Source organism: Mixophyes fleayi, chromosome 5 (genome assembly GCF_038048845.1).
Source record: "Mixophyes fleayi isolate aMixFle1 chromosome 5, aMixFle1.hap1, whole genome shotgun sequence".
Classification (NCBI taxonomy): Eukaryota; Metazoa; Chordata; class Amphibia; order Anura; family Limnodynastidae; genus Mixophyes; species Mixophyes fleayi.
Window position 1 is genome coordinate 2,613,837 of NC_134406.1, and position 72,089 is coordinate 2,685,925.

The following is a 72,089-nucleotide window of genomic DNA, read 5'->3' on the forward strand; positions in this document are numbered from 1 at the left end:
ACTTTCCTATATGTACTATCTATGTCACAGGAGGGAAATGTGCGATTCTCCAGCTATTGTAGAACTACAAGTCCTGAGATGCCCTATGATACTGTCAGGAGAAGCTGTTACTTTTGGATATACAAACGTTTTTTAGCGAAGATAATTGAAGTAGAACAGAAACTGTAACCCAGAGAAATCAATCAGCCATCATCTTTCATTTATTTCACTAATCCATCCCGATCAAAGCTGTAGTCTGATTGGATGCTGTGGATTTAGCACGTCATTACTCCATGCACCATGATATTAAATATCCCCTCTATGTATAAACAGATATATAAGCAGAATACTTCTACCTACAAGTTCAGAACCTATGTACATTGATCAGATTTCATATCTACATTTCATTACTCCAGCTGTTACATTTATCATTTATTTAGTATATTCTACAAAATGACAGCTACTATCTGATTGGTTGCTATAGGCAACATCTCCACTTTTTCAAACCCACAGTTTAGTAAATATACTCCTAAGTCCCTCTGGCAAAACAGTCCCACACACTCTGCCCTACACCTCCATAGGACTCAAACTTTTACTGTTTGCAGAAGTTCCAGTTTTAGTAATATTGAATGGATGGTGCAATAAATTACAATTCACATATAAGAAAGCGAAGAACCAAATTATGTCTGCACAACACACATGTACCTAATTGTCCTAATGACCCACAAACATAACAACACTGGAATGCTGTTTGGTTGACTCACAAAGCACCAACGCTAATCCCAAAAAAGTATTTAGATACAAAGTTAATACACGTTCAGAAACAAGGGTGAAATGAGCTGCACCAATCATTGTTATGAAGTAAACAGGTTACACATTATATAGGGAGGATCCAGTGTTTCATTCAGTTATTCATTGAGAGATTTCTGTATTTGGATGTTGATTGATTACTCATTATTAATAAACAAAATAATATATAGTTAAATTATTATCAGCGTCTACCTCAGTGATGTTAACAATCTTAGTAGACTGTTCCACGTACCCCCATTACTGATGCACTATTCAGAATAAGATTCACACTAAGGCCGGTATACGGGGAATAAACCATACATTTTATTTAAGGGTTGTACAAAGCATCTACTCACACAACATGTATCTACAACACATTAATAGGGCAGAAGCATATCATAAACTTTTATCACGTAGATGAGTAAAAACCACACTGTTTTCAGGTTGGCTAAGTTACCCCAGAATTACAAAGGAGAGTGTTAGTTCTGCTGCCGGTCTGGTTTCCCCCAACACTATATCCCTGGATGCCTTACCATGTGGCGACTAGATCCACGTCTCTCCGCTATCAGCGAGCGCACACAATATCGCAGTCACAGCTGCTGGTGAAATCCTATAGAGATAGCAACTTCCCCTCCAATGGGGAGATTCCAACTAAAGGGAGGGGGTAGATTGCACTACTGCTTTCAGTATGCCCTAAAACACACTAACAATACAGTTCATCTAAACACAACAGGGATGTATACAGTTAGCACAGTGTTCATCATTTTCACATGATAATCAGAAACATCAGAGCTAAGCCCATTCTGTCACACTATTGGTACATTTTTTTGAAGAAGACAAAGTTCAAACACACTTAATAAACCAACAAATGATTCAAGTAACAATCAATGTATAGAGCATAAAGGACATGGAGATTCTACACAGGCGTTGCTACAAGCAGAATCTAATGACATCACAGGGTGACATCACTGGGATTTCCTGGTAAGGTGAGGGAGCACCCCCCCAAGCTTTCATATCGCCCAAGAAGATTTATAGAACCACTTGTTTCAGGGTTCCAGCAAAATTGTACTTTGGGTTGGAGGTAAAAAAAAATTGAGCATCACTGATTTGGTCTCCAATCTCATCTGTGACACCAGTATGTTGTGTGCTCGGAGGGCTAGTAAGACAGTGCGCAATAATGATGATATCTATAAGCAGCGCAATCTAGCAGGATGTAGTCATGTTTCTGATGGTGAATATGTCGTCACTTATAGTGTCGTTACCAAAATATATCAACATATTCATCCTGTCCACTTGTTTAAAAGGGGGAAGCTCCATGCTGGAGAGGCGCTCCGCTCCCCCTGCCTTCCCCGTGAGCCCATGGGAGCTCCATGCTGGAGAGGCGCTCCGCTCCCCCTGCCTTCCCCGTGAGCCCATGGGAGCTCCATGCTGGAGAGGCGCTCCGCTCCACCTGCCTTCCCCGTGAGCCCATGGGAGCTGCATGCGGCAGCAACTCTTTGCTCCTCTCTAGTCCATTCTCACTGACAGTGTCGGGCGTGACGTCATCATCGCGTCCAGACACTGTCAGTGAGCAGCAACACAGAGAGGAGCCAGAAGAGAGAAGACAGAAGCTCATAGAATGGTAAGTAAAATGGAGGGGGACAGCAGATGAAACATGGTGATGAAGGAAGGCACAGTGTGATAAAGGAGGGGGCATTGTGATGATCAGGGAAGGGGGGAAATGTGTGAATTCACTAGAGAAAGGAATAATAGGAGCAGGAACAGGGAGATATAGAGAGGATCAAGGGATAAGGGAGGAGCGAGAGATGCAGGATGTGAGGCACAGGGGGGGGGGGGGGGGCAGGTAGGGAGGGAGAGAGGGGGATACCTGCAATGATTATATGGACACATAGGAACAGAGAAAGGAAACAGATAAGGGAAAGATAAAGGGTAACATGGAAGATATAAGGGAGACATTTTGGATAGATTTATTATAATATTATGGAGATATGAGGGAAAATGTAAGTATATAAAGGAGACAGAAGGGAGAGGTGGAGGGGCACAGAGAAAAGTTATTGGGCACAGGAGAGGTGGGGGACATAGGTAGGATAGCCTTGTATCATTTAATAAGTTTTATATTATACTATAGACTGTTAAAATGCATCTAAAATTAATTTCACTCTATTGAAATCCTTAAACCTTTGGGGAGCCCGACCGTTCATTTCAAAGTGGAAGCTCCATACCAGCACTTCTAAACTTCCACTTCGACCACTGACCCTTCTTTACTCTGACATCTACTAGCAGGGTGGAATCCCCAATGCATAAACTTCAACCTCACACAGAGTCAGGAGCTCGCTGCGGCCTGGGATCACCACGCTGACATATCGACCTACAGTCCCATTACAGCAGTAAGGCATGACGTTATTAGAGACACTCGTGACCGTGCCGAACCTGAAGGGAAAATGCCAAAGAGAAATATGATTACAAACATTAATTCTAAGGCTTCAATTCATTCTATGGTGTGTTCATTCTGGTGCAATTTCACCAGTTCCCCGTGTGCTTTAAACACCTAAACCCCCTGTAAAAGGTGCCCAAAGAATAAAATACTTGGAATCATTCACGACAATAACTGGTGAGTACCAGCAGCATAGACAAAATGACAAAACTGCAAAAGATATTTAAAGGGTTGAGAAACCACCAGACTATACAACCTGATCTCCCCTGAAGACAAAGTGTCACACACCAGACTCTCAGGTTCTGTCTCTTCGCTGCCTTTCCAAGTTTTCCCTGCGGTTCTCAGGCTCTTACAGCATCTTACAGAGAGGTTTCAGATGTCTCTGTAAGATGCTGTCCAGTCTGTCTCCACTCCAGAGATCCCTCCAGAATCAGAGTATGGGCGTGGCCATCTTGAATTCAGTCACATGATTCCCCTCAGCCAATCAGGTGATAACAGCCTCCATTTCAGATTCCCTCCAAAACCAGTTCATAGGAGCTGCCATCTTGGATATGGTCAACTGATCCATCTCAGCAACTGCTGAGATGGATCAGGTGACCTCTGAGATGGAGTGCTGCTTCTGCCCAGCTGACTGCAGCCTCCAATCAGGAATCAACAACAACTATAAAAGGACTTCCTGGAACCTTTACCTGTTGCCAGTGCAATGTTGTATCTCAGACGCCAACCTGGTTCCCAGCAGTTTGCAGTCTCACTGTCTTGCTACTAACCTAGCTATGACAGTACAGTCTGCATGCTGGCTCCAGTCTGACTCCAGCACTCTGGTTCCATCCACTCTGGTTTCTTCCAACATTCCGGTTTACAGCAATCCTCTTTCAGCCATACTTACCTACTTTCTGTATTCTGATTCCTGTAGATGGGCGTGACTGGAGGGCGGGAGGGGGAATAGCAAGACAAATCGTGTCATTTTAGCCCCGCCCCCTGTGACGAAAATGACGTTTTGACGCTGGGGGGGCGGGTCCAAAATGCCGCGATTCTGGCTGAATCGTGTCATTTAGCGGTGGCTGCAGCGGGATGCAGGAGATTTGCCAGCTCTCCCGGGATTGACCCGAATTTCGGGAGTCTCCCGGAGATTTCGGGAGAGTTGGCAAGTATGCTTTTAGCATTCCGGTTCCATTCCAGTTACAGCAATCCTCTTCCAACATTCCGGTTCCATTACAGCAATCCTCTTTCAGCATTCCGGTTCCATTACAGCAATCCTCTTTCAGCATTCCGGTTCCATTACAGCAATCCTCTTTCAGCATTCTGGTTACAGTATTCCGTTTACAGTCATGTCTAGCATTCCGATTCCAGTCCGGTCCAGCAATCCAGTTCCTGTTTGCTTCTCCCTGCTAGTGTAATCACCATCTGCACCAGTCCATTCACTACATGCAGAGGGACATTATAAGACCACCCAGCTTTGTTTATGTTGTCACCAGTCCAGCTCCAGAGACACAACGCAGCCTGGGTACAGACAGATCTTCAGGCGTGACACAAAGAATCAAAGAGGAGGGGGGAGGGTCACAAGAATAGATGTCAAAACTACACATGCAATCATGTGACACACTCTTCGACCAGGAACATCCACGGCTTCTAGTAGATGACATTAAATTATGTCCAACTCCTGTAAGTCGTCATAGAGAAGAAGTGATTAGGTAAAGCTGAAGGAGGTTCCTCTGTGTGCATGGGGCACGGAGGCTGTACACAGCACAAACAGCCTGGATTTTTACACCTTGTCCTGCTGGTCTTAACTCAGAAATTATTTGCACACCTTAGAATGCCTTTTTTTGACCCTTTACCTTATCACCTGCTTCGTTTACATAGTTTGTTTTTTTAAAGTTGTAGAGGTCGGGATATATATTGTATTTACCAGAATTATTTTGTTTTAGACAAATCTATTTTTAGGTTTTGATCAAAAGTCAGAAAAGAACATACTGAAAATATTTATACAAACAAGTTATATAATATACGATATATCTATGCAAAAAAGAATATTCTCACCATCAGTGCTAGAATTGGGGTGCTATATGCCAGTATGACGTGCCGGCACTTCTTCACCACATGTCTTTACAAGCAGACAGGGCTGTCAGTAAGTAGGGCAAGCAATTGGGGGGGCTGAGAGGCGTTTAGATACGCCTGCCTTTCCCGCTTGTCTACTGGTAAAAAAAAATACTTGGAGGCGCATCTGGCAGATGTGCCCTCCTCCTTTCTCGCTGCTCCATCCTCACTGACTGTAGGGTATGATATCATCACATCCCGACACTGTCAATGAGGAGCTGCGCAGAGAGGAGCCAGCACACTGAAGAAAATACAGAAGAGGAAAAGAAGACAGGAGAAAAGAATTTCATAGAAAATTAAGTAGAGAATGGAGGGGGATAGTGTAATAAAAGGGTAATAGTGTGATGAACTAGGGGATGCAGGCTTAAAAGTTTTAATTAAAATATGAAGAACAAGGGCCAGCAGTGTGATGAACGAAGGGGCGGCAGTGTGATGAATAAGGGGCCAGCAGTGTGATGAATGAGGGGGCGGCAGTGTGATGAACAAAGGGGCGGCAGTGTGATGAATGAGGGGGCAGCAGTGGGCCAGCAGTGTGATGAACGAAGGGGCGGCAGTGTGATGAATGAGGGGGCAGCAGTATGATGAACAATGGGCCAGCAGTGTGGTGAACGAAGGGGGCAGCAGTGTGATCAACGAAGGGGCGGCAGTGTGATGAATGAGGGGGCGGCAGTGTGATGAACAATGGGCCAGCAGTGTGATGAACGAAGGGGCGGCAGTGTGATGAACGAAGGGGCATCAGTGTAATGAATGAGGGGGCGGCAGTGTGAGGAACAATGGGCCAGCAGTGTGATGAATGAAGGGGTGGCAGTGTGATGAACGAAGGGGCGGCAGTGTGATGAATGAGGGGGCGGCAGTGTGATGAATGAGGGGGCAGCAGTATGATGAACAATGGGCCAGCAGTGTGGTGAACGAAGGGGGCAGCAGTGTGATCAACGAAGGGGCGGCAGTGTGATGAATGAGGGGGCGGCAGTGTGATGAACAATGGGCCAGCAGTGTGATGAACGAAGGGGCGGCAGTGTGATGAACGAAGGGGCATCAGTGTAATGAATGAGGGGGCGGCAGTGTGATGAACAATGGGCCAGCAGTGTGATGAATGAAGGGGTGGCAGTGTGATGAACGAAGGGGCGGCAGTGTGATGAATGAGGGGGCGGCAGTGTGATGAACAATGGGCCAGCAGTGTGATGAACGAAGGGGGCAGCAGTGTGATGAAGGAAGGGGCGGCAGTGTGATGAATGAGGGGGCAGCAGTGTGATGAACAATGGGCCAGCAGTGTAATGAACGAAGGGGCGGCAGTGTGATGAATGAGGGGGCAGCAGTGTGATGAATGAGGGGGCGGCAGTGTGATGAATAAGGGGGCGGCAGTGTGATGAACAATGGGCCAGCAGTGTGATGAATGAGGGGGCGGCAGTGTGATGAACAATGGGCCATCAGTGTGATGAACGAAGGGGCGGCAGTGTGATGAACGAGGGGGCAGCAGTGTGATGAATGAGGGGGGCGGCAGTGTGATGAACAATGGGCCAGCAGTGTGATGAATGAGGGGGCGGCGGTGTGATGAATGAAGGGGCGGCAGTGTGATGAATGAGGGGGCAGCAGTGTGATGAATGAGGGGGCGGCAGTGTGATGAATGAAGGGGCGGCAGTGTGATGAACAATGGGCCAGCAGTGTGATGAACGAAGGGGCGGCAGTGTGATGAAAGAGGGGGCAGCAGTGTGATGAATGAGGGGGCGGCAGTGTGATGAACAATGGGCCAGCAGTGTGATGAACGAAGGGGGCAGCAGTGTGATGAAGGAAGGGGCGGCAGTGTGATGAATGAGGGGGCAGCAGTGTGATGAATGAGGGGGCGGCAGTGTGATGAATAAGGGGGCGGCAGTGTGATGAACAATGGGCCAGCAGTGTGATGAATGAGGGGGCGGCAGTGTGATGAACAATGGGCCATCAGTGTGATGAACGAAGGGGCGGCAGTGTGATGAACGAGGGGGCAGCAGTGTGATGAATGAGGGGGCGGCAGTGTGATGAACAATGGGCCAGCAGTGTGATGAACGAAGGGGGCAGCAGTGTAATGAACGAAGGGGCGGCAGTGTGATGAATGAGGGGGCAGCAGTGTGATGAATGAGGGGGCGGCAGTGTGATGAATAAGGGGGCGGCAGTGTGATGAACAATGGGCCAGCAGTGTGATGAATGAGGGGGCGGCAGTGTGATGAACAATGGGCCATCAGTGTGATGAACGAAGGGGCGGCAGTGTGATGAACGAGGGGGCAGCAGTGTGATGAATGAGGGGGGCGGCAGTGTGATGAACAATGGGCCAGCAGTGTGATGAATGAGGGGGTGGCGGTGTGATGAACGAAGGGGCGGCAGTGTGATGAATGAGGGGGCAGCAGTGTGATGAATGAGGGGGCGGCAGTGGGATGAAAGAGGAGGCAGCAGTGTGATGAATGAGGGGGCGGCAGTGTGATGAACAATAGGCCAGCAGTGTGATGAACGAGGGGGCAGAAGTGTGATGAACGATGAGGCGGCAGTGTGATGAACGAGGGGGCGGCAGTGTGGTGAATGATGGGGCCCCAGTGTGATGAATGAGGGGGCAGCAGTGTGATGAATGAGGGGGCAGCAGTGTGATGAATGAGGGGGCGGCAGTGTGATGAACAATGGGCCAGCAGTGTGATGAACGAAGGGGCGGCAGTGTGATGAACGAAGGGGCGGCAGTGTGATGAATGAGGGGGCAGCAGTGTGATGAACGAAGGGGCGGCAGTGTGATGAACGAGGGGGCAGCAGTGTGATGAATGAGGGGGGCGGCAGTGTGATGAATGAGGGGGCAGCAGTGTGATGAATGAGGGGGCGGCAGTGTGATGAACAATAGGCCAGCAGTGTGATGAACGAGTGGGCAGCAGTGTGATGAACGAGGGGGCAGAAGTGTAATGAACGATGAGGCGGCAGTGTGATGAACGAGGGGGCGGCAGTGTGGTGAATGATGGGGCCCCAGTGTGATGAATGAGGGGGTGGCAGTGTGATGAACGAAGGGGCGGCAGTGTAATGAACGAGGGGGCAGCAGTGTGATGAACGAGGGGGCAGAAGTGTGATTAACGATTTAGCGGCAGTGTGGTGAATGATGGGGCCAGCAGTGTGATGAACAAGGGGGTGGCAGTGTGATGAACAGTGGGGCGGCAGTGTGATGAACGATGAGTCCGCAGTGTGGTGAATGATGGGGCCCCAGTGTGATGAATGAGGGGGCGGCAGTGTGATGAACGATGGGGAGGCAGTGTGGTGAATGATGGGGCCCGAGTGTGATGAATGATGGGGCAGCAGTGTGGTGAACGAGGGGATGCAGGCTTAAAAGTTTTAATTAAAATATGAACCAATACCTCGTGTTTTCATTTTGCTAGATACACAAAGATATGAAGTGCTCAGGATAAGCGCTGACAACTGTCATTTTGTATACATACAGTATATGGGCATTTATATTGCTATGCAGCTAATACCATTTATAATATGGGATTAGCTTATTTCTTCTTTGGTTTTGTCACATTCTGGTATTGGCAACTGCTTCATAAAATCAGCCTGTGCCTACTCTTGTGGTACTGTGTAGGGAAAACAGGAGATACATAAAATAGAGACATACAAGGTAGACAAAATAAATGCAGACATGAAAACAAAGGGTATGGAAGACCCTGTTCATTAGAGAATTTACATTCTAATTGGAAGAGAGTGGAGCTGAAACTAAATGAGCGAGTGTGGCTCAGTGTAGAAATTGGGACAACTGTGAGGGTGCATTAGTGTGAATAGTGTGATCGTGGATAAGGTAAGCTCTAATAAAGAGATGGGTGCTCAGAGAACATCTAAAGATTTGAAGGCTGTGGGAAAGCCAGATGGGGTCTGGTAAGGAATTCCATAAGTGGGGAGCAGAACAGGAGACGTCTTGTAGGCATGAGTGAGAGATGGTTACCAGAGACGAGACAAGGTGCAGGACAGAGGTAGGTCTAAGAGGGCGGGAGGGAGAGTATTTTGATATGAGATTTCAGATGTATGCAGGGGTAGTGTTGTTGAGGGCTTTGTAGGTAAGGGTGACTAATTTGAATTGGATTCTGGAGGACACAGGGAGCCAGTGTAGGGATTTGCAAAGTGGTGCAGCACATGTGGAGCGATGAGAGAGGAAGATCAGTCTTGCAGTAGCTTTTAGGATGGATTAAAGTGTGGTGTGGATATATGGGTGTCGGGAATGCCAGATATCAGGAGGTTGCAGCAATCAAGCCGCAAAATGATGAGTGAGTGGGTAAGAGGTTTGGTAGCATGTTGAGTAAGAAAATGGCGTATTCTGGCAATGTTTTTATGGTGGAATCGACAGGACTGGGAGAGAGTCTGGATGTGAGGAATAAAGCAGATGGCAGAGACAAGTGTGACACCAAGGCAGCGGGCTTGGGAGACTGAGGAAATTGTGGTGTTATTGACAGTGAGGGAGATTTGGGGGAGGTGGTCATTCTGGGAGGAGTGAAGATCTCCCCACATGCAGTAAAAATGCCCATCAGAAATTCTCATCTTCCTTGCAGTTCCTCATATGTCCCTCAGACCTCCCCCACATGCCCATGAGACCTCCCCACTTGACCCTCAGACCTCCTCCAGATGACCCCCTTTGTTGTGCAGATGAGGTCATATAGCCCCACTTTATAACAAACCAAAGAATAAGACAGATTGGGAGCAGCCAGACTGGGGGGGGGGTGTAAGTGAAGGCTCACCAGGCTCCTGACACATGCAGGTTTCATGTTGCACACCACTGCTCTAGGACAAAGCCTTAATGAAATAAAACATTTTCCCCTTAAAATTCTTCTTAGTTGTGTCTTAAATGAATGATGAGAGTGATGGGACATTGGGACTGTCCCTATTACATGGAGCACCTTTGTGTGATTGGATACTTTTGTTAAGGGTGTTGGTGCGCATGCAGTTACTCGCATCACATGTGCTCATTGAAAAGACAGAATTACTCCGGGTTTCTGGCACTAACTCATAAAAAAAAAAGTCCTCTTGAAAGGAGGAAGACGTCCCCACTAGTTGGGTACCAGGGATTAGAGGGCATGATATGGTGCACTGTTTGAATATGGCCACCCCTACCTGCCCTATCTCTGGAATTTTCAACCCGGACTCCCCCTTCTTAAGTCTTTAGTTCCCTCAGATCTTGTGTTCACGACCACAGGCCCCATGTAGGTATCCTCAATTCCCACCCCGCCTTTGGATTGATGCCCCACAGGGTTTATCGGGAGGGTAAAACTAGCACTGAGGGCAGACAGCCTTGTAAATTTAAGATGCAGGGGAGGCCAAGAACATTATCTGTTATTTTACAGGGAAACCTGTTGGATTCTTACATTGAATACTCATTCCTAAGGAAGTGAACGAGCGCCTCGATATAACTCCTTTTTGATAAGAACATATTGAGAGGGAGCTGCAGAAAACATGCTGGAAAAGGGGCTGAAGAGAAGGGGGGCAGAGGGGCTGTAAAAAACGGGAGAGGGGGCTGGAGAGGAAGGAGGATAGAGAAAGAAAGGGGGAGAGGTGGCTAGAGAAAATAGGAGATGAGGGGGCTGTAGAGAACAAGGGGGAAGGGAATTTGTAAGCTATTAATTTGATTTTGGGACTTATAAAGAATTATGACTTTTTATTAAATGCCTAGCCCTTTAAAAGTGCTGATATTAATGTATTATTGCAGCTGATGGAAGTGGGGGTGGAGTAGGTGTTTGAATATGTCTGTTTATAACATGGGAATTTTATTAATTTAATGTTAGGGGTAGGGGGGTAAGAATACTACATAATAAATGGGATTGTAATCAATTAAATTCTGGGGCTGGTTGGGAGGAAGGTGGTCTGGTTATTAAATGACAAAGCGTTACTGTTTAATGTCTGGCTGATTGAGGGGGAGGGAGGCCTAGAATGTCCACTCACTGCTCAGCTTTCCAGGAGGTGAATAATAATTCTCCCTATTCCAAACAGGGACCCATCATTCCAGGATGCAGGCAAGCAACAGCAACCAAGCTTAAGACACGAGCAGCAGCACCAGGTAGTCTAAACTACAAGAGCAGGCAGAACAGTGTTAGAGTAGCTAGCTGCGGCTCTGCTTGCTGCTGTAGATAGCTGAATACAAGCAACCATATCAAGTGGATTACTAGCAAGTATTAATTCTCTACAGAGAAAGTCTTTAGCAACTGTAATTTTCCTGCTAACGGAAGCAAACTCAACAGATGGAAATGTTTATTTGATCGCCCTCGAAAACAGATGAGGAGTCCTAGTTTATTATTATTATTAATTTTTATTTATAAGGCGCCACTAGGTATCCGTAGCGCCGTACAGGGACATACAGAAACACGGTACAGGGTGAAACAGCACGGTACAGTTAACAAAAAGCACAGTAACTCAGAAGCTCAAAGTACAGCTAGATGAGAGGTGAGAGTCCCCAGCGGTGAAGCTAGAGGGGCAGAAGGGCAGGAGGACCTCACGGAGGAGACAAGGAGCTGGAGAGCAGAGTTAAGGTGGTGGAGAACAGGAGGAGAGGAGGCCCTGCTCGAAGGACCGTACAATCTAAGGGGAGTTTGAATCACTGTCAGTTTACAGAAGCAAATCAAAATCCATTATGCAGGGTTCACTAGCTGGTGGCTACCAAGAAGAGCTTGTGATTCTTTACACAGGTAACACAAGACAACAACCCTGTGACCACCATTGCTGTGTGACTGGATCATATAGCCCACTAGGTACTCTCTAGCTCTGGCTGGACCAATATGCAATATGTGGCTCTTACCCTCATGTATCAAACTCCCATTGTCCAATAGATTGTAAACTTGCAAGCAGCGGCCTCTTACCTCTCTGTCTGTCTGTATTACACAGTATTAATGTTTTATTGCTGTTTCTTCCCACTTATAAAGCACTGCGGAATTTGCTGGCGCTATATAAATAAATGTTGATGATGAGGATTTAGAACAAGGTCTATTTGATAGGCAGAAATCAAGAGGATCCATTTTCCAAAGCAAAGCTGGTTCACAGGCAAGAGACAAACGTTCACAGAAGCTGACCCAACACTCAGGAGACCATTATACTAAAATATATTGTGCTTGATTAAAGTACCTGTCTTATTCCTGATACTCACACACTCAGCAGCAGATACTGAGCATTCAGAGACAGCAACACCCAGAACAGAAGCCATAGTAGCAGGATAACATGAACTAAAATCTCTATATCGGAGTTATTCTCTCATCTGAATAAAGAAATCTCATGCCTAGGTTATATCTATTCTCACAAGATGACATTACACGCTATTATATCATTTTATTTCAAAATCTAATCATCGATAAAATGTGAAATCCTTAGAAAGGGACATACTAAGATTTATTTGAAAGAATACATCTTGAAGAATTACAAAGGAGATCATGTTTTGTTCGAGAGATTGTGGCGGACTCACAGTTCTTAATTTATTACATTATTTTAGGGCAGCAAAACTGAAACAAAAACTAGAATTACATAAATTATCCAAAAATCAGCTTATGTGCTGTTCTTTAGAATCCTCAGAAGTTATTGAGTTCCCCTTAAAGCAAATGTTTTGGTCGAATAGAAACCACAGGTATCAAAATATTGTTCTTTTTCCGACTTTAATTGAATCTCTTAAAATCTGGCAATAGATTAAATGAATCATGATCTTAAAGAGAAGTTAAGTGGCTTCACTCCAGACTTCACATTGAATAAGATAATATGTTTGTTAGGGGGAATAATTCAATTCTTAGACCAACATCCCACAAGACTAATAAATATAATTTGTGTGGGTACTTGACAAGTAATTGCTTCACTTTGAAAACAACCTGTTATTAGTTAAAAAAAAGTTTTATCCAAAATTTAATTTATTTAAACTAATTTATATTGATCAAAATTCATATAAAAATTTAAAATGATTTGGCCCTCTGGCAGTTTTGTCTCTTTGGTTCACACATTAACAGAATATCTGATATTGTTTGACCACATGACATGCCTCTTTCCTATAACTTTGTAAAATAATGTCAACCAAATGTATTGTCAGTTAAATGTTATCATAGGGTATACTAAATATTGTTGATACATTGGTGAAATGTCTTTTATTTGTGATTTTAATAGAAATGATTTTTAATGTTTGGGGGATGTGAGGTGTGTAATGTGTATGTGTGTTGGGGTTTGTAGTGTGTTTGTAGTATGCATGTATGTGTGTTAGGTCTTATATTTATGTGTGTAAGGCTAGATTGTGCCTGTGAGTTTTGGATTGTAGTGTGTAAGGTGTGTATTCTATATGGTGTATGTAGTGTGTGTGTGTGTGTGTGTGTGTGTGTGTGTGTGTATGTGTGTGTGTACATTTTAGTGAGTGTAATGTGTCTGGGGTGTGTTATTGTGCACAGAGTAAAAGAGGTGTGTGTTGTGTATGTTGTATGTCATCTTGTGGGTTGTTCTGTGTAAGTGTGGGGTGTGTAATGTGTAGGGGTGTAGTTTGTATGTGTGTGGATGTGTGTATTGTGTATTTGTGTGTCTGGTGGTGAGTACAGAGTAGGAGAATTGTGTGTGGTGTGTGGTGTATATCATCTTGTGAGTGATGTCTATGCCAGTAGCTCCAAAGCTCTGCGGCAATCTCACAGCGGTCCCACAACTGGGGCCCATATTAAGCAAGGCTGAATAATCTCTCTGTCACTGTGCTTTAGAATGTAGGTTTGAGTAAGATGAGTAATATTACCCAGGTACTCACACTGGATTATTGTTGTCGGGTGAGTTCCCGATTCGGAGCTCGGCCCCCAGCAGCCGGGTCGTATATGCATCAGTTCTTGCTATGATGACGACCTTTACTATGTAGTAACTTTTGTTGAGGTCCAGTCTCCACCAGGGCTGGTATTCCTGGTTGGTGGAACTGCAGTGCACATGATTCTCATTTGTATCGTAGTTGCCATCAATTGCATTCGAAGCCGTACGGTCATAAAAGTTAGAACTTTCGGATGCAGTCCCACTTCTTGCTATATTTGTGGCTGAGGAAAGAAAATAATACACGTCTCTGAATTACATGAAGTCCACCGATGTAGGCTCACGCTATTTCCTATCAAATGAAAACGTAATACATTAGTGGCATGAGTCGTTGGGATATGGGCTTGGACTATTATTGATAGGGTTGTTAATTATTTATAAGTATTAATTGCTTTATTTACATAAATTTATATGTTAAATTTTAACCACTTTCACTACATTTTTACAGGATAGTCCCAGTAACAATTAGCGCTGCTATAACTTGGTAGATTGTGCTTTAGTCTTGGTGAGCAGACCACCTGGTGCAGCTGTTGGGTTCTATAACCATTAATTTAGCGCCATAGAATATTTTTTTTTTCATTAATCTTTGTCACACAGTTCCGGCCCTGCGGGCCGTCTACTAGGCCATAGGCTTTTGGCTGTAGTTCAATGAACATATAGCAAGGCAGAATCATTTACTACAGAGGGGGGCATAATCATGATTTCTGCCCAGGCCACAATATCAGCGGGTGTGATCTTAAATTTTATTTGTATGTCACCATATTGTGGTGAAACGAGGTATTAATATCACCTCAACCTATCTGCACCTCATTTCTCACAAGTAGACTATAAAAACATATACTTTTTCTAGCCCTCTGGTTTCCCATATTTGTCAGTCATATTTAAACTTGTGTATATTCTATTTGAAAGTAGTTAAAATGTCTGCCAGCATGTTTTAATTATCTTGCAGAATAGTCCATTGTTTCAGCCTAGGCAAAATTATTGTCCACCAGTCCTTTATGAATGTACATTACACCAGGTGGTCTCATGTATTAAGAGAGGGAAATGGTCCACAGACAGAGCTCTATGTTTAATCACAGAGGACTGCATTGTGTATTTAAATGTAAATGTGTCTGGAATGTGATCTCTCCTGTTTAAACAAACTCTGCTGTATAGCCACAGAACAATTTTGAACCTTTGATAGGTACCGAGTAGGCCAGCTGTGCGGCACAGAGGGTTACCTTAAACCCAGTATCTTCACAAGTATGAACAGTTTATTCTCACCTATCTCTTCATTAGGACAGCTCTGAGACAGACCAAGGAATACGAGCAGAGCCAAAGCCACCAGTAGATCCATTCTGGATGAAAAAAGTAAAAGTAATGAAAAGTAATGTAGAGAATCAAGAGATTGTCATTAATTCCATCAAAATGTGCAACAACACAGGAAAGGATATATTTACCACAGCAAGCAATGGACCAGACTGTAAAATTCTCTTATAGTTTAAGGCAAATAATTTCAGCATTTATTTGATCGTAGAAACACAGAGTTATGATGGGAGATAAAGATCATTCAAACCCATATGTTTCTTATCCATGTTTATTATTATTATTATTATTATTATTAGTTTGTTACATGCATCCACCACCATATCAGGATGACATTATTACTTGGCGGGATCCTTAGACATTCCAGTTCTGGAGTCAGCCAGGCGGGTACGGTGCCAGTACTGTGGTGGTCAGATCCAGTGAATAAAAAAAAGTCCCAAAAGAACGCACAGATAAAAACATTCTATTAATGTCACCTGTTAATAATATAATCATTATGAGGAAACATTTAAAAGAAAAAGGTTTTTTGTATTTAACCTTTTTTTACCATAAAATACATCTATTAAGATATTATGAATGTGTACTGTACATACAATTGATTTACGAGGATGTAATTAATGTCTACTGTACATACAATGAGTTTTTACAGTTGCAACTGATTGCAAACACATGTTGTAGCATGCTTACACAGCCGTCATCACTAATAATCAGCACTTACACCTGACCTGTAGCTGGTGTAAGTGAAAAGACAGAAAAACACTTTGCTTGAATTTTGGCAGGTCCTTACTGTACATTGAGTACATTCACACACCCAGTCCCCTCCACGCAACATATGAAGGTTTCAATGCATTAGAAAGCATAGATTTCCCCTACATAACCCATTTAAAGTTATGCAATGGCCATTTATGGAGAAATCTGCTGTTTTTTGTTTTTATACCTTAGTAAATAGACCCATGTAGTATAGGTAAATTTTAGAAAGATATGAAAGTGGTTGGATATTCCAGAAAACTTTGTTGGCTTAATTATCAAAGACGCTGAATCTCAATTCCACAAAACATTCATCATAATCTATTTATATAGCGCCACTAATTCCGCAGCGCTGTACAGAGAAGTCACTCACATCAGTCCTTGCTCCATTGGAGCTTATAGTCTAAATTCCCTAACATACACACACAGACAGAGAGAGACTAGGGTCAATTTGATAGCAGCCAATTAGCTAACTAGTATGTTTTTGGAATGTGGGAGGAAACCGGAGCACCCGGAGGAAACCCACGCAAACATGGGAAAACATACAAACTCCACACAGCTCAGAAATGCTTAGAAATGTCAAAAATTTGGCATAGGAACTAGAGATGTTCACTGAACCCTGTGTTTTGATTTTGGATCTGTATTTTCTTGAAAAATTGCCAAAATCACATAATTTAGATTTTTTTTTTTGTTCCTGCATTACTATTAACCTCAATAAAAATAATTTCCAGCCATTTCCAGTCAATTTTGACCACCTCACAGATCACAATATTATTTTCATTCACTTTCGGCCAATCACGTCAGCGAGCTGGCTGGATGCTAAGCGTCAGAGCAACTACACAAACACACAACAGTTTATATCACATATAGGAAACATTGCTACACAGCAGTAGCAGAGAAAAAAGAAAAGTGGTGCAAGGTCTATTTGTCCTTGGGACCTATTACCCACCCATATGTTTAAAAGGATTAACAAACTCACACGGAAACAGGAGGGGTAGCAGGTACAGTTTAACATCAAGCACTTCAGCAACAAGGAGTGTCACTTTTGCGTCTGAAGTGCTTGGTTTGTTTGGGCCCCCACAAAACAAGGTACCAATAGCTTAGCTGCCTTAAGCCCAACAGTGCAGTTAATGAACTGTACAGTGGCAAGATGTTGTTGTTATCATCCTCACCCTCATCAGTGTGTACATCATCCTCACACAATATTAATTCATCCCCACTGGAATCCACCATTACAGAAGTCCCTGTACTTTGATGTATTTGCCCGTAAAGGCCTTCCTAGTGGAATTTGTAGTTTATTTTATAGCAGCACGGTGGCTAAATGGTTAGCACTTCTGCCTCACAGAGCTGGGGCCATGAGTTCAATTCCCAACCATACCCTTATGTGTGTGGAGTTTGTATGTTCTCCCCGTGTTTGCATGGGTTTCGTCCAGGTGCTCCGGTTTTCTCCCACACTCCAAAAACATACTGGTAGGTTAATTGGCTACTATCAAAATTGACCATAGTCTCTCTCTCTCTCTCTCTCTCTCTGTCTGTGTGTGTATGTTAGAGAATTTAGACTGTAAGCTCCAATGGGGCAGGGACTGATGTGAATGAGTTCTCTGTACAACGCTGCGGAATCAGCGGCACTATATAAATAAATGATGATGATGGCAGAGCTGTCATGATTTTTGGGCAATTCTTTTAGACCAGACCAGATATCAAAATGTTGTGCTGATTCATTTGCATCACCAATGGGTCTCTTGGGAAAACTAAGTTTTGCAAAGCAAACGGCAGTTTATAGCACATCTGTGAACATTGCCAAACAGACGTAGCTGAAAGGAAAAGTGGTGCAAGATGGAATTGTCTTTGGAGTTATCCGAGTGCCTGCACCATGCCAGTATGCCCATAAACTTGCGTTTTCGGTCGGCCAAAGTGTCCACAGAGAACCACATCTGTCATTTTCCGGTTGCCTTTACTACCTTTATGCTCCAAAAAAGCAACATGCATGTTAACTATTCGTCCAATGTTATGTTGTGCTCTCAAGTTTGTTACTATAATGTTCCAAAAATAATTTGAAAATACCAAGCACTGCGGTCAGCCTCTGATACATGTGGCGCTATTGCTGATTGGCTGCAGGTCACTGCCCCTTAGTGAGGAGGATCGCTTGATCTGCTTTGTGAGGGCAGGTCATTGTGACTCTAGAGGGGGTGTAGTCACTCTGATGCCAGATTTAGCGCTGGCCATACAGAAAGGGATTACATCCTTGGTTAAGTGGATACAGGGCCAGTTGTCCATCCAGGGTATGGTTCAGTCATCAGTCGTTAGCTGTCCTACAGTGTGCTTTCTCCGCCACCAATTTACCAATTCATTTAAATAAACTGTGACCTATTAATTTGCCACCTCAAGAAGCTGTCCTTGTCTTTATTTAACTATATATGTAAAGTTAATGTGTAAGTGTGATGTGTAGAAGTAAAAGATATCCACTATATGCAGTTCAGGTTTTTTATACAGTAACATGCAGGAGATGCTGTCTGTGGCCCGAAATATTTTAGGTCATTTTCGGTATTCTGCAACAGCATGTAGGTGGTTGCACCAGCTGCAAAAATAATAGAATTTGAGGGGGGAACGTACTTCAGTCCAGTGCAGTGGAGAATACTTTACATGTTGTGCAAGGTGCTGAAACCACTGGAAGAAGTCAACTGTGAAGTGAGTTCAAACACTGCTAGCTTGAGTCAAGTGATTTCCCTAATTAGACATTTGGAAAGGCACCTCAAGAAATTGAAGAAGAAGATGAAACAAAGAAATTATGCTAAGTATGTTGGACTTGTAGATCAACTACTTTATTCGCTTTGCCAGGATTCAGGAGTTATCAACATATTGAAATCGGATCACTACATTTTGGCGATTGTGCTTGAGCCTTTGTTTAAGAGCTATGTTTTCTCTTTCTTTCCAACTGACTCAGATCTCAAGAGATGCAATGAGCTGATGATCAGCAAGTTGACAGATTAAGTGGTACATGACACGATAACATCTCCTCCTTCAGTTTCTCAGGCAACTGCTGCTAGGTAAAACTTAGCTTTCCCAAGAGACCCAGTGGTGATGCAGATGAGTCAGCACAACATTTTGGTGTGACAGCTCTGCCGTAATATGAACTACAAATTCCATGAGGAAGGCCTTTACCAGCAATTATATTAAAGTACAAAGAGTTCTGTAATGATGGATTCCAGCGGGGATGAATTAATTTTGTGTGAGGATGATGTACACACTGATGAGGGTGAGGATGAGGACAATGTAGATTGCAGGTACTGGGATCTAGCTGAGAGAAGGGAGCTAGCTGATGCTGAAATACTTATCAATATTTTGGGTAGAATGGCATGTTGGTAATTTTATGTTTTTCTACAGTAAACTTTTTCTTTATGAGACAGGTGTTTTTTCTTTATCAATGTAAAAGATTCTTTTTTGGATTTCAGTTTCCCTGACTTAAACCCACTATGCCCTTGAGCATAGGCTTTTGTAGATGATGTAGAAGGACTAGTTTCTACATGACTGGTGCCAGTAGCTGGTTGCCACATCGATGCCGCTGAGTCATGGCACTCAGTCTCGGCATCGGGACTGAAAGGAACACTGCCACCCCTTTTGTTCCTTTGTAAGCAATGGCACAGAGCTATGTCACTGGAGACTTATAAGAACACTACCACCCCTCCTGTTTCTGTATGAGCTATGGTACAGAGCAATGTCACTGGAGACTTATAAGAACACTACCACCCCTCCTGTTTCTGTATGAGTAGTGGCACAGTGCAATGTCACTGGATACTGACAAGAAGAACATTGCATTCCCTCCTGTTTCATTGTGAGCTATGGCACAGTACAATGTCACTTGAGACTGCCAAGGACACCGCCACCCCTCCTCTTTCTGTTTAGCTATGACGCTGGCCAACTACACTGGAGACTGCCAAAAACGCTGTTACCCCCGCTGTGTCTGTCTGTGAAATGGTGCCGAATCTCTGTGGAGGGTGGAACTTATAGAATCCAAATCTCGCGAGATCCAACGATGCAACAATGATGTTTTGCCTCATTTTCAGTGCCGTGGGCGCGCAAAAATACCGAGCCGAGTCCAATACTTGGATCTGCTAAGTTCGGATGGGCTCAGTTTTCAGAAAACCGAGCCCAAGCATCTCTAATAGGAACCCGTGAGGGCAACAGAGAGAAACCAACACTGTGTAAACTCCTATAGAAATCGGTGTCAGAGAGTAGAACATAGATGCGTCAATCAGCTGCAGTAAGAGCTCTGTATAACACTGGCCTGTATTGGAGAGGGGAAGAAATATGCCGTTACACAGAAAGAGTCATCTCAGAGATCGAGAGTCCAACAGCACAAGAGTGATCCAGTTTTGCAGCTTTAAAAAACTGACATGAAAATGATGAGTGAGATTTAATAGATTCTGGAGTGAGGTAGTTTCTGTGCAGTGAGATATACATCCTGGGCCTGATTCATGAAGGAACGTAAGTCCATTTACGTGCCATATCTCATCGCTCTGTGCATGAACAAGACCTGCGCCAGAGAACGCAACTGATGCAGTTCATGGCCGCATGCAAATGACACCAACCACAGCCTACGATTTGAAGGGCGGAATGGGGGGAGGAAAGGGGAGAACATCCTGATATATGTATTTCATGTATAAACTCTATATATATATATATATATATATATATATATACTCTATATATATATATATATATATATATATATATATATATATATATATATATATGTATTAGTATTAAGTGATGCTTTTTTTTCGGGTACCAATAAACCAAAAGTTCCAGGCACTGACAGATATTATAGAGGAAATAGGAAATGTAAAAAAGGCAAGAAACTGAACTATGCTGCTGTAAAAAAGAGTCTGTGAGCTCTCAAAATAAACCCAAACTAAAAATAAAAAAAACAGCGCTAGAACCGTAAGCCTATAACTAAAAAAGAGCTTATGAAATGGTACTAAGCACAATTTATTCCAAATCAAAATCAATTTTATTTGCATATGTTTTGATTTTGAATCAATTGTGCTTACGGTTCCAGTGCTGTTTTTTTCTTTTGTTTTGATGCTTTTTCTCCCCCTCATTCTGATAGAACTTTATGTTGCACATATGATTGCACTTTTAACCCGTATTCAAATGGAAACCATCCTTGAGATCCTCTGTACTTGAATACGGGCAGATGGGATGGTGGAAACCTCACATGTATTGTATGTAGCTAAATCTGTCTATAATGTGTTATTATAAATAGGAATCAGTCTAGTGTGGTCAGATTTACATGATGTCTTACACCCTTCTCGTCATGATCCGTGTAGGTGAATAGCAGATAAAAATGGGATCCAGGGTAAGTTTTAATTGTTACGAAATTTCTGCGAGACATTAAAGAAACTGGATAATCTGTAAGAGTTAATTATTTTAAAAAAAATAACCCATATGAAAATGATTAGAGTTTGTGGAAAGGACTGGTTCATCTGAAATGATAAAATCATCCTGTGTGTAACATGTAAATATTAATGGAGCTCTTTAGTTTCAGAATGTTACAATGGGCTCTAATTATTGAAGAAAGAATTATCGCATCAATTTATAATTTATAGTATCACCACTTATTGCAGCAATAACAATGTATTTGGTGCCGCTATTTAAGATTCATTTCTTGTTGTGGGTGCTTAGTAAATCTCTGCTGTCACGGTGAATAAGTTTCCAGTTCCACATTTAGAAAATCTACATTTCAAGAAAAAAATCCCTATATAAGCATATATCTTAACTATAATATCTAATTTATAACATAATGATATCTCACCTGTACTGAGATCTATTGATGATCTATCAATGGATAGAAAGCTGGTACCGTTCCAAATTGCACAACCACAATCAGAGGGGTAAAGTAATCACAGAATCCCCTGTTATGAAAGGTGACCTGTGTGTCCGAAAGAAAGACAAAAAGCTGCAAACAACATGTCAAACACATCACCCTCCTATACTAACTGCTAATAAACATCTGGCTGCATGTTACAGATTTACAACCCTATTCTTCTGTTGGGCATCCTGAAGATTTCCTGCCCCAAGCGGGGACCTGCAGAATCATTGGACACCATCTAGTTCAGTGTTGGCTAACCTGTGACACTATGGGTGTTGTGAAACTACAAGTCCCAGCATACCCTTCCAGCAATAAGCTGCTATATATTGGCAAAGCATGCTGGGACTTGTAGTTTCACAACACCTGAAGTGTCACAGGTTAGCCAACACTGATCTAGTTGGAGGTTTGGTCCATCTAGTCTGCGGTTCTCTGGCGCTAGCGTCACACCTACTTGGTAAAGCTAGTTTTTAGCCAGGAGCCTGTTTTCTAGCAGCACTCTTACTCGTCCCCTGTCTTACACAGAGAGATTAGCTCAGCCGCCTAAGGTGCAACCTTCACCGAATCTACAGAGGAAAATCTGCCATAAAAGGATGTCACTACACGACTCACCTGAACATGCATGACTTATGGGTGTGAAAGGGTTAAGTAACAACCTCCCCCCCGCCACCCAAATCACTCTCACACTCATAATTATACACAAAGTCCTCCAACCGCTAACATTTAGTTTAGGAGTTGACACATTTAAGAGGTTTTCAGTTACGACCTAACTGATCCCAAAAATGGAATCACAACCTAATTTAATCAGAGATACTGTAAACCAAACAATTCCCTGCATAAATGTAGCATTAGAGAAACCAATCCTGCTGATATGTGAATTCCTTAAGACCACAAAGACAGAACTTCATTAAACAGGATTTAATATGACACATAGTTGAAATGCTTATTGAACAAAATTAGTAGTAACAAACTGACATAGAAAATATAAATATTAAAATAATGACACTTACATGCACTTTCACTAAATCTGCCACCTGCGGAAAGGCTAGAAGATTTGGACATTTTCTCAGTAGAAGGATAAGCCCCAATAATTGACAATTTTCTAAATGATTTTATATTTTTTAAACCTGTGTTTTTATTTCTCAACATCAGACAATACTGTGTGCTACTATGCTAATCTGTTTTACAATTGGTTTTTCTCATTTACATAAGAACAGGTCTTCACTAATATGTATTAGGGTGATTATTTTGGTCAATTATACTTCCATTAAGGAGAATGTACTTAACTTGTATTGACTAAAATAATTTAGTCAATTTCCTTGTTACTGTTAATTGGGCACTTAAAATGGTTTATTGACCTTTTACGATAACAGGGCATCATGGTAATGGGATAAAAGCAGCATCTGATGTACATATGTTTCCTTCATCAAAATACATTAACCCCTGGTTTGCTGACACTCACTGATTTTCTAGTTCCCATTTGCAACTATTTTGACTAGAGTCACTTCAGATTTTAGGATAGATCATAACAAAATGAACCTATTATTTCAGATTTATCCTGACTAGGCTCTCATCATGATGGGGTGAAACCTCCCTTCACCCACTACATGGGCACCTACTTATCTAACATCAGCACCCTCTGCACCACAATTGTTTAACCACACAAAAGGCAAGAAAGGGGGTACTCCTATTTCCACTATAGTCTGCCACTATGAATATGGGGGTCATGATACCAACACACACAGCCCCCACACATTTTCCAACTGTATTCACCAACATGCCCAATAATCTGATTGAGTTAGATGAAAATATTATCAGGCATTAAGCTTAGTTTTGAGCCCTGGACCCTACAATAGAGGGACAATATCACTGTCAACATTGAAGTGGGTGATTACGATTCCAACAGACCATAATTACAGCCAGTAAAGGGGAAGAGCCAAAAAAGAGAGCGATTAGTAAATCAGAGGGATTCAGTCTAACAAAGAGGTAGTTCCCCCAGAAGAGGGGCAGTTACAGATAATTACCCAAATCTCCTCCTCATATCTGCTTATGGAATACGATCACTTACCTGGAAGGTGTCCCTGGAACTCGAACTGAAATAATCTCCCGCACACATATATATATAACACATTATACCCACCCCATCACTATAACTGGGTGTGGTCTCTAGGAGGGTACTACCAGCCGGCTGTAACCCAGGGTTTGCATAAACAAATTACTTAAATAAGTAAATGTTTCCAGTGAATTTCAAAGGCTAAAAACTACAGAAATATTTCCATATGTTATACTCTCTGGTAGGCGGTGAAACCTTAGTATAGATCCAGGGTGTTTGTACTCTTCAATGTAAATCCTGATACTGGGCAGAGCCAGGGATACCCAGAGAGCTCCGTATACCCCCTCCAGCATCCCTATCGTTTACATTAAAACTTCAACTTCATCTATATGCATTAAAATATGGATTCATTCAATTATTTTTAAAAATGTGAATTAAGTAGATTCTATGTTTTTTGCACACATACACTTACTACTTTACCTTTATTCCACACTGTGTCTTGTTCCTTTTTTGCAAATCAAATCAGTTATATCAAATGAATGTACGCCCAGATTAATTGTACCCACTCACACTCATAACTTCACATATATTATATATTTATAACATTATATCAGATCATTCATCTAAACCCTTGTAAAGGAATTGTTCAGTTTTGTTGAAAGAGTAACAAAAATTGTGTTTTTTATAGTTTTACAATTTATCATTTGCTGTCTCTACCATCCACAATTACTCGGTAATTAAATTTTCTCCTTCTCTGTACACATTTCTTATTTAGTCAGATATATTTGAGATCAAATAACTTTGTTACTATTTGTTACCAATGTCATCTGTAATTTCTTATTATTAAACCAGGTCTCTTTGGTATTCAATTGTCCGCAATGTTCGGCTGCACACATTTCCTGGTTCTAATTTCTCATATAAAAACATAGAATTATTCATTGCAAGAAATTACTTGAGCGGATTGTCTGCAGCCGCCTCACCAGACACCTCTTGGACTATTCCCTCCTTGACCCTATCCAATCCGGGCTACCGTCCCCTCCACTCCACCGAAACTGCCCTGGCCAAGGTTACAAATGATCTTCTATCGGCCAAGTCCAAGGGTCACTTCTCCCTACTTATCCTCCTTGACCTATCCACGGCCTTTGACACTGTGGACCACCCCCTCCTGCTGCAAACCCTTCTCTCTCTCGGCCTCTCTGGATCTGTCCATGCCTGGTTCAACCCCATACCTTGCTAACCGCTTTTTCTCTGTATCCACGTCTGGTTCTTCCTCCTCCCCTACCCTCTCCCTGTTGGAGTCCCGCCGGGCTCTATTCTCGGCCCTTTACTCTTCTCGCTCTATACTTCCTCACTTGCCGCTCTCATCTCCTCCTTTGGTCTTCAGTATCACCTTTATGCTGACGACATTCAACTCTACATCTCTTCTCCTGCTCTTTCTTCCACCCTCCTCTCTCGGGTATCTGACTGCCTCTCCGCCATCTCCTCCTGGATGTCCGCGCGTTTTCTCAAAATCAATATCTCCAAAACGGAATTCATTGTCTTTCCTCCTCCCAGACTCCCATCCCACGATGACCTCTCTATTGTCGTCAACAACACCACCATCTCCTCTGTCACCCAACTCCGTTGCCTGGGTGTCACCCTCGACTCCTCTCTCTCTTTTGCCCCCCACATCCATTCCCTTGCCCAGTCCTGTAGTTTCCAACTACTCAACATCGCCCGCATCCGTCCCTTCCTCTCTCAGGATGCCACCAAAACTATCATCCACGCACTCATCATCTCCCACCTGGATTATTGCAACCTCCTCCTTACTGTCCTCCCTCACTCCCATCTCTCCCCCCTCCACTCCATACTCAATGCGGCTGCAAGGCTCATCTTCCTCTCACGCCTGCTCCTCCTCGGCCTCCCCTCTCTGCCTCACCCTGCACTGGCTTACCTTCCCCTACAGAATCCTTTTCAAACTTCTCACCACCACATACAAGGCTCTTTCCAACTCTACTGCCCCATACATCTCTAACCTCCTCTCCATTCACACTCCTGCCCGCTCCCTGCGCTCGGCCAACGACCGCCGCCTCTCCTCCACCCTTATCACCTCTTCCCACTCCAGAATCCAAAACTTTTTCTGTGCAGTCCCCCTTCACTGGAATGACCTCCCTCGTTCCATCCGCCTCTCTCCTACTTTGTGCTCCTTCAAACGTGCACTCAAAACTCACCTCTTCCTCAAAGCCTACAAACCATCTACTTAACCATCTCTCCTCCTCCACTCGCTCTCCCTTCTCTCTTCTGGCTCCCCTTGTGCCTGTTCTGTCTACCCTCCTTTAGGATGTAAGCTCACATGAGCAGGGTCCTCTTCCATCCTGTCTCCTCACCTGTTCTTCTGCTCCGTACTTATTGCAGCAGCCTGCCTGGAGTTTCTGAAGTATTGGTATTTTTGTTTATTGTTCTGTACTGTTTCACCCTGTATAGTCTACTGTTTGTACTGTGTACGGCGCCGTGGAAACCTTGTGGCGCCTAACAAATAAATGATAATAATAATAATGATAATAATAATAATAATAATAAAGTCTGCATCCCGGCGTCAAAGGCACCTCATATGCAGGTTCTACACTGGCCTATATGCTTTAAACACCATTAAAATGCAGCTAAAATCAGATGCACTCACCTCCCAGGTATAGAGGCTTACATCTATATATATGTATAAAAGAAAACAGAATGCACGTACAGCACAGCTTCTAAATTTGCAATACAAAACTGTCAGCTGTTATAAAAGAAGAAACATAGCGAGGGAACATACAAGTTACATTGCTATTACATTGTATTACATTTACATTTATATTTATTACATTTTTATTGCAATAGTAACCTTTACTCTCTTGGGTTCATTGATGTATACTCTCGCTGTGTTCCTTCATTTGGATAGAACAGCTGACAACGTTGTATTGCAAATTTAGACGTTGTAAACCTATTTTGACAGCATCCACTAAAATAATAATAAAATTGTCTAAGCATATACTATCCCTCTACGCAGTTCATGCAAAACTTACATTTATTCTCTTTCTTTCAAACATTCCTCTGACCCCCAAACCAAACCTGTTGTGTGACTGACTCATACACCCCACTGTGCACTAATTCCATTTCTCTCTGGCTGGACCAATATTCAATATGTGTCATTTATCCTCATGTATCAATCTCCTATCTTGATCATAAACTTGAAAGCAGGACCGTCTGTTACCAGGCGTGCACTTAGGGGGGTTTTCTTGTTGTCAGAAAACCCTCCCTCTGGTGCTGAAATCGGTTTGCCACGAGCCCAGCCACGCTACTGGGTGTCGTGGACTGTTTTTATCCGTTCCTCCCCTCTGTGTGGTCTCTCCCAACTCTGACAGCGTCACATGTGGGTTTAGCACCACCGGATATGTGTGCCATTATATTTTTCAAATGCTTAAATATACATAAAAATAAAACTATTGGTTTTACATTTGTTACATAATGTAATGAAGGTGGGAGGGAGTGCAGGCTATAAAATGAATAGTGAGGTGAGAGTGGTGCTAGTTATTTAATAGTGGGGGAAGCTATTACTTTAGTGGTGGGGTGATGGCTATTTAATAGTGGTGCTTATTAGCTGTTCTCATTCATTTAAGAAGGGTTGATGGAACCATTGAATGAATGCTGGGGTGGTTTGGGGGTTATTAGTTGAATGTGGGACAGATTTGAGTAGAACAAAGACTATTTATTAACTGTGAAGTAATGATTTAATATCGGGCATGTTTCCATTTTTTTTGGAGGGGGGGGTAAGTTTATTATATATGAATGCCATTAATTTAGTGGCAGTGGTGGTTGCCGAATTATTAAATATGGGCGCTATTGATTTAATGCCGGGGGTGGCTATGGGGAGGGAGGTTGAGTGCTCACTCACTGGTAGGCTTTCCATATTTTGTGTACCTCTCATTTTAACAACAAGGACCCCAACATTCCAGAATCCAGACAAGCAGCACCTGAGCTTAAGATGTCAGCGGCTGCGGGTGGTGGAAGCTGGTACAGGTAGGAGAAAGCAGAACAGTCCAACTGTCATGATTGTAGTGGGACAATCTCAAATTTTGTTGTCTGTCCCTCTCTTTGTCCCATCTGCAGGGACAGCTGGAAGGTGGCCTAATAGTAGCACGCAGCACTGTGTATATAGTGATGCCCATTGCATGATGGTCATCCCCAATCTGGCTGCATGGAAACCCCCCTCTAGAAATCCTGCATCTGCCCCTGCTTACCTCTGTCTGTCCAGCCGTATTACTAACTGTAAAGTGATGCAGAATATACTGGTTGAATAGACATAAATGATGATAATAATAATAACATCCAGCATGTAGAACAGTAGAAGTGGTACTATGCAGTTACCTATACATGTAGAATGATGACAGATAATAATTACACCCAGTATCCAGAACATCAAAAGTGTAATATCTTTATATACAACATAAGGGCATGAGAATTACACCCAGTATACAGAATGAGAGAATTTATACTGTGCAGTTGTCCATACATACAGGATAAGAACAGTTACTGAGAATTACACTCAGTATATTGAATAACAGAATTGATACTGTGTAGTTGTCCATACTTACAGGATAAGAACAGTTAGTGAGAATTGCACCCAGTATACAGAATGAGAGAGAGAATTTATACTGTGCAGCTGTCCATACATACAGGATAAGAACAGTTACTGAGAATTACACCCAGTATACAGAATGAGAGAATTTATACTGTGCAGCTGTCCATACATACAGGATAAGAACAGTTAGTGAGAATTACACCCAGTATACAGAATGAGAGAGAGAATTTATACTGTGCAGCTGTCCATACATACAGGATAAGAACAGTTACTGAGAATTACACCCAGTATACAGAATGAGAGAATTTATACTGTGCAGCTGTCCATACATACAGGATAAGAACAGTTACTGAGAATTACACCCAGTATACAGAATGATAGAAGTTATACTGTGCAGTTGTCCATACATGCAGGATAAGAACAGTTACTGAGAATTACACCCAGTATACAGAATGAGAGAATGTATACTGTACAGTTGTCCATGCATACAGGATAAGAACAGTTACTGAGAATTACACCCAGTATACAGAATGATAGAAGTTATACTGTGCAGTTGTCCATACATACAGGATAAGAACAATTGGCCTTTTTAAAATGTCCAACGTTGTACAGCACAAATGTATTTTGTTGCAGACTTGACTTATTTTTAGATTGGTGAAAGCTGGGCACATATAATAGAAAATAATATAATTTAACAATAATAATTATCTTGACAGCCATGGAAGCACCTTTCTGTTAGATTCTAACTAACAAGGACGTATATTGTCTAAAGTAAGACTGTGGCTGGTGTATGATATTGGTTTAATGAGAGGCTCTATGCATTTCAGTAATCTAAAGGAATATGTGTGAAGATCCTAAGCCACGGAGAGCTGCCAGCCAGATGCTGTAGGGAAGCTGTTATATACACGCTGACAGTTTCAGAGACATAGTTGTGAGTAGTGAAAGTGACGGAGCGCTGCGGGTGTGAGCTGTAGCTCTCCATTGATAACACAAAGTATCACACTAAGGAAATAGGTCTCTTGTTTATGCTGTGTTACTGTTTAAATCTATTAAACTGCAGATTGAATATGTGTCACTTTCGCTGCTATAACCCCCTTGACTCCTTAACGTCCTAATAAACTTATACTAAAATAAAGACATGACACAAGTATTGTTGGCAAATTAAAAGGTCACAGTTTAATAGAAAATAAATGGTGGTGGCGAAGGCAAATTGCGAGACGACACAACCAATAGAATTAACCAAACAGCGTACAGCCATCCGACACTAACCACTGGACCCAGGACCAAAGTCCTTTACGATTGGTGGGTGATAAATCTGGTGGCAGCGTGACTACACCTCCTCTGGGCTCACAGTGATGTGCTCACCCGACCAGGCCAAGGGATCCCCCCATGAAGGAATCTAGAGCCAAAGTACTTTGAAGAGGCAAGTGACGTGCGGCCAATCAGCGCTAGCACCATATGAATTGGTTGCTGCCACACAAATGCCTTCCTGCCACCGCTGCAGACCTTTAACGGACTACAGCCTGCCACCAAGTGACCTAACAACTAACCCCAACCTCCAGTATAATTGCTCAATGAAGTAATATAACCCTTCTCCGTGAGGTGAACTTCGTCCGTTCATTAAGATGTTTCTGCTCGGAAGTGATTAAGGGATGACTAATGCGGGTACCTCTTAAAACCTGACCTACCGTCCCGGGGAATCTGATTAATTACTTAAGCACACCCTGCATGACAGGGACCGAAATCGGACTTCTCCAAGCTAATCTGGGGATCATATCTGACCAAGATAAGGTTACTGTCGGAAATTCTTCCCTAACCAAATGCAAGTCCTCTCTAATCAAAATAATTAATTTGAGTGACTTGCTTTTCCCCAGATCGTTACCCCCTACGTGCAACACCAGTATATGTCAGGCGCCGCTCGGCGGCCGCCCGCCCGTCTGCATAGCACGTCTGGTTGCCGAGCAACCAGACGCGTCACTTCCCCTTCCGCCGGCCGGCCAGCTACTGACTTGAAAGCGCTCCCGTTGCTAGGCAACGGGACGCTGCATGAAGATAGCGCTACGGCGCTAAGGAATGACTAGCGCTACGGCGCTGGAGTATGACAGCACTACTAGTGCTGAGGGCATTGGCTAGCAGCACTATTTAAGCCTCTCTGACCCCACTTCCTGTGCCAGAGTTTCAGGTCCTTTCCTGTCCTCCAGCGTTCCAGTGTTCCTGTGATTATCTGTTTCCTGACCCTTGCCTTCCTCCAGTTTATTGCCGTTTGCCTGTGACCATTGTGACCCGGATTGCCTTTACTACCCTTTTGGATCTCCCTTTTGTACCTCGCTGTCAGAACGTTATCGACCCGGCTTGACTCACTACCCTTCTCCTTGTGTACCTGCATTGCCCGCACCGTTGCCGAACCTGCCTGTCTGACATTCCTCTCGTACTTCGCTATCTGACTCGTGGAAGGACCGCGACCTGCGTGTTTCCTGCAGCTAAGCCCATACCTCCTTGCGGGGGTCCCTGGGGCACGTTAGACTCCGCACCTTCCTCCGAGTAGTGCCAACGATAGCAGGTACGCTATACTAGTCGTGACAGTATATCAGGGTGGTTAGCCATATCTCCAACGTCAGGAAGAGCATGGGTCGAGCACCGTAATCACTTCCTTCCCAACCAGTGTATGGTTACAGGGCGTGGGAAGGTGGACCAGATGTTTTCCGCAGGGTGCCTAGCTGCCCAGTACACCTATTAGTGTCCCACCAACCATATTTGAATCTTCTCCGATGAACTTAGAGACAAACAAAGTAATCCATAGTCAGAACCCGGCCAAACCTCAATAGAGAGTGAGAGTGGAGGGGAGAATGTGCCAGAGGTGGATACACTACAGGAGCGGTTTGAGAGGTAGGAAGTGACCCAGGAAAGAACTGTGTCACGATGGACCATGGAGTGAACGGTGTGTAACAGAAGAGGGTGTTCAACAGTGTCCAAAGCAGCAGAGAGTTATAGGAGAATGAGTATGGAGAAATTACAAATATTTATATTTATTCATAAACACCTTTTCATTAATCAAAAACACATATTGAAAACAAACTGTACATAAAAATCCTTTAATAAAAAAAACAAATACAAACGTCTGGATGTTGGTTTTATCCCGTGGTTAGAGGTGTTACAAGGCAGGTCATGCTGGAACCCATAATGGATGTCTTCTTTATCGGTTTAAAATATTAGAGAAAAAGAGACCAACCTTAGGCCCTTTAGAAATAAAACATTACGTGACTGTGTGTACTTTGTACTCACCTGTACTGTCCAGCTGTAAAATTTCTGTTGCCTAAACTCTAACGTAGGTCCCCCAATAACCTAAAAGGACTAACATTGCTAACTATAGATACTTACATGCTTACAGAGGCAACTCCTTCATGTCCTGATCCCCCTCCGTGAAATGATCCTTGTGCATCTCCTTTGTGCTGCAGCTGACAGCTGGGTCATAAGGTCTGTGGGGATAAATTACACACATTTAGTTATTTATTACAATGGTATCTGTTTCTCACTTATCCTAAAAATGAAAGATAATGTAAGGTTAGAACACAATGAAAAATCAGTGCCTTAAAATCAATAAACATACACAACACTTACTTTATGTACAGAACAGAAGGTAACAACTCCCTGCTGTGAATTCAGACTATAAAGATACAAATGAAAAGACGTAATTAGCATGGGATTACCTGCTGTCAGAAGACACAAAAACAAATTTCCTCGAACATGGCAACAGCCTCAGAAATCAATACATTTCCATTAGAAAAATCAGTACATTTGCCATAATATACATTGGCGCCCCCTGCGCTACTAAGTAAAATACATTTACACAATAGGTTATCTATAAGTGATCCAGCCACAATTCTGTCACCCAAATGACAGTACAATGATTTCAGCGACAGATACTCACTCTATAAAAAAGACAATGTGCAACGGCGCCAGTCTCTATTCACATAGTATATAAAATAACTAACTTAAACATATTGTGGCAGAGTTATTTGTGTAACGGCTTGGCTCAAAGTGTTATATAATCAAATTATGTTTTAACCAATCAAATACAATCATAAAACAGGTATGGAAATTAGTTTTAGATGTAAATGAATTAAAAGTAAACACTGGTCAGTTCATATGAACTTTTAATAGATATGCATCTTTTGCTAATTTACATATCTCTTTTATGATCGGATATGATTAAGATTAAAACGTAATTTGATTATATAACTTTGAGATAAACCTTTTCACTAATAACATTTCCACACTCTGTTATATAGAGTTATTTTATATACTATGGGCTTGATTCGTGCTGGGACGTACATCGGTTTGCGTAGTGTATCCTACGTGAAATAGCTCTTCACATGCCCAGAAAGGGACATTGTGCCAATAAGCGCAATTTACGTCTGCACGCACCTGGCACGACTGTCTACGACTTGAGAGGCGGAATATGGAAGGGAAAGGGGGACTAACCTAGGCCACGCACATTAAGGACGTTCCACACATGCGTCTGATTCAAGTCCTGCGCTTGTCGTAAGTGCGCTTGTTTTCACCCATGTCATTTATACCCACTACAGGTCAGGTACAAATGCCGGCTGATAGTGATGACTGACATGGCCACTAGCTATCGCTGAACAACAATATGCAGCTAATATATACTATAAAAATGCATAGTATAAACAGAGCGCAGAGAACTTCTCTTTATTTATGGAATAAATATAAAAAATCAAAAAAAAAAATATTTATATAAATGATTATACTGATAACAGTTGTTATTTTAAATTTTTATAAAGTAAAAGTTTTATGCCTTCTAATGTGACCTTTATTGTACATACACACTTGTGTACACAGCAGTCTGTGGTGTGTGTCTACGTACGGCCAGTATATCGGCAGAGCGAACTTAAGCTGGGTACACAGCTATGCAATCATATGTCAGAAGCAATGACGATTTCACCAATGTCTGAAAGTCGCGATGAGCAGAGTCATGTGTACACACCTGCACAATTTATAATATAAATCCCTATTTCAGCGCTCAAACTAGCAAGTTAAGAATTCATTCACACAAAATGTCCAATTAAAGATTGCTAGCAGCTCCTTCTTACCAAAGTTCCACATCCCACTGTGGGAAATTCTAAAGACAAACAAAATAGATGAAAAGCGCGCCCATAGTGTAGTATTTTAGATAGCAGTAATCATAATCAGATGAAATGCAGCGTACATTTTTATAAAAATGTTATTTTCAGTGTGTTAAACAGACGGCCAGCAATATCACAATAAAACTGTGAGAACAACTACCCTACGCGTTTCGTTCCTAGAACTTCATCAGGGTTATTTATCTTCAGATCTTCACCTCTCATAACCAGCTTCTGAAAAGACACCGTGCTATTGTTGATCATGAGTTTTAGGACGTTTATAAAACCAAATTAACAGACGCATTGTATTTTGCTACGATAAAACATGATCGTGGGGACGTACACACGCTTATAATATCTGACAGAGCAGTTGTGATCAGCAGGATAATTGCATAGATTGTACCAAGGTTTACACCCAGATTCAAATCGTACAGACGAATAGGAGTAAAACACCTGTGAATTAAGACAATTGTGTGTGGGATCTATGTACCAGGAGGTTAGAGTGAGGGGTCTGTGTATTAGGTGAGAAATATGTGATGTTTGCAAATTGGGAGAGCAGTGTGAGGGGTGGTCTGTGTATTAGTAAAGGAATAGGAGGGGTTGTGTATGTGGAGTAGAGTTTGAGGTTTCTGTGTAATAGGAGAGGTGTGTGAGCGGTCTGTGTATTAGAAGAGTAATGAGAGGGGACTGTGTTTTGGGAGAGGAGTACAAGCAGGCTGTATATTGGGAGAGGAGTGTGATGGGTGTGTTTGTATTGGGAGAGGAATGTGAGGGGTCTCTGTATTAGATAAGTGTGAGGTGTTTGTGTATTTGAGAGCGGAGTATGAGGGGCCTGTGTTTTAAGAGAATAGTGTCTGTTGCTTGTTTATTAGGAGAGTAGTTTGAGAGGTCTTTATACTGGTAGAGGAGAGCACGATGTATGTGCAATAAGAGTGGTCTGTCTATTAAGAGATCAGTGTAAGTGGTCTGTATATTAGGAGAGGAGTGTTAGGAATCTGAACAATAGTAGATGGATTTCAAGTCCCTGTGTGTTAGGAGAACCTTGTGATAAATCCATGTATTGAAAGAAGAGTTGATTATGATATTTGCTAATAATCATTTTTTTTTAACTCTCCTCTAGTCTGTTTTTTGTCAGGAGTAGACGAAAAATAAGTGTATACGATCCTAAGATCCCTTGTTGCCCATTAGTAAGATGGCTGCAACTCAAAACTGATTTCTAGGCAGGTTCTGATTGGGTTAAAGTTTTATAGGCTGTTTTGATTTAATATGTATTTGATATTTTTATGCCATTCTATAGGCTTTTTCGATGCAAAATAAGGAATTTAAAACCTGTAAATATATTACACACACATATATATATATATATATATATATATATATATATATACAAGTTAACCCGTGCATGATACTCATGCATTCTAGTCAAATCAAGCTACTTAAGGTGTTAAAAAGGTTCTTGTCATGCATTTGGGCCTAGCCCAGGCCTCCTCAGGGGAAGAGCGTTACTTCCCGACGTAAGCGCCCTTTTTTAACGTGGTTTTGTCCACATGTCACCACCTCATCATTTTTCTCCATCACCTCATCCTTCATCTTCATCGCCACATCCTTCATCAAGCTACTTAAGGTGTTAAAAACTCCCCACTGTCACCCCCGGCAACCACCAACCACTCCCAACTGTCACTTCTCCTTCAAGAAATATATAGGTCAGTGTATAACTCTGCCCAGCAGGTGGCGCTGCAGCTTGTTTATTTTTTTCCACACACGCAACTAGGCATTTACATAGTAGATACATAATTTTGGCACCATTTATAAATGTTTTGATTGGTTCCTATACATTTAAATATGGAGATTATAGTGGCAGTCCTCCTTGAAAAAGACATTAAAGAGTTTGAAACATGTTGGTTGGTCGTGAGCACAGGAGTCTTTACCGTGTGACAAGGCTGATTTAGGCTCAAAGGACTCGATGACCCTGGTGTCCACATCTTCTAGAGACTTTGTTTCGCACATTTGACACCATTCTCCGGTACGAGTCCTACTGCTCTCTTTAGGGGACGCAATTATATGTTTTTATTAAATGTTGTTTCATTTTATTCAGATTCCGTTTTTTGTGTAACCTTTATATCACTGTTTATGGTGGGTGATTCCGTCATTCAAACAACATTTCATTATGTGATACTTTATGTTCATTTTCGTACACTATTCAGAGTTTGTGATGCAGCAAAAGCTTCAGTTATCAGCCAAAGATCCTTAAATAATCATCAGCACTAAGAGATCCAGGAATAGTCACACCAACCACGTTTGTGAAAGGCCAGCATTCATTCACATCACATGAGTGTGATATAATATTTCTGATTTTCATTTTTATCACAGAACGTCACTATGTATACATGAATTTCTTCTTTATTGAGATTCCACACTTCTATGGATCACTTGGAGTAAAGTCTGCTGAGAAAAGCTCTCAAGTCTCCCAATATTTATTTAGACATTATATTGTATATTACACCATGGGGTAAATGTATGAACGTGCGGGTTCTTCAACACCCGCGTGTTCAGTGTGTTCAGCGATTAAATTTCAAGCGGCGCTGCATTGTAAAGAGAAACTTCCTTTTACAATGCAGCGCCGCTTGAAATTTAATCGCCGAACACACTGAACACGCGGGTGTTGAAGAACCCGCACGTTCACACATTTACCCCCATATTGGCTATTTGTGTTATTATGAGTATGTTGTAGTTTATTGGATGTAGACAGTTGATCCACTCTTTGTATGTAACAGTGTTTAGAACCAATACCATTGACTTTTTTTGATTGTTACTTGTAAATTTAAGGAAGGACGGTACCTTACTGCCAGTAATGCAGCTTTGTACTGGGGACACCAATCTTTATGTTTTGGGAAGCTGTAGAACAGAGATGTGCCCCTCTTTCTGTCAGGCAGGGTACAGGAGAGGGGTGTATTGTCTGGTATGATACAATGAGAAGATTACCACTCCCATTACTGAGAATAATTATACTATAGACAGTGGTGACTGCTCTTTACTCTGATGTTTTTAACTCTTTGGGGGAAATTCAGTTAGTCACAAATAGCGATATTTTCCACATTGCAGAAAAAGTCCCGCAGTCATTGCGCGGTTTTACAGGTTATAACAGTAAATTTATAACACAATTAATTTTAGTATAAAAACTAATTTTTTTATTGTTTTTTTTATTGCAATAATAAAAATGACTTATCAAAGAAATTTACCATTATTTTATAACTGTGTCACTTGTATGATACTCAGCTGCCATGGTGAAAACTATGCAGAACTAAAGTCACTGTTTATCACTCTGGGGGCCACGATCAGCTCTACTGAGCTTGTGCTGGGGCCCAGAGCATGTGAGGAACTATAGGCTCAGTTTGATCTGTCGGTTCCTCTGTTTGAAGGGAAAAATAGAGCAAATATAATATAAACATTATATAATTATTATTTTCCGGGGTCTGGGCAGTTCCCTCATTTATTTTAAGAGGTTTTAGGCTGAGAAAGATGGCGCTACAATATAAAGTGACTTAGATGAATCACCACCGTCCACTGTAAAGAGAAACAAGAAACAAAAGGATAAGCGCTGAAACCAGGGGAAAAAATCTCCAAACAGTCAGTGGTGAATACGGTCACAGGATATAGATTGGAAACAATATCTCATATAAAAACATTCGTATAACAAAATTATTTACTGCAAACATTGATTGATGATCACATATAAAAATAAATATTTAATAGAATAGAATAGTCCCAAGTAATAACACCTGTATTATAAATGTATTATCGATGAACTTCTTCTGTAATGGTATGAATAGCTCATATCATGTAACATGTATCTGAAAAAGTGTTACACATATACATCTGTTACGTAGAATACAGATAAACCAATGATAATTAGACATGCACGGGCTTGGTTTTCTGAAAACCGAACCCATCCAAACGTAGGGGATCCGAGTAGGCTCGTGAGCTGGCTCGGTACTTTTGCACGTCCTGCACGGATCTGAATCATGGCAAAACGTCATTGTAGCAGTGTTCTTGTCACTCTCCAGTCTCCGGTTACATTGCTCATACAGAAACAGGAGGGGCAGCAGTGTTCTTGTCACTCTCCAGTCTGCGGTGACATTGCTCAGTGCCATTGCTCACACAGAAACAGGAGGGGTAGCAGTGTTCTTGTCACTTGACAAAAATTGACTGGAAATGACTGGAAATGAATGTTATTGAGGTTAATAATAATGTAGGAGCAAAAATTTTTTGTGAATTTAGAAAAAAAATAGGGATCCAAAACTAAAACCAAAACATGCGAGGGCGGTTTTGCCAAAACCAAAACACAAAGTTAATCCAGATCCAAAACCAAATCCAAAACCAAAACACGCGGGTCAGTGAACATATCTAATGATAATAACAATAGTAATAACACAACTCTGTTATTCTTCTTCTTCTTCTTCTTCTTATTATTATTATTATTATTATTATTATTATTATTATTATTATTACTTTAGTAGGTACAAATCACTACAGTAAAACAGAACGTACGGAGCACTCAGCCGTCAGCTCTTACATCTAAATGAGGACGCTGTGAATGTAAATGGAGCACAGTGAGGTTATACATTTATATACAAGTTATATTTTATGTACATGATTAGAGAATATCTTCCTATTGGAGCTTGTTACACAGACTCAGCAATAACAGACGTTACTATCTTGTGCTTATTGATGTATAATCCGCCGTGCTCTTTCACTTCCATATAACAGCTATGAGTTCTGCAATGCAAATATAGAAGCTGTGTAATTCATACACTCTGCTTCCTTGTAAACCTGTATTGGTTTGTACCTACTAAAATAATAATAATAATAATAATAATAATAATAATAATAATAATAATAATATGGAAGTGCTTGTGGTCTTATTATTTGTTTATCATCTTTATGCTGGTATTTATATTTAGTGTTATATAAAGAGTCTGATGAGTTATATTTTTGTAACTGCTTTCATTTATATTCTACATAACTAGTGAATATTTGTGACACCTTTTCAGGTACATGTTACGACATATGAGATACTCTTACCATTAGAGATTTATATAAGTGACTAAATGAAGTACCCGGGTTTATATCTTCAATTTATTAAGTTATCACTGAGTTGGATGTAACTGTCAACATTCTAAAACTTATTAGTATCTCCAACACACCCATGAGGGTGCTGCTCAGGGTCGTTTTTGTTTTTAATTAAATGTTATCCAAATCCATCTAGTGGAGGGCTCCGAACAGGCTCCCCGGGTGAAAGTTCTGGCCAGCGTACACCAACAGGAGGTCCGAGCAGGACCCGAATCCTCCTAAAACTTGGCCAGGATCCATCTGGACCACCTCGTGTTGGTTTCATCTCAATCTGTGCACAGGTGTCGATGATAATCACCAACAACAAACAAACTACTTTTATATATATAAATTTATATTAGATCCCCAATAATAAGTTTATAATTCATGTATTGTTATTGAGGATCAATCCTATTCTATTGCATATTTATTTTTATATGATTATTAATACATTTTTGCAATAAATGTTTCTATATTATTAATAATTAGAAATGAATTAATAATAATTAATATAATTTTTCCCCCTGTTTTGAGCGCATATTATTTTTGTTTCACCATGATATGATGGAATATTACACTTTACATGATGATTTATGATGATTTATGATTTGTATTGGTGGAAGATCTTGTACCTTATCACCTCTTCTGTTACCCCCTCTCCTCTCACCCTTAATGATACTGTCTGTATTACTGTAAACTGGAAGGGTCATAGTTGGAATCTGGGATGGTCTGTGGCAGGTGTTCATGGAGGCACTAAAGATAAAGATATTTCTTATAGCAGAATAGGAATCCAAAATAATGTAATAGTCTTAATAATGACCCTTAAATAGCTCTAAATTCAACATTAAAGTCATTTACTTACCATACATTGCGTGGACATGCAGCACATGATCTTTGTGTACTTGTGCCGGTTTCACCACCACACACGTACAACGCTGGATGCTGCATGTTAATATATAATATTGCACTGTGGTATTTTAGGTACTTCACCTTAATGAATGGAAACTTTCCCATTGTTCTCCCAAATAGTGTTTATATTTTATTTATGTGTTTAAGAAGTCACAAGAGTGAAGTTATTTAATGTCTAAGGGTCTGATTCATCAAGGTACGCAAACGTATCTGCTAAACGGGACTTGAGCTACGTAAAACACCACATACGCAGCGCAAACAGAGCAGATACGGCACTCAAAGTCAACTCAATCTCAAACTCCAACGCAAATATAACGGTTTGCGTCACTCAAAGTATGAAACACAGATGCATATGCGTTTGCGTACCTTGATGAATCAGGCCCTAAGTTGTTATCTTTTTAAACAAGTATTTGCATCGTGGCTGATCCTTCTTCTGGGAGACTGTTACAAGTTATCCCTCAGGTTATGTTGGGCTTACTGTAACCTTTGCACTTGGATCACAACTATGTTTTAAAGTAACTCTGACTGTGGCTTCAGGTGTTGCGGCACTCTGACAGTCACAGAGCAGGAGAACGTCGTAGTTACTCCTGATGGCCGGAGACATTGGGATGCTCCAGGTGACATTCTGAGATGTGCAATATCAGACTCTGCCCAGTATCAGGATTCACATTGAAGGATACAAACAGCTAAAATCTAAACTAAGATGTCACAACTCTACCAAAGAATATACGATTTGGAAATAATTCTGTAGTTTTTCTTTGAAACCAGCTAGGAAAGTAATTTAAATAAATAATTTGTTTATGCAAAATCTAATTTACTGCCTGCCGAATGTTCCTTCCTACAGTGAGGGTGGGAGTGAGGTGGGTATAATGTGCTATATATATATTTGCAGGACATTATTTCACTCAGAGTTCCAGGGACACATTCCAGGTAAGTGATCATATTCCATAAACACATATATGGAGGACAATCGGGCAATTAAATTTAACTGCCTCTCCTCATGGAACTGCTTTTTCCTTTCTCTGCCCCCGCACTGGCTGGTAGTATTGTCTGTCAGGATTGCTATCACTCTTTAAAATATTGACAGTGATATTGGCCCTATATTGTAGGGTCCATGGGTCTAACTGAGCCCAATGTCTGATAATAATTTCATCTGAATCAATCAGATTATCACATGTTGGTGAACACAGTTGGAACATATTTGTAGGCTCAGGTGTGTTAGTATAATAACCCCCATATTTATCTTTCAAGGTTTAAGAGTGTGAAATGATTTGAAAAATTTGAAGATTATGGGATCAATCTTGTACTGAGCTGTTCCCCAAGCAGCAGATTACGCAAAAAAGCACATAAGTGTAGTTCATATTTTATTATTATAGTATATGAAACTGTTTTGCATTTCTATTTTTGTACGTCAAATTGTTATAACTATTTTTGCTCAATAAGCACAGTGATATTGTTGCCATAATAAATCCCAATGTTCTGTCATTGTGCTCTTAAATAATTCATGTGTCAGATAAGCTTGGTCTTTATGATGCAACATTTATACAGGGAATTGTTTGTTTTAAGGCATATCTGATTACATTATGTTGTGATTTCATTTTGGGATTAGTCAGAGAGAAACTGGAGACTTCCTAAGGGGTAAATTTATCCAGCTGCAGGTTTAAATAAGTAGAGACGTTGCTTAGATTCTAGTTATCATTTATTTAGTACCTTCTACAAAATGACAGCTAGAATCTGATTGGTTGCTATAGGCAACATCTACCCCTAAGTGTTGTAGCACCAGATTTTAATCTAAGTGTTTGCAGAGCTTTGTGTTTAATTGTGAGTGCAAGATAAATGGGAGGGGGGGGGGCTTAGTTAAATTTAGATAGGCCGGGTGGATTTCTATTGATTAACCATTTCAAACCGGAACAGAGAACAGGATGCACCTTACAAAATAAGCAAATCTTCCCCAATGAAGTGGAGAATTATAAGAGAGCTGCTAGAAATCAGGATAAGGCTAAAGAAAAGGCTTCATCCAGTAGATGTTGGAGCCAGAGGAAGCCAGAGGAAGCCAGATCCGTCCTCTAGTCAGATGGAGCCCAATGATTCCACAGGTCCCCTCTTGTGGTCCCCTTCAGGATGCAGGAAAGAAGAGTAGAGCTCTACGTATCTCCAGACAGGCTCTTGTTAGCGGTAACATAAGAATGAGATATGTTTGACATGTTCTTTGCAGCTTTCCCTCATTATTTCAGACACACAGGTCGTCTTCCATAACAGAGGATTCTGTGGCTACTCTGGAGTCTGCTGATAATAATACTGTTACTCCTGGGATCGCAGTTGTGCAGCATTGACGGCTGGTGATACTTTCTGCTCATCACTAGATCTCTGTGCAGGTGAGACATCATAATCCCAATCTTTGTCTTCTTCTGACACCTCAGACACAATCTTTACAGGTATTGGTGGCCAAGCTTGAGTCTGCTAAAGGGTGGACAATAGATATCAGCACCTTCTTCTGTTACAGATAATACAGCCGGCACTCAGAAGGGAGCAGGGGAGGCTCCTTTGCTGTTACAATGAAGTGATGAGTTGAAGGGGGGTCCTTGTGATTCCTCTGGTTAGACCTCCACCTAAATGCTGGCTTTTTTGGTGGTCAGTCTTTAGCGGTTAGTACAGGTCCGGCTGCTAACAAGTAACCATTATCTCGTTCACAGAAGCTGATGCCATGGTCGGCTTGGCACGTTCTATAGGTTCTAGCTTTTGTGTTAATATAATGAATTGACTGGGAAAATATGTTAAGCCAAAAAAGTAAAAAGTAAATAAAAGACGTATGTTTTCTATAATCACATGTATTTATTAAAAAGATAACTAAAACAAAAACACACATATATAAAAATCTCTAAAATAATAGAAAAAAATCTCTAATGGGCAAAAAGCCCCACTATATAACGAATCAGTCTTTTTGGTGGAAACACCTTAATAGGAAGCTCCCGATAAGATCCACTATTTCAGTGCAGATACGAAATCCTCACTCCATGAGGCGGAGGCCGAAACTGAATTCAACAGATCCACAGTCACGATTTTTTGCACCAGTATACAAGTTACAATTCCTGAAAACTCAGCTTAGTAAGCAAAAGACTTATGTTAGCTGCCTCCCGATGTCACAGAGTTATCCTCTAACCAGGGCTGCCATCAGAAACTGTGTGGCTCAGTACTAATTAATCAAGCAGAACCCCTCCCTCTTCACCATACATGCACCCCCCTCCCTTATCACAGTAAATGTTCTGTCTCCCCCATCATAGTAAATGTTCCCCTATTCCATCCCATCAAGGCAAATGCACAGTAAATGTCCCTTCTCCCCTCCCCGCAATCACAGTAAATATTCCCCACTCCTGTCCCCACTCCCCTATCAAATTAATGACCAATTAACTTGCCTTCCCCTCCACAATGCTGCCGTCCCCAAGATACTGATATACTGGGAGCCCAGTGCGTAGTGATGACATCACTGCGTGCTCCCAGCCTATCAGAGCTAGTGAGCCACAGCATCAAGGAGGAGAAGGGGCACAGTCATCCAGACTAAGGAGCCCAGACAGTCCAGGGGGCTCGGACAGATGGACAGGTCTTTCCAGGCCCCCTAGTATGTCCGGGCCCTCACAGATGTACAGGATATAACCTGTGATGGCGGCCCTGCCTCTAGATACTGCTTTGCTGGAGGTTAGTAGCTCACTGATTGTTTTTTGGTTAAAAAAAACTGTTTGATGCAATAAACCATTTTTTCTCAGGTTGGAACTACTTTAAATGAATTTAGCTCTCGGAATATATATAGGAATTGGGCCGATTGGCCGATTTCAAGATGGCACCCATGTTTGGTACATACCGTAAAAGATAGACCACGTCACCCATACCTTACTGGAGTATTCAGGTTTCTCAATTTCCTGTAGAGTTTTTGAAATAAAAGGGTGTACTGCGACTTTTGAATCACCCTGTATTTATATATATATATATATATATATATATAGATATAGATATAGATATATATATATATATACAGTACATAAAAGTTCTTTTCATCACAAAAAATATTTTTTTACCCTGTCTAACTGAAGTGAGGAACCAAACATGTTAGCTTCTGCCATGAGGATAAATTAATCTCAATTTGTGGCACCAAGTAAACTTATATTTCTGCGATAAGTGGAGACAAATATTTGGAGTTTTGCTGTGATTATCCTTTCTTTGATAAATGTACCACATGAGGCCAAACTAAAACTCAGAAGCACCAGTAACACTTACATATTACACACAGGGTGCATTTCTCATTTCAGAGGAACCAGCTGACTCCACAACCTAGTTAATCTGTCTTCCTTCTCAGGCCTGGATACTGATGTGTTATTAGCATATATCTGCCATGGATAGAAGTGAGATCACGTCATTCTCTGCAGAGATAATGGGAGTGTTGTTCTTACATAGTATCTGTAGCAGCTGGAAAACCGTTCCACGTACCTTCCTCTTGTACAGTGATTGTGGACAGCAATGATCAAACTGAGCCCCAGATTCTCAATAGGGTTACGAAAAAAGTGTCTGTCTGCAAAATGCTCCTTTACATTCTTGGGTGACACATTTGTTGGTTTGGCCCAGAGTCATTGTTCTGCTGAAAGATTACAGATTATATTCTCCTTATTTCAGTCTACAGCAGACAGAACTCTTACACTATGTCACTGTACTCTGAGATAAGATATATTCACACAGCCAGCACTGCACTTCAGTTTAGAGTTTCTTGGGACATGGTCAGTGTTAGGTTCTCACCACACAGTGCTTTGAATATTGGCCAGAAAGTTGTGTTTTGGTCACACCTGACCCTGTTGTCAGATGTTAGGACTCCTGTGACAGTTCTTTCTGTGTAGCAGTTTGTTTCTTCCCCTCTTTAACACAGACAGTGTTATACAAAGCTCAAAATACAGCTGATTGATGCATCCTTATTCCACTCTCTGACACATGTTGTCTTTCTCAGGGAATGTTTTGTTTTGTCAATGCAGATTATACTTGTTCATTATTGATGCTTAATGTAATATCCAATCACTTTCATATCTTTGTACCATTTTCCTACACTATGGGCCAGAATCATCCTCGAACGCAAAATGAACCCAACTTGTGTTTAAAAAGCCGGCACGCAACATATATATATATATATATCAAATACACATTTTCATTAGAATTTGGCTATAAGTATGGTCTCGTTATATGTTACTGGCCGTTATGCAGATAGACGCAACAGACTGCAGGATATGTACATGTATTTGTGCTTTTATTTCATTAGATACATAAATCAGGATGTTCTTAATGTCTACTGTACATAAAACGCATTCTTATAGTTTCTCTTACTTACAAATACATGGTCTGGCATACATACGTGTAGTCATCACTATCAGTCGGCACTTACACCTGCCCTATAGCTGGTGTGAATTATACAGCTAAGAAACACGTACTTAAGAGATGACCTGAACTTGAATCAGCCACATCTTTGTAGGCACCCCCTCAGCACCCCCTCGGCACACCCTCGGCATGCCCTCAGCACCCCCTCAGCACCCCCTCGGCACCCCCTCAGCACCCCCTCGGCACACCCTCGGCACACCCTGGGCACACCCTGGGCACGCCCTCGACACACCCTCAGCACACCCTCGGCACGCCCTCGGCACACCCTCGGCACCCCCTCGGCACACCCTCGGCACCCCCTCAGCACCCCCTCGGCACCCCCTCGGCACCCCCTCGGCACACCCTCGGCACACCCTCGGCACCCCCTCGGCACCCCCTCGGCACACCCTCGGCACCCCCTCGGCACCCCCTCAGCACACCCTCGGCACACCCTCGGCACACCCTCGGCACCCCCTCAGCACCCCCTCGGCACACCCTCGGCACACCCTCGGCACACCCTCAGCACCCCCTCAGCACCCCCTCGGCACGCCCTCGGCACACCCTCGGCACGCCCTCGGCACCCCCTCAGCACCCCCTCGGCACCCCCTCAGCACCCCCTCGGCACACCCTCGGCACACCCTGGGCACGCCCTCGACACACCCTCGGCACACCCTCGGCACACCCTGGGCACACCCTGGGCACGCCCTCGACACACCCTCGGCACACCCTGGGCACGCCCTCGACACACCCTCGGCACACCCTCGGCACACCCTCGGCACGCCCTCGGCACACCCTCGGCACACCCTCGGCACACCCTTACTATACATTGCAGAGGCGGAACTGTTCACTAGTTCTCCATGCAGCGGGCCCCATTATCTCCAAGGGCCCGGTGCACCGCACCTGCTGCAACAATGGTTGTTCCGCCACTGTTGCCTACATCCGTCCTCCTCTTCTCACCCCTGTTCCTCTCTTCAAGTCTTAGGCAGTCGTAAATGTCATTTGCGTTCACTGGCGTAATTCCCTTTCTGGCGCATGCGCAGAGCTATTTCATGCAAGATGCACCACGCCATGTCTGAAGATGAATCAGGACCAATGTATTTTTATTACTTTATCTCCAACTTCCTTGATTGTTCTTTCATCTTCATTTTCATACTTTTTCTTCAGAATCTGTCGGACCACCGATCTATAAACAGATTGGGGGTTATTTAGTAAATGTTTTAAACATTGGTCGTCTGAATAGATGAACGAGCAGCAAATTTATGTCTTTTCATTTATTATGTATCTTGTTTCTCATTTGAACATGTCCAATAAACTCACTGACTGGAAAAAGAAGGGTCAGTATAATGTGTAGCCCAGGAGCACTTCAAAATATTCACTGGATCTGACCACCCCAGTACTGGCACCGTACCCGCCTGGCTGACTCCAGAACTGGAATGTCTAAGGATCCCACCAAGTAATAATGTCATCCTGATAGAGTGGTGGATGCATGTAACAAACTTATAATAATAAAAATAAACATGAATAACAAACAATTGGGCTTTATCTCCCATCATACCTCTGTGTTTCTACCGATCAAATAAATGCTGAAATCATTTAACTTAAACTATAGGAGAATTTTACAGTCTGACCATTGCTTGCTGTGGTAAATATCTCATTTCCAGTGTTGTTGCACATTTGATGGAATTAATGACAATCTCTTGATTCTCTACATTACTCTGTTTAATCCAGAATGGATCTGCTGGTGGCTTTGGCTCTGCTCGGATTCCTTGGTCTGGCTCAGAGCTGTCCCGATGAAGAATTAGGTGAGAACAATCTGTTCATACTCATCATGTCTATGAGAAATTCAAACAGGAAGTTTATTGAGCAGAGATAAGGGGAGGGGTGCAGAGGGTGACATACAAATAACCCTCACACACAACCAAATCATGCAGATATTTCATGTACACATATCAACTCCTAAGTCTCACTCCGCTACCCCTACATTACCTCCAAGGCTTGTTTTATTAAATATGGGGTCCTGGCCAGAAATCATGAATGTGCCCCCTGCATAGTAAATATTGATCCAGCAGACCAGTGCAATTTCCCAGCACAATTACCAGCCAAATTAATAATAATGTTATGAATTATTATTATTATAATCATATATTTATATTGCACCATCACATTGCCGTGGTCCCACTGAGACCCCATTGCACAGACAACACATTGTTAGACTCCTCAGAATACCGGCGCTCTGCCTGAAGTTCTCCTTATAAATTAGAGATTCCTGATTGATTAGTATTAGCAGCATCCCTGGGAAGCTCAGTCAGAAACACATTAATAATTGAGCTTGATGGTTTTCCATAACCTCAGTAATTTCCTCAGGAGTCTAGGATTGTCATTAGATATGCTGATTATCACACACAATAATTCTTGGTTCTATCCATCAATCTCTCCTTTTTATCTGTATATTAGAGGCCTATTTTTTTTTTTTATTGTTTTCCCCATAGTAGCGTTAACTGTAATCTTGTATCACTGTTTATGGTTGTTCTGGGTACTGGTGGCAGTAATATCCTTTCACAAATTCCACCATGTTTACTATCAGAGTAGGTGATTGGCTGCAGTTTCCTGACAGTTAGTAGTTCATGCTCTGGAGATACTTAGAGTGGGTGTGACGCTCAGTTAAACTTACGACCGTTTCTTTAGCATAAATTGAGCATGCCCAGAAAGAGAAAAGTATAGTAAGCAGAGCAGTATTCATTATCAAGAGCTGCAGATCCCCTTTTGGCATAAGGCCACTGGGTAATTGCCCAGTTTATCTACCGTTAGCACTGCTACACAGGGGCAAGAAGAAAAGTATATGTCTATGCACTTAGGTGGAACTTTGTAAAAGACCCGTGTCTCTTTGGCTGGATCATCCCATTACCTAACATTACCTATTGGGATAAGTCCTTTGGGATACATCGAACTAGTGCACCCCTGCAAATAAGAGGATAGGCCAAGCAATGTCCCAGTGGCTTATGCTTCAAATGTGTTGCACTTGTATATGATAACAGACAGCTCATTCCTACATTGGGGGATCACATATATATCAGACTTGTTTTATTTTTATTACCTCAGCCACAAATATAGCAAGATATGGTGAAGCATCCCAAATTTCTACCTTTCTACTTGGTACTGCTGTGAAAGCTATAGACGGCAACAAGGATCCAATATATAAAGATGGGTTCTGCTGTCACACTGATTCGGATTACAGCCCTTGGTGGAAGGTGGACCTGAAAAGGAGCTACAAAATAGTAAAGGTCGTTGTCACTGGCAGAAATGACGCAGTTCAGGAGCGACTGCTGGGGGCCCAGATCCGAATTGGGAATTCATCTGACAACAACAATCCAGTGTGAGTACCTGGGTATCAATACTCCTCTTAATTAGCTTTAAATACTAAAGCATAGTAACAGGGAGTAGAGATTATTCTCATGTTGTAGATATTCACCTAGACATCCCCCTACCACAAGACTATATACACCTATCACAACACACACTTCTCCTACTCTATACACACAAACACACACACACACACACACACACACATACATGCAAGTATTATACACATTACACACATACCCACTAAACACCGACACATACACATTACACTTCACAATCATAAACACAATGGACCTGATACAGAGTTAGCCACAAAATTAGTATAATTTATGTTTAAAAAGTACTTAGAAAGTAGCATATTTTCGCCTCTATTGCAGAGTCAAACACGGGATGCCACCCGCGCTGTATATGCAACATATGTGCACATTTACACCAAGTGCAAAAATAGTGTTTTGCGCCTATATGCAGAGCTCTTTTCATTGCAAGCATATGCGCTAGGCTTACGGCAGATGTAAACCAAACCAGATTGCAAATGTGCAAATAGCCTCAACTATGCTCCTAGACGCTACTCGCTAATATGAATTGCCTCATATTTACCCTTGGTGACCTTTCCACTCTTACACCAGTTCCTCTATGTATTTACCATTTCCAGTGTTATGTGTTTAGATCTAATAAACAATTTTGAACCATCAATAGTAATACCTTAATAGGTTGATATATACCCTACTATCATTTCACAAATAATACCTTAATCACACGGATATTGAAAAATACATTCACTTCATTTCATATCATGCCAGGGCATAAGCATAAGGCACTTACTCTACCCCCCTTTACCTACACTCCCCAATCCACCCTTAATTTATTCTCTCCAGTAACAGAAGATGAAGTCTCTGCACTGATCTTATCATCTCACCCTACAACCTGTCCACTCGACCTTATTCATTCCCAACATCTCAGCTCCCTCTCCACTGCATGCCCACCTCTAACTCGCCCTACAACCTGTCTCTCTCCACTGCACTCATCTCACCTATTCTAAAGAAACCATCTCTCGATCCAGCCTCTCTCTCCAACTAACGCCCTATTTCTCTCCTCCCCTTTGCCTCCAAAATACTTGAACGATTAGTGTACAAATGCCTGTCTCACTTTCTCTGCTCTCATTCCATTCTCAACTCTCTGCAATCAGAGAGCCTCCAACATTCCACTGAAACTGCTCTCACAAAAGTGACCAATAATCTACTTACTGCAAAATCTGAGGGTAATTTCTCCATACTCATCCTGGACCTCTCTGCTGCTTTTGATACTGTTGATCACCCTCTTCTCCTACACATCCTTCACTCCATTAGCCTTTGTGACACAGTTCTTTCCTGGTTCACTTTCTACCTATTGAACCACTCTTTTATTGTTTCTACATCTGGCACATCTTCCCCTTCACTCCCACTATCTGTTGCGGTCCCACAAGGATCTGTTCTTGGTCCTTTACTTTTTTCATTGTACACCTCTTCTCTTGGGGCACTAATTCGCTCATTCAGCCTCCAATACCACCTCTACGCTAATGACACCCAAATCTATATCTCTTCCCCTGACCTCTCTCCTTCTATACTAACTAATGTAACCAACTGTCTTTCTGCTATCGCCACATGGATGTCCCAACCCTCCCTAAAGCTCAACATGTCCAAAACAGAGCTTACTATCTTCCCTCCTGCCAGAATCACCACTTGCCCTCAAATATCCCTCACTGTCAATAACACCACAATTTCCTCAGTCTCCCAAGTCCGCTACATTAGTGTCATACTTGATTTCGCCCTCTTCTTTATTCTTCACATCAAGACTCTCTCCCAGTCCTGTCGACTCCACCTAAAAAATATTGCCAGAATACGCCCTTTTCTTTCTCAACAATTATCCTTTCGCTCATCATCTCCCGTCTTGACTATTGCAACCTCCTGTTATCTGGCATTCCTGACACTCATATATCCACACTTCAATCAATGCTAAATGCTGCTGCAAAACTGTTCTTCCTCTCTCACCGCTCCACATCGGCTGCACCACTTTGCAAATCCCTACACTGGATCTGTGTCCTCCAGAATCCAATTCAAATTACTCACACTTACCTACGAAGCTCTTAACAACACATTACCTCTGCTTACATCTCAAATCTCATATCTACCTCCCGCCCTCTTAAATCTACCTCTGACCTTTGCCTTGCCTCGTCTCTGATAACCACCTCTCACTCCCGCCTACAGGACTTCTCCCGTGCTGCTCCCCACTTATGTAATTCCCTACCACACTCAATCAGACTTTCCCACAGCCTTCAAATCTCTAGATGCTCTTTGAAAACCCATCTCTTTTTTAGAGGTGACCTTATCCTCGATAAAACTATTCATGTGCTCTCTTCCATTTAGAATGTAAGCTCTCTAATGAGCAGGGTCCTTCATACCATTTGTTTTCATGTCTGCATTTATTTTGTATGTCTTGTATGTCCTTGTTTTATGTATGCACGGTTTTCCCTACTGTACGGCGCTGCGGAGCACTGTAGCGCCTTACAAATCGACGATAATAATAATAATAAAAAAAAAATAATAAGACGACAAAATATCACCTCTTCTGTCTAAAATTATTTATATCCCAACCCAGACAACAAATGCATCTGTAGCCTTTGTCAGGCCAAAATAAGTAGAGGTAGGGGCGTTGTACATCTAGGCACCTCTTTCCTCATACCTCATTTGCAGCGAGTTCATTCAAGTTGTGTTTCCAAACGTGGCAATTTGTGTATACTAACAAGCAACCCAGCATTAGGTTTTAGCCAAATGGATAGACAGTTTCAATCCTGACCATCTTCAACACCGTCATCATCATCCTCCTCATTATTAGTCCGTAGTCCAGCATCCAATTTTCCAATTTCATCTGACTCCCCTAATGTAATCCATGATTCTCAAAAGATATCTTTGCATGCTACAGCTGCTGCTGTTGGAGGCGATACATCTATACAGATGGGGAGAAAGGAGCGTAAACAATGGTTTATACAATTGTCTGTGAATCAAGCGTTTGCAAGAGCAACCAACTGTAACAGTCAGCATCCTGTTGCACAGCAGATTACTAAAGCCATGACAGCTATGTTAGCATTGGATGTGCGTCCAATTTTCGCCATCAATGCATTTAGTTCTAGCCGATTAGCTGTGGTCATGTGTCCACGCAACCAAATTATATCTCAATTACATTTCTCCAGTACAGCAATTCCTCACCTGTGTCGGGAGGTTAAGCAAAAAGTAGTTCAGCCCCTAGAAGATGCCATTGTACCAACTGACCACTTAACTAAGGATATGTGGACAAGTGGTACTGGTCAAACAAAAGACTACAAGACTGTGACAGTGTGGGGGCTGCTACCCCGGGGTACCGACCCGGACTGTCCCCTTCTCTGTGGAGAAAGGTTCTCACCTGATCCCGAGGGCCCGCTATGGAATGTGTCCTCTTCGATTGCAGGAATTCCCCCTTCGTGCTGCGGAGTGTGCGTCCCCCTGCAGGCGAAATAAAGGAGAGACACGTATCCCACAAAGGGGATGGAAGGGGCTGTTCGGAGCGACGTCTAGGAACAGAGACACTTGCTCAGCTCCGCTTGACGGCACCCTGTTTATCTCTGGCCTGGATACAGGGCTACAAGAGTTCGGAACAGAGAACGCTCTCGCCCGAACCCTCTACTTACCAATAATGAGGGCCACACACTAGTCAGTGACTGGGCCCCCCTTGCCGGCAGAGCACCACCCGGTATAATGGTCCCCACTTGGAACCTTCAGTATACTGCTGGAACTCAGGAGAACTCTGTCTTACCCCACAAGTCACCGCCTGTCCTTGAGCCATCAGACAAACCTGTTGGAACCCAGGCCAGACGCCCAAATGGAACCACGGGAAACCTTAGTCGCCCCAGAACTCAAAGGGGCTTTGCTACACTGCCCAAATGGAATCACGGGAAACCGTGACCTCCCCCGGAACTCAAAGGGGCTGTGCCACACTGCTGACAAAGAACCCTACCTCTAACTCGGGTCTTCGGAGGGGGAAAGGGATAATAAGAACTTACCGAGTGGGAAGGAACTACTACGGGCCTCCTCCCTGCGTGGTGCTTCACCCGTTCTACTTGCCCCTTCCAGGCCTAGCGTGCGGCCAGAGAACGGGCCAAATACCACCTCTTGTTCCCCCAGGAACACCGCCTTCTGGTCCCTGTGGAGAAAGCACAGTACAACTCCACGACCCCTGGTGCACTCCCAACAATGACAGTAACACAGTATACAATGCACCCCTAAATACCAAGGACAACAATGTAATATACAGTCCACCCCACAGTACAATAACCGATGACCACAATGCAAAATATAATTTGTACTTCTACCCTGACCTGGCGCCTGCTGTGTGTACGTAAGGGGAAGAGGGCTAGGCCCCGTCCTAACTAGGGGCCTATCTGGCTTGGGCCTTGTGCCCTGCCTGGGGGTCAAGCCCCATACCTGGGTGTGGGCCTTATACCCCAAACCCTAACTAAGGGCCTTGTGCCCTGTAATGGAGCAACTCTCCCTACCTGGCTAGGCTTAAAGCCTGGGCCTACTTAAGGGCCTTGTGCTGTTCAAATTTTATGCCTGCATAGTCATCCAAAATTTTTATTCTGTTTGCAGTCCACTGTTGTCTATCTACTTTTTAAAATGTATAATGTTGTCAGTTTAATGACCTCTTTTTCTATCTCATAGTTTCACTGTCTATTAAGAAAGCTCTATAACATTTAAATTTTTTTGGATGCGTAGTTTTTAAAAAACTTTTATTCTGGGTGCATCCCACCTTTATCTATCTACTTGTTTAAATGGCTAATGGTGCTGCTATCAGTTTAATGACCACTTCTTCTGTCTGGCAAATTCACTGTAATTATGGATGCCCTCTAACATTCAAAATGTATTGTGTGCGTGGTCTCTTAACCGTTTTATTCTGGGTGCAGCCCACCTTTGTCTATCTACTTGTATACATGTCTACTGATACCACTGTCTATCTAATGAGCACTGTTTCTTACTGCAGTTGAACTGTCTATGATGGATACCCTCTACTGTTCAAAATATATTGTGTACATAGGTCTTTCTACATTTTTATTATGGGTGCAGCCCACCTTGGTCTATTTACTTCTCTAACTGTCTACTGATGCTGCTGTCTGTCTAATGACCTCTTCTTCTTACTACTGGTGTCAATCTGTTGGGAAAACTCAGGAATGTCATTTTCAGCATTCAGTGACTGCATGCACAGTAGATAATTTATGCGCACTGCTTGCAACTATGTTTCATAGGGATTGTATATTTTATTAAACTGTCATGTTTTTGTGCCACTGCTCTGTCACTAGTTCTAGGCAGCCAGCTCGCTGCAGCCTTTAGCCAATATTGGTGAAAATTTGGAGAGCTGTGAAGAGTTCATCAGAAAATAGATTGCAAATGGTTACAGGTGAATGTTAATGCTATAAATTGTAATGAAGGAGCAAAAACAGCTCAAAATCATTTACTTTTACCTATTTTTTTACAATTTTTAATTAAATCCAGATCCAAAACCAAAACCTTTGACGATTTTTGGGCAAAACCAGAACCAAAATCAAAACAAAAGGTCTGCGCACATATCTAGTGTGAAGTAAGACCTACACCATCAATTCTCTTGGTCGACATTGACTCATCTAAAGCCTACAGTGTTTGTTTTGTGCACCTAAACAAACATAGTTGGCAAAGAGAAGATACTATATTTATTTATCTACACACACTATGGACTCTGTCACCTCTGGTTCCTCCTCCAGCCCTGCTCTTAGACCTTTTCTTGCCCCTACTCCACCGTCCCCTCTTCTTGGGCCTGTGCTGCCTATGCACTCTATGTATAGTTGCCCTGTTAAATGTGTAATATGTATGTGTACTATGCATATGTATGAGTGGTGCAAATGGCCTACATAGTGGACATACAATCTATTTTGCACACAGCGGGTAAATTGATTTTCCATGCAAATCGTTATTCCTCTGCTGAATCACTCTGTATGTCTCTACACTGGCTGCCTGTTTTCTACCGAATCCAATATAAAAAACTTTTACTAACCTATAAGGCCACCAACAAAGCTGCACCAACATACATCTCCTCTCTTGTCTCAAAATATCTCCCAACTCAGCAACTCCGTTCTGCACAAGATCTGCGTCTCTCATCCACCCTCATTACATCCTCCCTTTGCCGGTTACAGGACTTTTTTTGGGCTGCACTCATTCTATGGAATTCCCTCCCTCGCACAATAAGACTCTCCTCTAGTCTACAAACTTCATCTTGGATGTCCTCTTGTCAACTCAAACTCAATTAATCTTTCTAAAACAGAGTAAATAAGATTCCCACCCACCAACAAGAGCATACTTGTTATGGCCTGATGCTTTTCTGCACCACGTCCCTACAGGTGCAGTTCTGCATTTTCCTCCCTAGTGGCCGCTATGTGGATTGTGTGTCCTCACTCAGCTGTTTAGTGTTATGCTGATCACCAGACCATAAAGACTGACCCGTGGAAATCCTTCCTTGCTGGTTCATTGTTTGTGTTACAGCTCTGGGTCTCTGTTTATGTTGCAGCTCTGGATTTTGCTGTTTCTGCTTACCTGGCTTTTGGACTCTGACTTCTCTCTGGAACCTGGCAAGTTTAAAAGACTTTGTTTTGAATATTATTCCTGGACATTTTGTTTCATGCCTTGCCTGGCCCTTCAGCCACTGAGATCCACCCCTGCCTGTGCTTACAATAAATAAGGTTACTATCATCACTGTTTCTGTGCAATAATATTGTGCAATACACCAGAGAGCCATGACAATACCTGACATTTCTATCTCTGTTAATAACATGACCTAAAACGCCAACTCTCAAGCTCGTTTCCTAGGTGTGATCTATCCTTTGTTCCCAACATTGACTCTATATCTAAATCATGTTGCGTACATCTAAAAAACATTTCCAGAATACGCACATATCTCACACAACACACTGCAAAAACCTTAATTAATGCACTTATCATCTCCCGCATTGACTATTGCAATTCCCTCCTTACTGGTCTTCCCCAAACCAGACTCAAACCCCTACAATCTATTTTCCTTGCAAATCGACTGCTGAGTCACTCTGTCAGTCTCTACATTGGTTGCCTGTTTTTCAGTGAATCCAATCTAAAATTCTTCTACTAACATACAAGGCCATCAACAAAATTGCATCAACATACATTTCCTCACTTGTCTCAAAATATCTCCCAACCCGACTACTCCGTTCTGCACAAGATTTGCGTCTCTCTTGCACTCTCATCACATCCTTTCAGTCCCGGTTACAGGGCTTTTTTCGGGCACAATAAGACTTTCCTCTAGCTTTCAAACCTTCAAGCATTCTCTGAAAACCCACCTCTTCAGGCAAGCTTATAATTAGAGATGGGCGGGCTCGGTTCCCCGAGATCCGAACCCGCCCGAACTTCACCTATCCGAGTACCGAGCCGAGCAGGCTCAGTAATCTCCTGCCCATTCGGATTTGAAATCGAGGCAAAACGTCATTGTGACGTCGTCGGATCTCAGAGATCGGTTCTCGCGATATTTGAAATGCATAAATACCCACCTCCAAAGCAATCCATCGCCATTTGACAGAGGGAGAGAGCAGGGTTAGGTCACAGGCAGCATTAGAGCAGGGACAGAGCAATTATTGTATACCTTAGTCTTTCAATTATTATTGAAATTCTGCTAGCAATTCTTCTAGCAATTGTTAGAGCAGGAAGAGAGGAGGATAGAGGAGGCATTTTTTGAATATTTTGCACTACAAGTGCTTTGGGGTGTCCCATATTCCCCAGTGTGAAAAAACTATTTTTCTGGCTGCATAAAGTCTTATCTAGCAGCACTATCTATTGCATATTTTGCACTACAAGTGCTTGGGGTGTCCCATATTCCCCAGTGTGAAACAACAATTTTTCTGGCTGCATAAAGTCTTATCTAGCAGCACTATATATTTAATATTTTGCACTACAAGTGCTTTGGGCTCATTAAAATGGATTCAAAGCAGTCCACATCTGAGCAGGAACAGCAAGCAGGTGCTGGCACCAGTCCTGATGGTAGTGTTCCCAGTACGTCATCTGGTAAAGCCTGTGTAAAAGTACCTAAAAAAAAATTTTTACCGTGTTGAAGCGAAAAAGAACTGCAACTGAGGAAAAGTTAACTGCTGAGAAAAAAAAAAATAGCTAACATGCCATTCTACACACGCAGTGGCAAAGAAAGTATGAGGCCTTCGCCTTTCTCTATTAGTGGCAGATCCAAACATTTTACCGAGCCTTCTTCTTGTACGGTCACTCGTAACCAAGCAAGACCAAATAATTTGCAGTCAAAAAGTGGTGCACAACTACTGTTACGCGTGAAAGTAGAGCTGCAAAAAAACAGTAAGGCAGTAGAGGAAAATATATGCTCAGAATCAGAAATGACACCAATCCCTGTGGAGAGTCCATCCACCAGTGGTATGTGTAATCGTGAGCATTCTGATAGTGTACCCATAAAGAAGGGTCCTTTCAGCAGTTCTGCTGATGTGTGCCTGAACAGTCCGAGTGTAGCCGGTGATATACAAATTGAAGATGCCACTTTGGAATTAGAAGAGGATGAGGGGGAGATTTGTGTAGGCGACGAGGACGCTAATGAGGATGTTGATGAGGATGAGGTTGTTTGTGTAAATCCTGCACCAGTGGCAGCAGTTCTGGCACGTGACAAGAAAAAGGCCATTGTCATGCCTGGGCATAAAACAAAAAAATCCACTTTTTATGTGTGGAATTATTTCTACCCAAATCCAGACAACAGTTGTATAGCCATTTGTTGTGTATGTCAAGCCACAGTCAGTCGAGGGAGGGACCTTACCTCATCCATGTTACGCCATTTGACGAGAGTTCATGGCAAAGTGTTGGGAAAAGCTGAAAGTTTTTCCCCAAAAATTAGAAACACTCCATCATAAGCTAGGACCCTCCGGTCACCGACATCCCGACGGCTACAAAATACACCCACAACACCATCCTCATCAATATCCTCAGTAGCGCTCGGAGTTATCCCTGCATCTCACTTAGTAAGGCTGCACGACTCCTGCACTATAATTCCTTCATCTGAAGAAAGCGTTAGTCCCACTGCTGCTGCTGTTGCTGCTGCTGGGGGTGAATCATCATCCCAGAAGAAGGCTAAGTAAAAGAGCAGTCCTACATTACAACAATTAACTGTGAAACAATCATTTGCTAGGGAAGCAAATATGATAGCAGTCACCCAGTCGCCAAGCGAATCACAGACGCCATGGTTACTATGTTAGTGTTAGATCTGCGTCCAATATCCACAATAAATGAAGCTGGTTTTTCACAGTTAATTGAGGTTTTGTGTCCGCGTTACAAAATTCCATTGCGACACCATTTTTCCCGTAAAGCTATTCCACAACTATACAAAAAAGTGTATACAAATGTAGAGATTGTGCTAAAAAATGCCATTCTGCCCACTGTCCACTTAACCACAGATATGTGGACAAGTGGAAGTGGGCAAACCAAAGACTATATGACTCTGACAGCCCACTGGGTTGGCCATTCGCCTTCACCAGCAGGAACAGCAGCAGCATGTACACCACTACGTAACATTTGTCACAGGCAGGCCACTCTTTGTGTCTCCGGCTTCACTAACGGGCATACAGCTGACAATTTCTTACGAAAACTAAGAGATATGATTGATACATGGATTATACCACTTGGACTCTCCCCAGGATATGTAATTTCTGATAACGCCAACAATATTGTGCGAGCATTACAGCTGGGTGATTTCCATCACACTCCCTGCTTTGCTCACACCATCAACTTGGTGGTGCAGAGCTTCCTAAGAAATAACCGTGAGGTGCAGGAGATGCTTTTGGTGGCCCGTAAAATTTCAGGCCATTTCAGGCATTCTGCCACAGCATGTAGGAGATTACAGCAGCTCCAAGAACAGTTTAACTTGCCCTGCCACCAACTTAAGCAAGAGGTGTTAACTAGGTGGAATTCCACCCTGTACATGCTTCAGAGGATGGAGGAACAGCGCAAAGCCGTCCAAGCGTATTCCACAAGCCATGACATTGGGAAACCCTTTCAGTGTGTGCAAGGTGCTGAAACCATTTGAAGTTGTGACATGTGAAGGGAGTGCAAACTCTGCTAGCTTGAGCCAAGTCATTCCTTTAATTAGACTATTGGAAAAGCAGTTTGAGAAACTGAAGGAGGAGATGAAAGAAAGCAATTCCGCAAAGTATGTTGGCCTTGTAGATCAAGTACTAATTTGCTTCACAATGATCCCGTAGTTATTAAAATCTTGAACTCGGATCACTATGTTTTGGCCACTGTGCTTGATCCAAGGTTTAAGACCTACATTGAGTCTTTGCTTCAAAATTAGCTAGATGTGATCTTTTGCAAGAAGCTATTGCTGAGCAATTTGTCCCCTGAACTGGGCCTTGGCTTGACGACGTGTCCTCCTTCAGTTTCTCAAGCAGCTGCTGCTCATAAAAAATGAAATTTTCAAAAGCTAAGCAGGGAAGACGCAGGGGGGCAGACCAGAACAGTTTAACATCTGGGCTGGTTTGAAAGATTTTTCAAAAAAAATGTGTGACCTTGCCCATAACTCTATCCAATCCGAGTATTAACATGCAAAGGATGGTGGAGGATTATTTTCAAGAGGTAATTTATATGGAAATGTCAGACAGTCCCTTTCCTTACTGGGAAAAAAAGCAGGCCATTTGGAAACCCATGTACAAACTTGCTTTGCAATTCCTAAGCTGCCCACCCTCCAGTGTGTACTCTGAACGAGCATTCAGCACGGCCGGGAACCTAGTCAGTGATTGCCGTAGGAGGTTGCTTCCAAAAAATGTGGAGAAAATGATGTTCATAAAAATGAACTACATCTTCCACGAGGAAGGCCTTCACCATCAAAGACATCCAAGCACTGACAGTTCTCTGATGTCGGATTCAAGAGGAGATGAATTGATAGTCTGTGATGATGATGTACACACTGATGAGGGTGAGGATGATGCTGAAGATGATGACGATAACATCTTTTTAAAACTTTCTATATAAGTGTAGGGTGCAATCTACCCCCAAAGAGGAAAGGGACTTGGGGCATTTCTATATCACGTACAGTCTTGAAAGACTGCTGTTTTGGCAATTTCACAAAAAGGTAGGGTGTCATACCCAGACTGACACCAAACTGGCTTTGTCCATTTCTATTTATATTGTACAGTCTATACTGGCTGAATTTTTTCTTTTTAACTCCAAGTGGAGGGTGTAATATACAGACAGATACCAAACTGCCTTTGGCCATTTTTATTTTATTGTTCAGTCTATGCAGGCTGCTTTTTTCTATTTAACTACAAGTGTAGGGGGGGGGGGCTATAGTGACTGACACCAAACTGCCTTTGTCCATTTTTATTTCTATTCTACAGTCTATAACGGCTGAATAGTTTTCTATTTTACTCCTAGTGGAGAGGGGGTCTGATGCAGACTGACACCAGACTACCTTTGTCCATTTCGTTTTATATTGTACAGTCTATGCAGGCCGTCTTCTGTTCTATTTAAGTACAAGTGGGGGGAGGGGCTGATGCAGACTGACACCAAACTGCCTTAGTCCATTTCTATTTCTATTCTACAGTCTATAACGGCTGAATAGTTTTCTATTTTACTAGTAGTGGAGAGGGGGTCTGATGCAGACAGATACCAAACTGCCTTTGTCCATTTCTATTTATATTCTACAGTCTATAACGGCTGAATAGTTTTCTATTTTACTACTAGTAGTGGAGAGGGGGTCTGATGCAGACAGATACCAAACTGCCTTTGTCCATTTCTATTTAACGTACAGTCAATGCAGGCTGATTTCTTTCTATTTAACTACAAGTGGAGGGTGTAATATACACCTAAAGACGATGGCTACATTGACAATAGTCAAAGATGGAGGGGAAGACAACCAGGTTTGTCTGTATAATTTGCAGGCAAGTGTTGGAATTAAGGACGGCCTACCAGGGATTAAACTGTTTTTTTCATAATTTATTAGTTTTAGAATTACCTCACTTATCCAAGAAACTGGTGGAGCACTAAATTAGGTTATTTTAGACTAAAAAAATTGTATTTTTTACAAAAATAGCAAAACAAAACCAAAACACGCAAGAGCAGTTTTGCCAAAACCAAAACACGAAGGTAATCCAGATCCAAAATCAAAATCAAAACCAAAACACGGGGATCAGTGACCATCTCTACTTAACTATAATATTTCTCAACCAGCATCTTAATCTCCCTAGGTTACCCTATTGACACCCTCTGCACAGCTAACACAAGACAACAACCCTCTGACCAACATTACTATGTGACTGATCACACCCCCCACTCAATACTTTTACCTCTGCATTCTAGCTGGTCCAATGTGCAATATGATGTAGCAAGTGCCTTTGTGTATCAAACTACCATTGTCCCATAGATTGTAAGCTTGCGAGCAGGGTTCTATTACCTCTCTGTCTGTATGTAATACCCAGTATTGTTTTAATAATGTTTGTTCCCAATTGTAATGCATTACAGAATTTGCTGGTGCTATATAAATAAATGTTGATGATGATGATGACAAGTTTGTGGCAAAACGACTGTTATAGGGAGGATATGTCAACTAGGAAAATGGATTGACTGGACACTCCAGCTGAGATCCTGAGATACCACCTGAGTAGATGATTTTTGCACTGCACCTCAATGTCCCCATTGAGACCAAGTCACATACAGATGCCAGATCAGCAACACTGTTGTCAATGTAATTTGCTGGGGAATTTTCAGGCAGACTATCCCAAGAGCTGTGACACCTCCTAAGGGCCCAATCTGGGCTGTCCACGTTGGCTGGTTGCCATGTGGATCTACCCATGCAATAAGAAGAGTCCTCCTACCCTGATGCATCAGAGGAGGAGTTGATAGCATCTGAGGTATACTTGCAGGTGTAGGGAGGGGAATTCTGTTAATCTGTTGAGGTATGTTCAGCCTGTTTGGGTGGGGAACTTGTGCATGGACTGCAATTAAACTAGTATGATCCATTCTTGACCCTGGGTTCCAGGTGTTGGAAAATCAATTACATTAGTATGTCTCTAGATCCGAAGTACGTCAATGTTTGGCTGAAAATATAGCTGGGCTGGTGTCGTAAACTTTATTTGTAACCATTTACGTCTCCTGAAATCTGGGGATATGGAATTTGGGTGGAATGTGGGCAAATGGGCTAAATTATGTGCTGAAGAAAGTCGATATTTTGTGAGAAACGATGCACCGCAATGGTGTTAAGTTAGCCCCTGGTTTCTTCTCATAACCCCACACACACTACAAACCCCCCACACATAAATATTACATTAACCATACGCACACTATACCCTCCACGCATAAGTATTACGTTACCATACACACATATATTACTTGTGCACCTTATCCAATCTCAGCATGGAATGTTCTCGCTCCGCCCCAGGTGCTGACTTGCAATTTTTAGCCTGGGGGGCAAGACTCAGCTCAGAAGCCTATTTGGAACATTTTAAAGAAAAAAAATGCAGGTAGTCCAGTGACCCAGCCCAAGGTAGCCCAGTATGGGACTGGCCCAAGGAACAGATGACCCCCCTACCCCCCAGCCTGCCCCTGATCCTCCCCGATCTCTGTATCAGTGGGACTCTAACTTCACAAAAGACATTTGTGCTGCTGTTTTACACTGTTGTACTTTGTAAATGATCCTTAATGAATGAAATGTTCTTAATGTTTCATGTTTGTACAGTGTAACCATTTTCTTATATTCCATTCAGACTAGTGGCACAGAATAGGCATTCTTAGGTGTGCAAATGATTTCTGGGTTAAGACGACAAGATGTAAAATTCCAGACTGTTTGCGCTGTGTACAATCTCTGTGCCCCATGCACACAGAGGAACCTCCTTCGGCTTCACCTAATCACCTCTTCTCTATGATGACTTAAAGGGGTTGGACATCATTAAATGTCATCCACAGGGAGAGAAGCAGCGGATGTTCCTGGTCACAGAGTGTGTCCATAGCTCCCAACTGCCCCATTTGTGACCTGCAAAAAGGGGTGGAGCTGAATAGAAAGTGGGTGGAGTTTTACTGAAATGTGCCATTTGTGAATGGAGTTTTAGCATAATGGGTTGTCCCACTTTCAGGATTCTAAATGTTGAGAGGTATGTGTGTTATGTGATCCCATGTGCGGATGTGACAGTGTTGCATGACGCTCAGATCCAATCGTGTACCGCCCTCTTTACTGTCATCAGGGGAGATCAGCTGGTACAGACCCTTTAAATCTCTTTTGCAATTTGGCAATCTTGTCTCTGCTTCTGGTAATAGACAGTTAATGTTGGGAATGACCCAATGTGTGTTTTACTCTTAGTGCATCTCTCACAGGGTGTTTATGTGTTTAGTGCATGTGATGGGAAATTGATGAATTTGCACCAGAATGAGCTCACCTTATAGGAACTTGCAGTCAGTATTACTTCACTGTTATCATATGTCTCTGTTGTGTTTCCCCTCCAGGTGCGGCACAGTCACGACTGTTCCTTATCCCTTGGTATCTTTCTGCTGTACCGGGATGATAGGTCAATATGTCAGCGTTGTGATCCCAGGCCGCACCGAGTTCCTGTCTCTGTGCGAGGTTGAAGTTTACAGCGTTTTGGAGAGTCCACCCTGCTAGTAGATGTCAAGTTAAAGGTGGATTATAAACCATTCACACAGACAGAACTTTAATAGATCTTATTACAAACATACTGGGCCTGATTCATTAAAGAACGCAAAGCAAACTGAATGTGCGTTTTTGTAAAAACGCACTTAAATCGAGCAATACACACGTCCATACTAAACAAGTAGCGAATCTAATCATGCGTGTGTTCATGAATACGGGTCTAGGTCCGCTCTATTCTAACAGATAATACACTGCAGGATATGGCCAATACATAGAATGCACTGAAAAAAATAAAAACTATTCAAGTAATGTCACCTGACTAATAAAGTCATTAATGACAAAACATAAAAAAGCAATAAAAAGTGTATTTTTTTATAAATGTCTACTGTACATAAAATTCATTTTTACAGTTACAAACACATATTATACCATGCACACAGCCGTCATCACTATCCCTCGGCACTTACACCCGACCTCTAGCTGGTGCCAATGAAACGTTTGAAAATCACAAACCTTAGAGATGCTTGAATCAGAAGCTGCTGCGTGTGTCCGAGTGTTGCACGCTCCCTACTGTACATCGACTACCTGCATACACCCAGTCCCCTCCCAGTTCTGCCCATGTGATCGTAGGCTGTAGTAAATGTCCTATGCGCTCGGAGATAAATTGAACATTGCTGCGTTTATGGCCCGGACCTGGGCATGTGCAGAGTAATTGTGCACATTATATGCAACTTATTGTCAGTTACGCTCCTTATTGAATCAGACCCACAGTGTGTACAATTTCCATTCTGCTAGAGAAGACTTTTTCTAAAACGTCCATCCAGTGTTACGAGCCGCGGCGGTGCTCAGCCGCTGCGACCCTCTCACCTGCGTCACTTCCGGGTCTCGTCCTGGCCGCTGCCTAGGCAACGGTCGGGACACTGCAATAGATTGTGCGGCGTCCCGGCATTAGGTTCAGCCGGGCGCGCGCGCTAATCATCAGGTTTAAATAATTATGACAGCCTCTAGGGCTGATTACATGCCTGCCCCCATTGGCCAGTGTCTGCCCCCATTGGCCAGTGTCTGTTTATAAGGGCTTAGCCTCCCTGCCAGTTATAGTTCCAGTCCTCTGTGTCTAAGCCTGCTCCTGAGTTCTGTCTGGTGTGAACCTTTGGATTGATTACCTGTGTGTGACCTATTGCCTGTCCCTGAATTCTGAGACTTTGCCTGTGACCTTGACCTATTTCCTGTCTCCCGATTCTGAACCATTGCCTGTGACCTTGACATATTGCCTGTACCCGGACTCTGGACCATTGACTGTGATCCTGATCCACTGCCTGTCCCTGGATTCTGAACCATTGCCTGTTACCCTGATCCACTGCCTGTACCCGGACTCTGAACCATTGCCTGTGACCCTGATCCACTGCCTGTACCCGGACTCTGAACAATTGCCTGTGACCCTGATCCACTGCCTGTACCCGGATTCTGAACCATTGCCTGTGACCCTGACCACTGCCTGTACCCGGACTCTGAACTATTGCCTGTGATCCTGATCCATTGCCTGTACCCGGACTCTGAACCATTGCCTGTGACCCTGACTGCGCTGATACCTGACATCCCCTCCGGTGCTCCATCCAGTCTGCAGATGGCTGGTCTGCCTCTGTTCCGTGTGTCATCTTCTGTACCTGTGCGCAACTGTGTGAAATTAAACTTATACTGCTTTGAGCATAAGACCTGGGGGCATCTGAGTACCTGTGAGCATAAGCAGTCTCTACGGGAAAGGCGGCTGCTAAAGGTGAAGACCTCCTCTACCAGTTCTATAAGTTTATGCCGCACTGGTCGTCATAACATCCAGTCATTGTTATATTAGTTCACTAACAATTCACTCCCCAGGCAAAAGCCAGTACCAAGTGTGTGGGGGGGGGGGGGGGGGCAGCTCTCCTGTAAATTATTTTGTGTGAAATAGAAAATTATTTTCTTTCTCAGTCATATAACTTATTTGTACACAATGTAATCATTTAATGAAGTGTTCTATATATAAGAGAGAATAGTGTCTGAATGGCTATTAATAAATGCTCAAGTCGCATTTTCAATAAAATACGTAATACATATAAATACAAAGTAATGTAAATTTATTGAAATACAAAACACCTATTGTGCTCCCGTCTAAAAATCTACATTGATATGTAAATTAAGTAATGCGATTAAATGGCCGGGACTTAATATGATATAACTGCAAAACTTTATAAGTACTATCACCTAGAGAGCTCAATCTTCTCTCAGCTAATCACAAGTGGCTGCTTCTGCTTATAGGTATCATCATCATTGCATTCTCAGTGCATCAGCCCTGTGTTCCTATCCACTGGAATCACAATTACGTGAACACATCCTTACTGTCCTCGCCCAGCCAGTCCATCCCTGCAGGAACGAGTAGTCGTAAATGTAATATACACCAAAATCAGGATACGAACATACGGTTTTATTGTGCACCTGCACAGAGCAGAAAGGCATATCTTACCCAAAAAACACCCAAAACAGATGTACGTCCAACTCTTCATGGGCCCATTGTGTGTGCAGAGCATTCATACTGAGACAGGGTAGAGGTAAAACATTGCAGATGACGTTGTCTCTCTTAGAACACAGGGGTGACACAGCTGAGACTGAACACCAGAGATAAAATCAGTGATACTCATCTTTTTTTGTGCTTAGCTGGGACCCTTAGAGCCACTTTTCTGAAGCTCTATAAATAATTGAAGTTGCAGCTGAATTTTGCATGAATCCAGTTCTGTGACAACTGAGGTGCGAAGGTCCAGTTATACTATTATAGAGTTTTCCACTTTACCATTCTACAGAATGAAACACAAGATAGGAATGGAAACATGTTGTTTATTTTTCTGTGGTGCACTTGGGTGTAGGATAAAATATATATCTTTATTGTTATGCTTTAAAATAACTCTGTTGTGAGAACTTTCTATATTAAAAACAGCAGATTAAAGTTGTGTGTATAAAATAAAGTTGAATAACTGGAGTTGTCTCGTTTTGTTATTTCACCAACTATATTGTATCCAATAATTATGATATAATTGTTTTAGGTTGCACTAGATATGTATTTAGATTACCAGTTCTTCCTTCCAGCCCTTAATAATAACTTTACACTATCTGTCATGTGGTTATATCAAAAATACCCTGATACTGTGCAGTAATTGTGTGCATTGGGGACTTAGGGAATAAGCCATTCTCCATCAGCCAGCATTATTCTGTTATATTACAGTTAGAAATATGTAAATCTTTACACAGTTATACGTTTTATGGAAATCCTATAGAATATATTTGGGTTTTCACCTTTATGGACTCATATAATCTGCTGAAGGTCTCAGTGATTTATATCTCCAATCCTTCCTCCTGATTAGCGGTTGCTGACATATGATAAACGCTTCAGAGAGATCGTGTTACTGATGTCCAATGACTCAATCATTTGCTGCATTACTGCTGGGCTCTGACAGGCGGAATTACAGGTTTTATCTTGTCTGTGTGAACCATGTGGGTTTTCTCATTAACAAGTGGTGGTTGAGCGCGTGGTCTTACAACCGGCTGCTTATCACATGGAGCGATTTGTATCCCGTCCGTGTTTTACTATCAGGATTGCGGTTTTAATAAAAGGATCTTTGCTCTGTTGTTTGGCTTTTAGTATGGTTTACAAACCGCATATCATAGCACATGGACACCTGCAGGAAGGTTAGGAAATCTCCCCTATGACTGTATTTGGGGATATAAGAAGAGTACAATACAGAGGACCCTAAAAGACGACTAGTGAAGAATTACTATACGCTCTAGAAAATGCTTGAAATCTAAATCATGTCACTTTGTTTACTCCAGTTTGTATGAGGTCTAGATATTAACGAGTGTGAGTGCCACATACCAGCATGGTGCCCTCGCTCACTGACACAGTAAATCTCCCAGAATGCCTTATGCCTCTGGGTAGTGTGTTGTGAGAATACTGGGGTGATGGTTACCTATTTTGCCCACTCAGCCCAGCTGGTCGGCCGTAGGCGGCCTTATTCACTAGCTGGGGGACACCCTGCACCTCTGTGAGTTCAGAATCACTTCGACAAACACAACTGAGTAAATATGAATGTAACTTTATTTTATATCAAAAATAGCTTTACATGTAAATATCACACAGGATAAAAGTACAGTTACTAACAGTCAGGTCATAATCATCATCATCAGCAACTATTTATATAGCGCCACTAATTCCGCAGCGCTGTACGGAGGACTCACTCACATCAGTCCCTGCCCCATTGGAGCTTACAGTCTAAATTCCCTAACACACACACACACACACACACACACAGACTGAGAGAGACTAGGGTCAAGTTTGGTAGCTGCCAATTAACTTACTAGCAATTCAAAGTGTTAAAATCTGAAGACAGACATGCAAGGATCAGTCAACTCTTAACTATTTAGTAGACAAAAACAGGATACTGTTTGACGCTGAGCAGTACACCCCCTAAAAAAAAATATATATTTTTCTTTGTTTTAAAATCTCAAGTGTTTGAATCTGAACAGAATTGTGTGAGGGGCAGTATCACTGATATGTGTACTACTAAGCAGCCATAGAACAGGGTGCGGTTTGACTCCTAAAAAAATTCAAGGAATATTTTTTTAGAACCAATTGTATATATTTGTAGGATATATTGTGAAACAGTGTCTGAAGAATTTCCTCCTTTCCCTATGTCATTGGACGCTCACCTGGTGTGATATCAGCTACAAGTAGCTGCAGCTTCGAGTAGCGTTGCTCCTCTTATAAATCATGGATCCATCTACAGATCCAGAGCATCCCAGCACCAGTACTGGCAGTAGTAGTACTTTTTTTCAATCTTTGCTAATAAAATTGGTCATGTGGAAATAAAGTGTAAGAAAGAAGGCTCCAAATCCAAACACTGTTTTATCAATATCAAAGAAAACGTCAGCTCTTGGTGTAAGGTTTAAGGGAAAAGTTACTGGTGAATGTGGTGATATGTCTACAAATAATGAAAATAGTTTATACACCATACATCACCCACAGTGGTCCTGCTACTGCTGGTACATGTACTAGAATGCCCACTGCAAAATAGAGTGCCCACAATGGTCCAGCATCTTCTGTAACTTCCCAAACACCACGTTCAATGTCGGACTGGCCCAGCGGGCTACCGGTAAAACCACCGGTAGGCCCGGCTACCTTACGGCCACACCCCCTTTTACCCGTGGGCGGAGCTTACCTGGAGGCCCCCACGAGAACCCCTAAGCCAGTCATCTTTCAATTGCGATCGCAGCTGTGATCATGTGACCCACCCACTCCCCCTGTCAGCTGATCTTCCCGCCTCCTGCCGCCGCTGAAGAAGAGAGAAGGACAGAGAGCCTGCAGCAAGCAAGATATCGGTAAGTATATTTTTTAACCATTTGTGGCATAACATTGGGGGCACTATGTGGCATAACATTGGGGGCACTATGTGGCATAACATTGGGGGCACTGTGTGGCATACCATTGGAGGCACTATGTGGCATAACATTGGAGGCACTATGTGGCATAACATTGGGGGCACTATGTGGCATGACATTTGGGGCACTATGTGGCATAACATTGGAGGCACTATGTGGCATAACATTGGGGGCACTATGTGGCATAACATTTGGGGCACTACGTGGCATAACATTGGGGGCACTATGTGGCATAACATTTGGGGCACTATGTGGCATAACATTGGGGGCACTATGTGGCATAACATTTGGGGCACTGTGGCATAACATTTGGGGCACTATGTGGCATAACATTGTTTTGGGGGCACTACTATGTGACATAGGGGCTGCCTATCTATACTAAACTATAGGGGGGCTGCCTATGCTAAACTATAGTGAGGGTGTACTACTAAGCAGCCATAGAACAGGGTGCTGTTTGACTCCTAAAAAAATTCAAGGAATATTTTTTTAGAACCAATTGTATATATTTGTAGGATATATTGTGAAACAGTGTCTGAAGAATTTCCTCCTTTCCCTATGTCATTGGACGCTCACCTGGTGTGATATCAGCTACAAGTAGCTGCACAGAGAACAGAGGGAGGGGGTGATGGAACCTTTAATGCTGAGTTGGTTTGGGTCTATAATTGAATGTGGGTGCTGTTTATTTAATGGCAGGAATGGTTGACGTTTCTAAATGTACCCATTATTTTTTCCAAATAGGGCCGGCCCTCAACATTCCAGGATCCAGACAAACCGCATCTAAAGAAACCAGCAGCCACAGGTGTTAAAAGTGACAACAACAGGTAGGACAGTCTGTCAAATGATCTGAGTCTAGTGCAGGCTTGGCTAACCTGTGGTACTCCAGATGTTGTGAAACTATAAGTCCCAGCATATCCTTCCAGCAATAAGCTGCTATATATTGGCAGAGTGTGCTGGGGTTTGTAGTTTCACAACACCTGGAGTGCCACAGATTAGCCAATCCTGGTCTAGTGGGACAATCCTGATTTTTGGTGACTGTTCTGCCCAATCTAAGGGGCAGGTCAACACTGTGTACTCTTTATACACACACTGCATTCTTTACATACTACACTATGGTGCTAGCTGTCCTTCGTGGACTGACCACTCCCCCTCTAGTGTCTGGTCCCGCCTTTATGATGGCTGGCCACACCCCCTTTGGTGGGCCCCTAGTGTTGCATTCCCCGGTGGGCCTTTCATGCCCCAGTCCGACACTGACCACGTTCATTCTCCGAGTAGGGATGTAGGGACCGGGGTGGGGAGCAACAGGGGCAGTTGACAGTTGCCCCGGGGGCTCAGTTGCCCCTCCATGATTTCTGTTGGGTGGGTAGGCAAAGACTGTGTTTTGCCCCCCCCCCCACCCCCTCCCATGAACTTTTACACAAAAGGCTTCATGCTACTTTCTGGAATCTGTTCTAAACTTGTGAAACTTTTTTAAATAATAGATTGTCTTAGTATAACTAATAAATGTTCATTAATATAGATTGCCTTAGTATAGATTTTATATAGGTTGATCAATTTGTTTATTTATTTAAAAAATACTCTAAGTATTCCGTTCATAAACATTTAATAAATAACCTGTATTGCTGATGAACGACTATTCACTTTACGTTTTCCCTGAGTTTCGTGCGGTGCCTCCAGTAACAAACATGAGATGTAGCAATTTAAATTTATAGCACAAACCATCACCAGTGACTATAGATTTAAAAATACTCCCATTCAAATGAGATTAGTCTGTCAACGAAATCTTAATAAATATTTGGTTATGGACTATGAAAAATGTACATTTTTAAGATGAACAATTGAATTTATCTATCTTTCTAAAAGCTATTGTACTAATTGGTAGTTAATATTAAATAAACAATGAAAATGGGGTTGGCCAACCCCTGAAACACTGACAAAAATTAGCGTAGGATTGGAGGTCTTTGTATATCTACAGTCACTGTTACAGCTGTCGTAACACAAGATACCAAACATGAGAAAATGGGCTCCAAGCCCAATAGTGGTCCTTGGACTTTTGAACTTTCCCCCGGTGAAAATTTTCGTTCCTACGCTGGCTCTGAGTGTAGGTCTGTCACTGTCACCACCAGAACAGCCACATGAGTGCATGAAAAGAACACTGAGGCTGAAGAACACACTGGGTGCTGGCAGGATCCTGAGGAGAGTCTATGAGTGTGAATGAAGGCGATATGTGAGTCTGACATGTCAGATCAGATTCAGACACTGTAATTATACAGCAGCCTCCTTCCACAATTCCTCAACCATTTGGAAATGTGAGGATGAGTAGTAATGATGATGATTTACACAGAAATTGAGGAGGCTTCCTTGGTATTTGTTAATGGGTAGCAGAATGAGGGGGATAATTGTGGCTCTGAACTTGATGAATGTGTTGTACTTGAATAAGAGATAATGAGAAGGATGATGATGATTGTGTCCAAGTATGGCAGCCACCAGTCGTACCACCTCAAGCCCTTGATAAGCGCATTGTCATGTCAGGACATTAGACCAAAAAATCCATGTGGAAATATTTTTATCCCAACCCAGACAACATTTGTCAAAGCATCTGTAGCCTTTGTGACACCACAATAAGTAGACGTAGGGACGTTGACCATCTAGGAACTTCCTCCCTGTTACATCATTTTCAGCGAGTTCATTCAGGTAGTTTATCAAAAGGTGGAAAATCCTGTATAGTAACAAACAGTCCAGGACAGCTAGCAGCAGAATGGATGGACACCTCATGCAATCATCACCATCAACACCTTCATCATCGACCTCCACATTATTACTACGTAGTCCAGCATTCATGTCCAATTCCATCTGACTCTCTTGGTCAGATGGAATTGGACATGAAGAGACATCCTTGTGCACTACGGCAGCTGGTGCTGCTGCTGGGGGTGAAACATCTATACAGAAGGGGACCAATAAGAGTAAACATAGTTTTAAACAACAATTGTCTGTGAAGAAACCTTTGCAAGAGGAACGACAGCCAGCATGTGGTTGTACAGCGGATCACTAAAGCCATGACAGCTATGTTAACAATTGATGTGTCTAAAATTTCCTATTGTTGTTAGCAAAAGGTGTCAGCTGTGTTTTAAACTTAACTAAATGCTTTTAACTTAACCAGGTTGCCGGTTTATTTGAACTTGGTAACTAACAGATTATGCAGCTACTCACAGTTGAATGTATAACAGTTGTAGTACAGCAGCTAACATGTATATATGCAGTATATACAGATGCAGGTTATTGTAATGGTACTTAGTGTCTGCACGTCAGTGCAGGATAGTATCCCTGTTGTGGACGCAGACACTCGTTATAGGGATAGGAGAGCCTCCGGTCACTTTATG

General features: G+C 42.4%; 1 protein-coding gene across 1 annotated transcript; it reads right to left on the reverse strand.

The window, feature by feature from the left end:
• Positions 1 to 1,090: 1,090 nt before the first annotated feature.
• LOC142157959 (fucolectin-6-like) lies at positions 1,091 to 15,410 on the reverse strand. The gene is made up of 3 exons (XM_075211461.1): positions 15,338 to 15,410; positions 14,025 to 14,298; positions 1,091 to 3,198 (listed from the first exon to the last, which is right to left on the reverse strand). Exons 1-3 carry the CDS (start codon positions 15,408 to 15,410, stop codon positions 3,045 to 3,047), a joined length of 501 nt encoding a protein of 166 aa, XP_075067562.1. The 3' UTR covers positions 1,091 to 3,044.
• Between the last annotated feature and the right edge of the window lie 56,679 nt (positions 15,411 to 72,089).

What these genes read in the sequence shown, in the direction of transcription:
- LOC142157959 (XM_075211461.1), bottom strand. Translation starts at nt 15,410, where the DNA reads ATGGATCTACTGGTGGCTTTGGCTCTGCTCGTATTCCTTGGTCTGTCT. An exon ending in CTGTCCTAATGAAGAGATAG is followed by an intron (nt 14,299 to 15,337) that starts GTGAGAATAAAC and finishes TTCTTTCCTCAG; the next exon opens with CCACAAATATAGCAAGAAGT. An exon ending in CCCGACAACAATAATCCAGT is followed by an intron (nt 3,199 to 14,024) that starts GTGAGTACCTGG and finishes TTTTCCCTTCAG; the next exon opens with GTTCGGCACGGTCACGAGTG.